Source organism: Azolla caroliniana, unplaced genomic scaffold (assembly GCF_043228905.1).
Source record: "Azolla caroliniana isolate FFs.n. ecotype wild unplaced genomic scaffold, voAzoCaro1.0.p SCAF_22, whole genome shotgun sequence".
In the NCBI taxonomy this organism is placed as follows: domain Eukaryota; kingdom Viridiplantae; phylum Streptophyta; class Polypodiopsida; order Salviniales; family Salviniaceae; genus Azolla; species Azolla caroliniana.
Window position 1 is genome coordinate 9,468,051 of NW_028230457.1, and position 72,089 is coordinate 9,540,139.

A 72,089-nucleotide genomic window follows, 5' to 3' on the forward strand; every position below is an offset into this window, starting at 1 on the left:
TTAGTGACTAATTATGTGAGTAGTTAAGCAGTGGAAGATTATGTGATATGTGTGCGTATGTGTGTGAGAGGAAGAGAGAGAGGAAGATACAGTTATGAATAATAATATAAATGGGGGATGATTAACGAGTGTATATTAAAAGGCATCATCAAATACAAAAATACCCACAATGAGGTATATATACATCTCATGTGCAAAGGTACCCATGTGTGAGTAGAATATAGGTACAAAGGTGTAAGTCCTATACAAGGTTGTTAGGTACGTTAGGTACGGTACGGATACCATACATATATAACATATTAATACGCGTATAGTACCTCCCAATTTACGTAATAATAGTACATTAAATACTTCTAGAATTTGAAAATTATTTACCTTTCGAAAAAATATCTATAATATTGTAAAAAACATCTATGTTTACACAATTTTGTGATGTACAATATAGTTCTACATCCTAAAATGCATATAAGACATTTGAACATTTCATATCTTAAAATACGTGTAGTAATATGGATGTCGACATTCCCTTATTCTATAAATCTGTGTAAGTGTGTATCATGATGTTCTACTTCAAATTGTAATCATTTACAATTATGCCTTCATAGATTGAGGAATCGTCTACGATTATCACACTCATGATAGGTTTCTCGTTTCTTCCTCTTCTTCTTCTTCTTCTATCTTCTACGATTATCACACTCAAAGTCAGGACAAGTTTATGTCTTCTTTTCTCTCTTCTTCTTCTTCTTCTTCTGCTTCTTATTCTTCATCTTCGTCTCTTCTATTCTTCTTTCTTCCTTCCTTTGGCTTCTTTTTCACTAAAATCCTTTTTTTTCTTTTGCTTTTTGTTGGGGTTTTACTTACATTTTCTTTATAAATACGTATTATACATGTTTTTTTTATAAATACGTTAAATACCATATTGGACAAATGTACATGATATTTGACTGAACAACATTGAGGTATAGTATGTACTATACAAATTATGAGGTACTATACGTATTTAAACGTTAAATACGGGTACATAAACAACCATGGTCCTATATTAAATGAACATGGGAGTGGAGGATCTACAATGTATCCTATTTAAGGCTTTAAGGTCAACACACTAACTAGATTCTATATAGGTAACCACTAAGTTACCTATGTTGACTAACTAACTATATCTAGTTGTGTTTCTCATGCATCATGGCGTGTGCTACCTCGAGTATTTGCCGATTCTTCCTTTCGGCTACTCCATTTTGTTGGAGTGTGTGTTGGCATGAGAATTCTCTCTAAATGCCTTCACCTTAGAGGTAGGTGATGAATTCGTCAGAGAAGTACTCCTTGCCTCCATTCGATGTAGGCATCGAATGTGCCAACCAGATTCTTTTTCGACTTGGCCCTTGAGCTTTTGGAAGTGGTACACTTGGTACACTTATTTCCAAAGGTCAGAAGTCCGATGGCAACTTGGTACACTTATTTCGACTCAAAGGTCAGAAGTCTGATGGCAACTCCCTTTGATTGCATAGCTCGAAGCCGTTGGAGATTGATGTGGTTGATCTATTGTGCCACAACTCGATGTTCGTCTCGGTTTTGAGACCTTTGGCATACATAGCCGTTTTCACCTCGTTCGAATCGAGAATGAACATTCGACCATCTCTCCGTCCTTATGAAGAATCCTTCGTAGTTGAAGAACTTGCATGCCTTGCTCCATGATTTGGCCGAACGAGACCAAATTCATTGTTATTGTAGGCACATGCAATACATTCTTGATGCAATTGTTTTGGCCGTCGTTGCTGAATGGAACGTTGCTGATGTGCCAAATGGAATGTGTGGTGCCATCTCTGCTCTCTAGGTATCCGTGTCGATCCGGTGTTCTTAGGTCACGAAACCACTCTTGGTGTGATGTCATATGATGTGAGGCGTAGGAGTCGATGAACCACATGTATTTCAAGTTGGAGGTGCCATGGTTGTTTACGTACCCATATTTAACGTTTAAATACGTATAGTACCTCATCATTTGTATAGTACGTACTATACCTCAATGTTGTTCAGTCAAATATCATGTACATTTGTCCAATACGGTATTTAACATATTTATAAAAAAACAGGTATAATACGTATTTATAAAGAAAATGTAAGTAAAACCCTAACAAAAAGCAAAAGAAAAAAAAGATTTTAGTGAAAAAGAAGCCAAAGGAAGGAAGAAAAAAGAATAGAAGAGATGATGATGAAGAAGATGAAGAGAGAAAAGAAGACATAAACCTGTCTTGAGTGTGATAATCGCAGAAGATAGAAGAAGAAGAAGAAGAAGAAAACGAAGAAAAGAGAAACCTATCATGAGTGTGATAATCGTAGACGATTCCTCAATCTATGAAGGCATAATTGTAAATAATTACAATTTGAAGTAGAACATCGTGATACACACTTACACTGATTTATAGAATACGGGAATGTCGACATCCATATTACGACAAGTATTTTAGGATGTGAAATGTTCAAATGTCTTATATGCATTTTTGGATGCAGAACTATATTGTACATCACAAAATTGTGTAAACATAGATGTTTTTTACAATATTATAGATATTTTTTAGAAAGGTAAATAATTTTCAAATTCTAGAAGTATTTAACGTACTATACGTAAAATACGTATTTTACGTACTTTATGTAGTTTATAAGTATTTAACATATTAAAAAAACTTATTTAACGTATTTTTAAATTGGGAGGTACTATACGGGTATTAATACGTTAAATACGTATGGTATCTGTACCGTACCTAACGTACCTAACAACCTTGAGAGGTGCTTGTGGAGTCGGAGGCCCACCATAGTCATCGTATTCAGAGTTCGCTCTATGCCTCATTATGAGTAGCCCACCATAGTGGTCGTTTTCAGAGTTGGTGGCATAATTTCTTAGTTGTTGGCTTGTCGAAGCCGACTCACTTCTCCTCTTCGCGGTGGCTGATTTTTCTGCAATAATTGCAAGTAGCGGGCCTCGTTTGCCGACCTTGTTCAGCATGGAAGCTCCCCCTTCTTTCGAAGGTTCCTCGATGGCTTCCATCTTGTTGTCGAAGTTTTGAGTTCCCTTCGTGAGATGGGTTGAATCAACCTTGTCCTCGGCCACCATCCGAATTCGAGAAGAACATTTGTCCTCCTGACATCTTGGTCTTGGTTCGGATGTGGTTCTCTTCAACCAACAACATTGAGTTGAAGGTCGAAGAACGAAGGAGGGTTCTCCCTCACCAAGATTGTTATCCTTAACAAGTTGAATCGTTGTGCGAGGCTGCCCAAGCATACTTCAACCATCTCGTCTTCTTCGACAGTTCTTCTAGAAGTACCCCGGCTTCCCACAGTAGAAGCAAGTAGACCTCTCCCTTGACTTCGACCTCATTCCCAATTTGTCCCGGTTTTGGGGACTCTGATACCGGCCTCTACCCCGGTTGTGGTCATCTTCAGGGACCAAGGCCTTCAGATCGGTTCCGGACTCCCGATCCTTCCGGAAAGCTTCTTCATCTAGCAAGCTTGATTTTACCCTTGTTGTCAAGAATAGTACTAAAACAGAGAGAGAATTAGTACTGGAGAAGGGAAGTACTATTAGTACTAAGAGGATGGGACTGCGTAAGACGAGAGAGAGAGAGAGAGAGAGAGAGAGAGAGAGAGAGAGATGATGATAACATATGATATATTATATGAAGAGTAAGTACAAAATGGCTATAAGGCTTAAGACTAGCGTTGAACCAATTTGGTTCAACATAATGCCTTGTGCCTCCTTTTATAGTGTTCTCAGGAGGAGTGCTAAAGCTTCTAGAATGTTCTAGAGAAATCTGGAATATACATTAATTTCTTATAATAAAATTTAAAGGAAAATACTATCCTATGTATTACAATAGATGGTATGATGGTCAAGAGCTTGACCCATATAACATAAGTTCATGGGTTCGAGTCTTGCCATATCATGACACTATCCCCCCTTAAGACGACGAGTGTAACGAGTCGGCGATGATTGAGGACCGGGTTTGTCCGGATACTGTCGATGGAAATCAACAAGAAGATCCTGAGCATTGGTGATATGCTCGACAAGTTCCCAAGTACGTTCACTCGGACTATAGCCAAGACAAACGACCAAATAATAAAGTTTGTTGGGAACAAATTTGGAGTCCAGGATGGCAGCAACTTCATACTCTGGGCCGGTGTCTAACTCAAGCGAGGGCAGCAATGGTGTAACACGATCGGGAATAGTGTTTGCTTTATAAGGTTCAAGAAGAGAACTATGGAAGACCGGATGTGGAGGAAGATCAACACGGAATGTGACATCATTAACCTTACCAGTAATACGGAAAGGACCGAGTTCTCAATAATCCAACTTGTCGCACGGTCAAGTAGTCTTGATGTGATGACGTAAGAGCCATACTCGATCTCGGGATGGCAGAAGAGGAGGGAAGCCGATGACGATCCGCATAAGTCTTCTGTGTGTGTTGAGCATGATGAAGATGAGTAGAGAGATCCATCTGGATCTTGTGTAGCCTCTCCAAATGATCCTCGGCAGGAGGATTGGTATATAGCTCCATGGTGTCGATCACAGACCAGCGAGGATAAGAACTGGTATAAGCGTAAAATGGGGAGACCCGAGTTGAGGAGTGAATAACGTTATTATAAGGAAACTCCGCAAAGTGAAGAATATCAGCCCAATCGTCTTGCTGATAACTCAGAAAACACCGGTGGTATTGTTCCAGCCTTTGATTTGTTTGTTCCGCCTGCCCATTGGTCTGGGGATGATAACCGGAGGAGAGGTTACAAGAGACCTTGAGCATCTTGAAGAGATTCTTCCAAAATTTGGAGACGAATTGAGGTCCTCGGTCACTAATGATATTGTCTGGGAGGCCATGATGCCCAAATACCTCACGCATGACAAGGGCGGCGGTTTCCTCACTAGTGATGGCCTTAGTACACGGCACAAAATGTGCCATCTTAGTATATTGATCAACGACGGTTAAGATAACATCGAAACCCTTCGAGACCGGCAGATCTGTGATAAAATAAAGACAAATAGACTACCACGACTTACTTGGAATCATTAAGGGTTCCAACAAGCCATATGGATGATGTCGTGGCATCTTTGCTCGGTAGCAAGCATCACAGGTCTGAACGTAGTTGTTGACAAAACGTCGCATATGGGGCCACCAAAAAGATCGTTGAACTAGATCCAACATCTTTGTACTACCGAAATGTCCCATTGTATGGGTGTTGTGACAATTTTGGACGATTTGAAGGCGACATGAGCAATCGGGAACATATACGAGCTTTTTAAAGAACAATAAACCATCATGATATTTGAATTGTCAGTAGTCCATACCTGGTTGTTGAGACTGGGAACAGGATGCCCGAGAGGTATCAATGTGTGCTAGAATGGCTTGAGCAAAACTGTCCATGGGGCCACCAAAAAGATCGTTGAACTAGATCCAACATCTTTGTACTACCGAAATGTCCCACTGTATGGGTGTTGTGACAATTTTGGACGATTTGAAGGCGACATGAGCAATCGGGAACATATACGAGCTTTTTAAAGAACAATAAACCATCATGATATTTGAATTGTCAGTAGTCCATACTTGGTTGTTGAGACTGGGAACAGGATGCCCGAGAGGTATCAATGTGTGCTAGAATGGCTTGAGCAAAACTGTCCATCTTCAAGTTAGCACGTATAGCATCGATAATCTGGGAATCTAGTGGAGTGTGAAAAATCCACGTTGTGTGCAAACGTGTTGTCCCAATATTACCTGCTTTTGATTATCAAACGTTGGATCACCAGGACTAGGTGCAAGATATGAACACTGCGATAGTGCATTTGCTTTTCCTTATTGCTTCCACGGTTGATATGTGATTTTGAAGTCAAAACACGTGAGGAATTTGGCCCACCGTGCTTGCCGTCGATTTAGTACATGTGCGTTCTGGAAATAAGCAAGATTTTTGTGATCACTGAAGACGATGACCTGATGTGGAGAACTCTCTAAGAAGTGCCGCCATTGCACAAAAGAATCCACGATGGCTAATAACTCCTTGTCATGTATCTCGTAGTTGATTTCTGCGGCATCAAATTTGTGCAAATGGAAAGCCACAGGATGTAAGTCTTCTTTATCTCCTTGTTGAGAAAGGATGCTACCGAGGGCGTAATCCGATGTGTCGGACCCCATGATGAATGGTTTGTTTGTATCCACCTGTGCCAGAATAGGAGCTGATGTAAAGGCTTTCTTAAGATGCCTAAAAGGCATGTTCGCTTCATTGGACCAAAGAAATGGCTATCCCTTCTTCGCAAGCAGTATGAGAGGTAAAATAATCTTCGAGTAATCTTGTATAAACTTGCGGTAGAAGTTAGCAAAACCTAGAAAACATTGTACATTTCGTAACGAACGTGGAGTTTGCCACTCTAGCACAGTTTTGACTTTAGCCGGATCCATGGAGATGCCCTTTGAGGAGATGACGTTGCCTAGAAATTCCACTTGCTTGTAGTCAAAGCTACATTTTCTAGTTTGGCATAAAGACCATTCTCTCGAAGTCATTTTAGTACTAATAGTACATGAGAATCATGCTCTTCCTGGGTCTTCGAATAAATCAATAGATCATCCAGATAGATGATCAAACAGATATCCAAGAGGTCTTTGAATATATCATTTGCCATGTGCTGCAAGACTGTGGGCGCATTGGTTAGACCAAACGGCATAACAGTATACTTGAAATGCCCAAACCGCGTGCAAAAGGCGGTCTTCCATTCGTCTCCCAGTCGGATCCGCATGAGTTATATGCTCCTCGTAGATCGATTCTTGTAAAAAACTTGGCACCATTTACTCGCTCTAAAAGACCTGATATAAGAGGAAGTGCATACCTATTCCTGATGGTGACCTTATTCAAGCCGCGGTAATCAACAACGAGATGAAGTGATCCATATTTCTTCTTGACAAAGAAGATGGGTGCACCGGCCGGAGATTTCAAATGATGAATAAACCCGCCTTCCAAGTTCTCCTCTATGTAGGCTCGACAGACTTCTAACTCGGTTGGTGACAAGTTGTAAATTGGTCACCATGGTGGCTCTGTTCCTGGTTGTAAATGGGACAATCGTAGGGACGATGATGAGGAAGAGTACCGGATTTTACCTTGTCAAATACATCGGCATAAGGATGATATTTCGTCGGAAGTTGCACTAAGGATTCCTTCTTAATATTGTTGGAAGGATGTACTGATATTGCAAATAGAAACATTGCCTCCTTGTGTCCTTCGTCACGTAATTAATGAAGTGAAATGGTCGAAACTCGATGAGTAGATTCTTGGGGTTGTCGATACCGGACTTCTCTTGTTCTCCAATCTATGTCTGGATTAAGTCATTCAAACCAAGGTAATCCTAGGACAATGGGATGCTCTGGACTACTAATTATATTAAATGATACCACACACACAAAACTACCTAGGACAACCTGAATGGGTTCTGACTCTTCTACAATATTCCCAGAAGCAATGGGACGACTATCAATGACTACTAAAGATGCGGGGCAAGGAAGTTTTCGTAAGGATATTTGAGAAGCTTGGGCAAAATTTCGATCCATGAAACAGGAATTGGCTCCGGAATCTAAAAGTGCTAGGATGTGTACTGGAGGAGTACTTTTAGTACTAACCATGACTTGGGCTAAGAACACATTGCTAACTTGATTGGAGGGAATGGAACCACTAATGGGTTGTACAGATCAAGGGTTGTCCAACCAAACGACTCCTATTTTGGCTGGACTCAGTCGTTTAACTCTTCTTCTAATTGACTAAGGATTTCAAATTTGTTTGAGATCCTTGGGCTATTAGTACTATTAATACTATCAGACACTCCTAAGGGAAGAATTGATTCGGGTTTAGTACAGGCTACGATTTGATTTACCTGTCTTCTTGGCCTATGGGGACAATTGATTGCGATATGCCTTGGTCCACCGCAATAAAGACATAATCGATTTGCACGTCGTCGTTACTTTTCTTCTTCCAATAACGGGCCACGTCGACGCATGGTGTCAATCTCCATCGGTGTCGGAGTATTTGCTTGAGATATGTCTCCTGCAAATGGTTTAACCGTGACTGAGGCATATGTGGGCTCCGGCCTAGGGCGTGGTATTTGTAATTGACGTTCAGAACGCCTTTCAAAAAGGCGGTTGTTGCATCAGACCGCTCGACTGATTACCTCTGTAAGAGACTTTGGTTCTTCGGGGAAGGTTAAGAGTAAATCTTTGACATCGTTTCGTAAGCTGTAGCGAAATTGCTCCATTAGTGCCTAATCATCCTAGGGGATATCTGAGGCGAGTAGAAGGAAATCCTCCACGTAGGCAGAGGCTGGACGATCACCTTGACGCAATCGCCGGATTTTGTTGATAGCCATCCTGATGTTGTCGGAATCTCCAAAGAAGGCTTTAAACTCTCTAATAAAGTCTTCAAAGTTATTAAGCAAGGGCGATTGTTTTTCTAGAAGCGGAGCGAACCATGCCAAGGCTGAGCCGCTAAGCAACATGGCCGATTCGGGATGCATCAGTGGGATATCGGGAAGGATGCATTTGAATGACTAAGCGTACCTGATTAAGAAATCCCTTGAATTGTGATTGCGTTCCATCGAATTTCACAGGAAGTCCAATCTTGGGCTCTTTATGAAATCCTTGGGGACTTGATCCTTGTTGTTGCAACGCTACGATGGTTGCTTCGAGTTGTTGTACACGTAACACTAACTCCCCATGTTGCTGTGTTTGTTGTTTTTCTAGAGCGATTTGTTGAAGATCCCCTAACAATCGTTGGTTTTCTTGTTCCAAGGCAACAAATTTTTCTTTTAGACCCTGTAGCTCGGAGAAAACGGATTGATATTCTTGGGCGCTAACAGTAGCCATAGTATTGGAAAAAAGGGGTAAGAGGATGAGAGAAACCAAAAAGAAGACTACAGGGCAAATTGGTTCAAACTATCATGAATAGTACTAAAACAGAGAGAGAATTAGTACTGGAGAAGGGAAGTACTATTAGTACTAAGAGGATGGGACTGCGTAAGACGAGAGAGAGAGAGAGAGAGAGAGAGAGAGAGAGAGAGAGAGAGATGATAATAACAGATGATATATTATACGAAGAGTAAGTACAAAATGGCTATGAGGCTTAAGACAGGCGTTGAACCAATTTGGTTCAACATAATGCCTTGTGCCTCCTTTTATAGTGTTCTCAGGAGGAGTCTTGAAGCTTCTAGAATGTTCCAGAGAAATCTGGAATATACATTAATTTCTTATAATAAAACTTAAATGAAAATAATATCCTACGTATTACAATAGATGGTATAATGGTCAAGAGCTCGACCCATGTAACATAAGGTCATGGGTTCGAGTAGGGACAACTGTTTTCCTTCCGGCCCGGCGTTTCCCAACGTGACAACTAGCGTCTCCCAACTATCCGGGAGGGAACCGAGCTGGAGCATTGCGAGTACCTCATCGGCAAGGGAACCGAGCAGGAGCTGTCTTGGTACCGGAGCCTTACTAGCTTCCAATTAATAGCATTCTTGTTCTTGAACATGTTGCCGATCTTCTCCTAGAGTTCATGAGCCTTGCTCTTTTCATTGAAGTTGTTGTACAAACTCATGTCGATGAAGCACCGGATGTACGTCGTCGTCTTCATGTGCATCACCTCCCATGTCGCGGCATCGATCTTATCCGGTCTCTTTTCCCCGAACTAAACCGGAAACCAAAGATCTTTAACCACTAGCATATCCCTGATCTTTGACTTCCACATTGAGTAGTTGGATCCGGTGAGCTTGAACATGCCACCGAACGATTCTTCCATTTCCTGTGTTGTTCGCTCTAATACCAGATTGTGAAGAATAGCGCGGAATATTGCTCGGCCACAACCGAGTCTTGAAATACAGAAATGGGAAGTAGAGAGTACATAGAATATTTACGTGGAAAACCCTAATAGGGTAAAAAACCACGGGATCTCATAGACTCCAAACTATCACTATATGAGAAAGGTACAATCATAGACTCAGAGGCAATGACCTTGACCTCTGTTTCTTCTCCAAGCGGCGGTTACAAGAGAGTATTGCCATGTATCTCTCTCTCCCTCTATACAGCAGTTATACACATACAAAAATATGACAACTACCAACACACAAAAGTGATTGCCCTAAGCCATATATATACTTATATGAACTTAGGGCTATTTACAAATATAGCCTCAATAGGCTTACTCAAAACATATTTACAAGTATGTCTTCTCTTCCTGTTCTCACCGGGTCCATCCGATCCATAACCGGATCTCTTCTGGTTCTCATCGGGTCCATCAAATCCATAACCGGATCCCATCCGGAGGGACCGATTTCCCAACAGAAAAGATTAACATGTGGGAGCTAAACAGGACTTAACTGGCTCAACTGGACAACAACAAAAAACTCAAATTAAAAATAGTACATTCTCTGTACAAAGAGCACTTTTATACGAGTCCTTAAAGGACGGTTAGAAGTACTAACAAGTACTTCAAAGCTCATAACTAACCTACTGACACTAACTCCCAAAAATATAAATACCCACTAAACTAGGATCATAGGCCTCTCTGAAGAAGGTGAGACGTAGGTGGTGCTATGCAACAGAAGCAAACTTGTGTGTGTGTGAGTACACGTAAGGCAAGACAAAGAGAGAGAGAGAGAGAGAGAGAGAGAGAGATCTTTAGCAATTCAACATGTTCCAGTACTCGTGTAGTGTAGTTAATGGGTGACCATACTCCATTGTCACACCTACTATAAGTAGTGTTTTTAAAACACATTTATTAATATAATTGTGTGTTTTCACCCAAAAAAAGAGAAAGCTTTAGCAAGAAGTTGTATTAATAAAAATAGAATTACATCCAACAACAACTAAGTTACAAAAGTTTCATTTAAATACCAACTGATCTAGGTCAAGTGCCCTTTATACTAATTACAAATCTAACGTAGTATGATGTCCACTGGTTAGTGTGAACATTGTCTCTATGGCAAGTTGAGTTCGATTCTCAACACACCCCTTTGAACACAACTTCCGGATGTCGAATCAGTTCGATCTTTGAAAAACTTCGATTCAGCTAAATCGGCTTCAGCTTTCAAGTGCTTGATTAGTTCGTGCTCCTTGTTCGGCTCTCGGCTCGATTGTTATCGTACTTCGACTGATCGGTTGTTGTTCAACATCAACGATTACTGTTGTTTCTCGGTACTCACCCTCAAGCGCGGCTAGTCAGTGATCGAGAGACCAAGGTTCGTCGCGAACTTCCGCAGTTTGTCGAGACCTAATGCTTTTGTGAAGATGTTGTGCATCATGGCCCTTGCTACCTCTACTATGTGCCGATTCTTTCGTTTGGCTACTCCATTTTGTTGAGGTGTGTCGGCAAGAGATTTCTCGTTGAATTCCTTCCTTTCTGTCACAGACATGACAACAGTCATATCAAGATTTGAACTCTTGACCTCTTTGTGTTCTAACCAACACGTCCAAATATATGGTCATGTTATGTATATCTTAGTAGATTATTAGTAGATTATCTATTTCAAGTTCTAGGAGTTTTTATAAAGTTCTAGAGGGTTCTAGAATATTCTCCCGAATATTCTAATGCATGTACTTCGACTCATGGTATAAATACTTGTAACCTCCTTGGTTCCTTTCAAGGGATTCAACAACAGTCATTGACACATCAATCTAGTATTCTTGTTTAGCCCAATCGTCTCTCCTTGATATCTTTGTCTTTATGCTCTTGTATTTGTTCCTAGCGTCTTAAGTTCCTTATCTCATCGCTCCCAACCTCCCGAGTTTCTAGCCTCATCACGTCGAGTTCCACGTGCGTAACCTTATCGGTCGTAGCCTTGTCATTTGTGCTTTGTCGTAGTCTAACGTTGGTGTGTCCGTGACAGTTTGAATCCCTTCCAACTTGAAGCATTACCCATCTTCGTCATCGCCCTTTCTTCTAGAGTTACCATCGTCACCGTCATTGGTTCTAGAGTTATCATGAGAAGTATCCTCATCAATTTCTCAATGTTTTACTTCTTTACAAAACGATTGTTACCGAAGTTACTCGCCAAAAATTTGTGATAGATATGATCGATTATTACACAAGTTACTTACGGAACATCCCTTTGTTTTCTATCTTCCTTGCCATCTCTATCTCTTAGTTTCTTCTCATAATCATCTTTGTCTTTTAGATTCTTCTCATTCTTCACATCTCTATCTCCTAGTTTCTTCTCATCATCATCTTTATCTCTGCACTTCTTATCATCTTCCACATCCCTATCTTTGCATTTTTGGTCATTGTCATCCTTCTCCTTGTGTTTCCTACCATTTTCATCTTTATCTATGTGTTTCTTGTTATCCTCATCACTTTCTCTACGTTTCTTATCACCTTCATCCCTGTCTTTGTGTTTTTTATCATCCTTTGTATATGTGTCTTTGTGTTTCTTTAGAACCTGAACATCTCGATCTCCATGTTTCTTATCCTCTTCATCTCTTTCTCCGCTTCCATCATTGTCATAATCAAAGTTGTTGCTTCCAAAGTCGCTTCGTCAACATCATTGCCTTCATTGCTTCGTCTTCGACATCATCATCTTCAACCCTCTTGTTGTCATCATCAACACTACTTTTCCTAGCCGTCATTGTCGTCGAGTGTTCCAATTCCCGATGAGGACCGTGCAAGGTTGCTCACATCCATTGGTGTTCGTGTCTCCGGTGAGGACCGCACATGGTCGCTCACGCCCTTTCGTGTTCGCGTCTCTGGTGAGGACCGTACATGGTCTCTCACGCTCATTGGTGTTCGTGTCTCCGGTGAGGACCGCACATGGTTGCTCACGCCCGTTGGTGTTCCAGTTCCTAGTGAGGACCGCACATGGTCACTCATTTCCATTGGTGTTCCTGTCTCCGATGAAGACCGTACATGGTCTCTCACGCCCTTAGTGTTCATTTCACGCACTTGGTCGCTCACACCCATTGGTGTTCTAGTTCCTGGTGAGGACCGCACATGGTCGCTCGTGTCCATTGGTGTTCTGATTCCCGATGAGGACCGCACATAGTCGCTCACATCCGTTGGTGTTCCTGTCTCCGGTGAGGACCGCACATGGTCACTCACGTTGGTGTTCAAGTCTCTGATGAGAACCGTACATGGTCGCTCACGTCCGTTGGTGTTCGTGTCTCCGGTGAAGACCACACATGGTCACTCACGCCCGTTGGTTTTCACGTCTCCGGTGAGGACCGTACATGGTCTCTCACACCCGTTGGTGTTCCCATTCCAAGTGAGGACCACACATGGTCGCTCACACTCGTTGTTCCAGTTCCCGTTAAGAACCACAAATGGTCGATCATTTCCGTTGGTGTTCGTGTCTCCGGTGAGGACCATACATGGTCTCTTACACCCGTTGGTGTTCATGTCTTTGGTGAGGACCATACATGGTCGCTCACGCCCGTTGGTGTTCTAGTTCCCGGTGAGGACCGCACATGGTCGCTCACGTCTATTGGTGCTCATGTCTCTGGTGAGGACCGCACATGGTCTCTCATGTCCGTTGGTGTTCTAGTTCCCAATGAGGACCACACATGGTTGTTCACGTCTGTTGGTGTTCCTGTCTTCAATGAGGACCACACATGGTCGCTCACTCATGTTGGTGTTCCAGTCTCCAATGAGGACCACACATGGTCGCTCGTGCTCATTGGTGTTCCAGTTCCCAGTGAGGACCATACATGGTCGCTCACACTCACGTTGGTGTTCCAGTCTCCAATGAGAACCGAATGTGGTCGCTCATGCTCACGTTGTTGTTCCAGTATCCAGTGAGGACCATACATGGTCGCTCACCCCCTTAGTGTTCTAGTCTCCGGTGAGGACCACACATGGTTGTTCGTGTTCACCCGTGCTCCTATTTCTAGTGAGGACTGCTCATGGTCACTCACTCCTCAACGTACTTTGGTTTTCTCTTTCAACTCACCCCTACACCATGCTTTCGAAAAGGCGGTCGTAAAGGGGAGGATAATGTCACAAAAATTACAATAGTCATGTCAATATTTGAACTCTTGACCTCTTATATATAGTCAAGTGTTGTGTTCTAACCAACACGTCCAAATATATAGTCATGTTATATGTATTTTAATAGATTATTTGTAGATTATCTATTTCAAGTTCTAGGAGTTTTTAGAAAGTTCTATAACTAGAAGGTTCTAGAGGGTTCTAGAATATTCTAATGCATGTACTTCGACTCACAATATAAATACTTGTAACTTCCTTGGTCCCTTTCAAGGGATTCAACACCAGTCATTGACACATCAATCTAGTATTCTTGTTTAGCCCCATCTTCTCTCCTTGATTTACATCTTTGCCTTTATGCTCTTGTATTTGTTCCTAGCATCTTAAGTTCCTCATCTCATCGCTCCCAACTTCCCGTGTTTCTAGCCTCATCACATTGAGCTCCAAGTTCGTAACCTTATCAGTCATAGCCTTGTCATCTGTGCTTTGTCGTAGTCTAGCGTTGGTGTGTCCAAGACACTTTCAAAGGATGTCGTAAACCCATCCGAGAAATACTCTTTGTTATCTCTTCTTCGAAGATACACCTTCGATTACTTCCTAGGTAATCAGGTCAAGGAATCGTGGTTACGTAGGAAGGAAAGACAGGGTCAAACATGACGATTGACTATGAAAATGGCCGGCCACAGCCGGACTTACGGTTTAAAATTAAGATAGAAATGTGCACAAAGATTACTTGATAGAAACGTCCAAAATCAAAAAAACTTGAAATGCTATGTAGCCTCATTCTTCTTCCAAAATTGGGAGAATGTTCTCTAATTGTGGTTGCATTGGTGCTTGAGTTGGCTCTTCATCTATGAGGTCGTTGGCGAGTAACTCGGTTGATAAATCAAGCTGTTGGTCTTGAATCTCCTTCGTGGATTCTGGAACCGTTGCCTCCGGATGTGGTTCAGTGATCTATGCATCCACTTGCTCTGTTTCTACTCTTAGTCGTGGTTTCTCTTCTTCGATTACATTGGTCGTTGATGCCTGTGTGGCTTCCTCGATTACATTGGTCGTTGATGCCTGAGCGACGGCTGCTACTTCCGTTTCAGCGAGGATGCGCTCACGTATAGGCTTCCCATTCGGTCTCAGCAGCATCTGATCGTCGTTGAACTCCTCAAGGAGGTGTCTGATCGATGTCGTTTGTGTTTTTGCTAGGGCGTGAAATTCCTCAGTGAGGTCTTTGCGAAGGACTTTGATGTTGTTTTCATCCATCTTGTAGAAACCGCGGCCCTCTTTTCTTCGATTTTCGACGTCTACTCGGAAGACTTGTAACTCGGTTGCTTGAACCGACCATTCGTTCCATCCTCGAGCGAGTGTCTCCTCGACTTTCTGATTTAGTTGCACGTGGTGTTTGAACACTAGGGATTTGATTCGTGCTTCGCCCATTTCATATTTGGCTTGGAGGGTGTTTAGTTCTTCCTTGGCCTTCGTGGCATCCTGTTGGAATTGGACTTTGAGGGTCTCGCACGACGTGGTAACGTTGGTGAGCTTTGCCACCATCTCCTTCGTATGTTGGTCGTAGCGCCGGAGGAGACGGTCCAAAATGTCGGTTAACTCCTACATATAATGGATCTGCTGTCGTTCGAGTTCCAGGGTCGCGGAGATTTGCAGCTAGTGAAGGGACTCAGCTAGTGAAGGGACTAGATGCTAACGCAGCTCGCTGCTTCTCGGTTTCGTCTCTGGAGCGGACCTAGAGTTCCAAGAGTTCACTCTGCAGTCAATTAGTTCTTCGGTTTGAGTGAACACATCCATCGGCATGGGAGGGTTGGTGTCATCCGTCTGTGTGGATACTTCGACGGAATTGGAAGCAAGGGGTGGTAAGCCAAGAAGGTTTGGTTCGCCAGTTTCTTGGAGCAGTTGTTGAAGCTTGGTCAGGCGGTTTTCAGAAGTCTGCCATAACTCCATGGCCATTTTGGCTTGTTTGCGCGTTTGTTTGTTGCTGACTGCCATGTCTTTCGCAACGCAGGTTGCTTTCTCCAATTCACTAAACCTCGACCACGACCATGTTGAGGTTTGGTAGCTCGATCCAACGCGGCAGGTTTTGGTTACACGTTTTCGGCCGATCTTTTGTAACTGCAGCTCCTCGTCCGATTCGAGCTCGTTGGCTAACGCCCGCTGGACCATCTATTGTTCAGCATGGTCTTGAGCCATGCGTGTCGCGGCAGCAACCTGGCGGCAGCAACCTGGAGGCAAGCGATAAAGTCAATTAGCTCGTACGTCTTGCCATGTTGTAAAATTGCGCCGAGCTTGTAGGACTCAGCAAGCAAATCCTTGAAGGCCATGACTTCCTCCTCCAAAAACCAGGAAGGTAGTCCTTGCTCTGTATTTCCTGTTAAGGATAAAGACTTGTCTGTGACGACCGTAACAGACGGTTTTGTCAGGAGCCACAACAAGTTGCAGGTTCTCGGGCCCCTGTGTTTTACCTTCGCTGTGGCATTGCAACCTGTGTTGTTTCTTGGCAGGGGTTCGAGATTTTTAAGATGATTAGGGTTAGAGGCTAGAAAGATTAAGATAATACTTCAAAGATTTAAAGATAAAGATTAAAAACTAATCAACTTGAAACGATTGAGATTACGGTTAAAAAAGGTTAAGATTACGATTAAGATTAAAATCCATCATGGAAGTCGCCATTCAGCTACTTTTTTGGCCAACAGTAGGATTCACGATACTTAACCTGATCATAAATCTATTGCCGTGGCACCAGTACAGAAAGTGTATGAATTCGATCAAGGAAATTGAAATGCGGATCGTAAATCGAATACAAACGTTAAGAAAAATAGACCAGAAGGTAAACAGAAGAGAGATGGAGAGAAAACAGAGAAATTTGCTATGTTCATAATGGAGGAAGCCATCTCTTCAATTTTCAGCATTACATTAGGTAAAAACCATAAATCATCATTCTCTATCCACGATAAGAGAGATTGAAAGAGAAACGAAAAGCACGGACAGACACACCTGCCATCAGATCAACAGGAGAAATGGCAATAACCAAAGGATCTACAAGCTGCAAATAAGAAACACCGAGGGACGGATAGGGAATTGTTTATGGAACATTACCACATCTTCCTTTTCCCTCACCATTGACTAAATAAATTCTTGGGAGTTTTTATGCACGCTCGCCTCTGATGCGTCGAGCGAGCTGGATGTCTTTAGGCATGATGGTGACCCTCTTGGCATGGATCGCGCAGAGGTTGGTGTCCTCGAAGAGGCCGACGAGGTAAGCCTCCGAAGCTTCTTGGAGGGCCAGGACCGCAGAGCTCTGGAAACGGAGGTCGGTCTTGAAGTCCTGAGCGATCTCTCTGACGAGGCGCTGGAAGGGGAGCTTACGGATGAGGAGCTCCGTGCTCTTCTGGTACTTCCTGATCTCTCTGAGAGCGACGGTGCCAGGGCGGAAGCGATGGGGTTTCTTGACGCCGCCTGTGGCGGGGGCGGATTTCCTAGCGGCCTTGGTGGCCAGCTGCTTGCGGGGGGCCTTACCTCCCGTGGATTTCCTTGCAGTTTGCTTGGTCCTGGCCATGGCTGAGAGTTCTTTACTGCTTCCGGAACCCTAAACCCCGCTGAAGCTTCCTTCCTTTTTCCTGGTGATCCTTCCTTCCCTCCTTCTTCCTGCTGATCCTTCCTTCTTCCCGTTGAAGCTTCTTACTGACGATCCTCCTTCGCGATGAAGCTTCTTTCTGCAGATCCTACCTTCGTCCTTCCTAATGAAGCTTCCTTCCTGTCTTCTGCTTCGCGCCTTCCTTCTTCGCCTGCTCTGAGAAAGACTCTCTCAGAGCTCTGGATTTTAAAGGCGTCTGGGTTTCCTGAGTTTCCCGCCAGGATCCGACGGCTCTCGCGAGAAGGAAAAGGCCTTCGGGGGGGATCGATCTCCTTCATCCAACGGCACATAATTTTTGTCGACCTTTCAACGTAAATCAAAATGCATGTAACAAAATTCCGCCTTCTCTCTCACTCAACTCACTGTGTATATTTATTTATTTTTGGTAAAATTTTCCCGCTCAAATCCGACGGCGTACGGCCTTCCATCATCATCATCCAACGGCGCACCGCCTTTCCCACCTTCCTTCCTTCCTCCTCTCTTTTTAATTCTCTACTTCAATGAAACTTGTTCTATTATATAAATATTTTAACTTCTCTCCTAAAATAAGTAAATACTATTTTGTTTAGTTTGTTTATATTTATCGAATCTACATATTTGTTTATTTTGTTTGTTATCTTTGTATTTACATATTTATTTCGTTACTGTATTTTTCTTTTTCTTTTTTTAATTATTTTTTTATCTTTTTTATTTTTTTAGTTTTACTTATTTATTTTCCCATTTATTTATTTTTCCTTTTATTTATTTTTTTATTTGTCTATTTATTTATTTTCCCATTTATTTATTTTTCCATTCATTTTTTTTTTTTTTTTCTAGATATCTTACTCAAACAAACAAAAAGCTCATCAAAGGAGGACCATGTTTTTGAGCACTCAATGTTTGTAAGTGGTTTTGGCCTATCCAAGATACGAAGCTCGATTCAAAGACGAATGAAGGCTTGCCATCATACACACGCCCAAAACCAGGCTACCCTTCATAAACCACACCATGAAGCCACCTTCCCTTGTTCATGTCCCTAGCAGTCCCATTCACATCTTTCACAACCTTCTTGTGGAATCTCGTGACAAATTTTGCGTTTTCTCTATTTCATTCTATGCATTAAGTAAGATAATGCCATCCCACACATCCGCTCCCGAAATTAACACTTGGATTATCATAACATTGAATAACATAAACCTCACTACCTATCCTCAAGTAACACTTTGGTTGCATTGGTTCTCAAATATATAATAACTATTTCAATTTGCTTGAAGTCTAGACTCATAGCATACATTTCACCTATTTGTCAATGGGACAATAATACCCAAGATATTTGAAGCTTTGTACCATTTGTAATGGTTCTCCATTGTATCATGTATGTAAAAGTGGGATAGTGCATTGGTTGTATTGCCTTTTATTGCCATCATTTTGGATTTGTCCACATAACCAAATACACCCCCCTAGATTTGACAAAATGTTTCCAATACATCAAGTAAGTGTTGCATATCATCGTAAGTATAGGAAAATAAAACATCACTGGATGAGAGATAGAAAAGAAATAGATAAATTGTATTATCATCTTTGGAGTTCAAATATGTCCTACGAGACGAAAAACACAACATTTTCACATAATACATGTGAAAGTGAGTAGTGTGACTCTTGATGTTTAAAAACGTTAGTAATGATATACTTCTGAGGGAAATTAGGGTTTGGTTGAAGATGTGTGGAAATGATTATTAAAGGTAGAGCATTGTATCAAAGTGTGGTAGTCAAACTCTCAAGCTTGTTTAGGGCAAAGTCACGACACAGTTGTCAATGATATGAAATACATAGTTGGTGAGGATTGAACCTGCAACCTCACATCAACAAGATGTCATGCTCAACCATTTTGATATGAGCATATATTTATATATAATAATTTAGTATTATATAGTCTACATTTCATAATCATAATATACTAGTCATTAGTATATTCTAGAAATACTATACGGTATATTCTAGAGATATTTCTCGAGTATATTCTATATATATTCAATCTCGGAACTTGTATAAATACTTGTAATCTCCTTGGTCCCTTTCAAGGGATTCATCGCCAATCATTGACACATCAATCTAGTATTCTTGTTTCAGGCCATATTGTCTCCTTCTTCATCTCTGTCTTCATGGTCTCATGTTCTTCATTTCATATCAATCGTAGCCTCGTCACCCATAGTCTCATCATCCGTGTTTCTTCTTAGTCCGCGGTTGGTGTGTTCGTGACAGTTTGAATCCCTTCCAACTGGAAGCATCACCTGTCTTCATCATCGCCCTTGCCTCTAGAGTTACCATCATCAATGTCGTTGCTTCTAGAGTTACCGTCATCAACATTCTTGGTTTTAGAGACTGCATCATCATCATAGTCATAGTCGTTCCTTCAAGAGATGCTTCCTCATCATCATTGTCTTCACTGCCTCGTCTTCAACATCATCATTTTTCAGCACATCTTGTTGTCTTCATCAACGCTACGTCGCCCAACCTTCATCGTCATCAACTTTACTTTGCACGGTTTTTCATTATCATCATTGTTCCGCCCTCTTCATCATCATTGTCGTCATCTATAGGTATCATTTTGCATCACGATTTTAACGAGGATCAATTTTCGATCACTCACCTTCACAGTTCCGGTGGGGGTTACAACTACGCACTTTCATGGTGGGGATCAAATCATTGCTCGCTTGCACTCCATTTTCATTTTGGTTGAAGTTTCAATCCACTTTCCTTTGGCAAGGATTGTATTCGATCGCTCACCTTCATAGTTCCAATGGGGGTCACAGTCGCTCACTTTCCTGGTGGGGATCAAATATTGCTCGCTTGCACTCCATTTTCATTTTGGTCCACATTTCGCGCTACTTTCGTTTGATGAGGATAGATTTTGATCGCTCACATTCTAGTTCCAGTGGGGGTCACAACCGCTCACTTTCCTGGTGCGGACCACGTCGATTTCTTGCTAATCCTACCATCTATGTTGTGTTTTGGGTCAACCTCGACTTTTTATCCTCTCATGATAGAAGAAGTCGAGTTGACAGTTTCACCTGCACTCCTTCGCCCGTTGTTGTTCCAGTTCCCAATGAGCACTGCACATGGTCGCTCACGCCCATCAGTGTTCCAGTTCCTTGTGAGGACCACACATGGTCGTTCATGCCTGTTGGTGTTCCAATTCTTGGTGAGGATTGCACATGGTCGCTCACGTTTGTTGGTATTCGAGTCTTCGGTGAGAACCGCACATGATCACTCACACCCGTTAGTGTTCGTGTCTCTGGTGAGGACCACACATGGTCGCTCACGTTCGTTGGTGTTCTAGTCTCCGGTGAGGACAACACATCATTGCTCACACCCATCGGTGCTCCAATTCCCATTCACCCTTACACCACACTTTCGAAAAGGCGGTCGTAAAGGGGAGGATAATGTCACACATAGTTGGTGAGGATTGAACGTGCAACCTCACATCAACAACATGTCATGCTCAACCATTTAGATATGAGCATGTATTTGTATATAATAGTTTAGTATTATATAGTCTAGCATATAGTACATTTCAGAATCAAAATATTCTAGTTGTTAGTATATTCGAGAAATATTGTACGATATATTCTAGATGGGTATATTCTAGAGATATCCAATCTCAAAACTTATATAAATACTTGTAACCTCCTTGGTCCCTTTCAAGGGATTCAACAACAGTCATTAACACATCAATCTAATATTCTTGTTCTATTACATCTTGTCTCGTTCTTCATCTTTGTCTTCATGCTTGTGTGTCGTTCCCAACTTCTTAAGTTCCACACTCTTAGCCCCATCATTTGTGCTCCGTTCGAGTCCATGATTGGTGTGTCCGTGACACCCCCTACCTCATATAATGTGTGAGCTAAGTTGTATTGAAGCAATGTTTTGTATGGTAGAGAAGGGGATGGGCTCTAGCATGTATTGACATTTACGATTTCCCCATTTAGTGAAAACATGGTTGTGTAGTTAGGTGCAACATATGCATGAAGCATGAGCCCCCACATTTTTCCCATGTTTGCAAAGAGGGCTTATTCACTGAGAAATCTATTGATTCATCATGAAGTAAGGGTCATGGTATTGCATTCCATCTTCCAAACCATTTTCCTTATCTTGCATCAAACCAAAACACAAAATCTTGCTTTTATGTGTCTTTTGGATCTTTTTGCTTGCTTCCGCATGTGAGGCTTGGAAGTCGATGTGATAGATTTTATTGTCCCTTAAGCATGTATTCAACAACCCTTTCCATGGCCATGATCTCAAATGAAAGTGATCCCATCTCAAGAAGTAGGAGGGCATATGTCGTTTGTTTCTTGACTTGGAAAAACTTCGTAAGAAAATGCAAGTTCTTTCCAAGCAAACTCAATGTTGGGAAATCGGTCCTTCCGAATGGGAATTGGACGAGCCGGAGGAAGAAACCAGACTAGATGGATCCGGAAGGTTTCTAGCTAGATCCCATGTGAAGTAGTAGTAGGGACATATTAGTAAATATGTTTTGATGCGCTTGTTGTGGCTATACTTGTAAATAGCCCGAAAGTTATATTAGTATAAATAACTAGAGAAAAACTTATTGTGTATGCATGTAAGTTCTAGTTAACATTAGTTAGTTGTTGTACAGAGAGAGAGAGAGAGATACAAGAAGTTGTATCTATTGTTACCGTTGGTTGACGAAGACATAGAACTCGAGATCGTTGCCTTTGAGTCTCCTGTTGTATCCTACCTCTGTACCATAGTGATCTTGTTCGGAGTTTCTGAACTTCCGTGGTTTGGCCTCTTGAGGTTTTCCACGTTAACATACGGTGTTGTCTCATTCCTGTGTAAGTCTACCAATCTCTATTTTCTGTTTTGTAACTTCCATTGTACGTTTGGATCTTGGATGTGGCCAAGAACGATTCCTCTCAATCTGGTATCAGAGCAAAGTTCTAAACTTCAAACAAAAACAAATTGAAATGGAAGATTCATTCGGAGGCATGTTCAAGCTCACCGGCTCCAACTACTCAATGTGGAAGTCGAAGATGATGGACATGCTAGTGGTCAAAGATCTCTTGTTGCTGGTACAGTTCGGAGACAAAAGACCAGACAAGATTGATGCATCCACATGGGAGGTAATGCACATGAAGGTGTCGGCATACCATGGTTGTTTACGTACCCATATTTAACGTTTAAATATGTATAGTACCTCATCATTTGTAAATTACGTACTCTACCTTAATGTTGTTCAGTCAAATATCATGTACATTTGTCCAATACAATATTTAATGTATTTATAAAAAAACATGTATAATACGTATTTATAAAGAAAATGTAAGTAAAAACCCTAACAAAAAGCAAAAGAAAAAAAAGATTTTAGTGAAAAAGAAGCCAAAGGAAGGAAGAAAGAAGAATAGATGAGACGACGATGAAAAAGATGAAGAAGAAGAAGAAGAGAGAAAAGAAGGCATAAACCTGTCTTGAGTGTGATAATCGTACTAGAAGATAGAAGAAGAAGAAGAAGAAAACGAAGAAAAGAGAAACCTATTGTTGAGAATCAAGCTCAACTTGGTCTAGTGTGTGAACTCACCTTGAGAGTGAAGAGACACTCCAACGGTCAAGAGTCACCATTATGTCACCACTTTGTATTCTAGCATTTAATATGAGTCATAGAATCATATTTTATGACACATAACTTATGAGCTTTCACATTCCCCATGCTCCAAGAGTCTTGTAGTTAATGAAGAGAGAGGGCGACTACATAAAGCACCCTCCTCCCACCTTGTAGAATGTTGAGTCTTTCTCCTTTGTTAATATACTTTTACCTTGCGTATTCTCTGTGTATTATTCCTTGTCTCTCACTCTCTCACACACTCTCTCTCTCATACACACACATAACTCACATCTCTTACGCTTCACAAGAATCACATCCGATTCTTTACATGGTATCAGAGCGATTTGGTAGCTCGATCTAGCCCATTCACCTCATCGTGATCGTGTGTTGTGCTCCACGCCGACGACCAAGAACCAGCTCATCGCTATCGTAGCTTCGCTACATAGCACGCATTCGAAGAGAGAAGAAGAAGAAGAAGAAGAATCGACATAATGAATACTCAAATGGGGAGTGCTCTCCCTACCGAGAAGTTGGATAGAAACAACTTCGCATCGTGGGAGTACAAGATGCACCAATACCTTGTTGGACAAGGCTATTGGAGCTACATCAAAGGAGCGCATGAAGACCGACCCCCCTAAGCGGCTCCCGGATACGCGACATGGGAGCAAGCCGCAAGCCGCGTGATGTATTGTTTGGCGACATGTGTTCACGACCACATGCTTGGTTACATTCGAGAAGCCAAGATGCCGAAGGAAGCGTAGGAAAATCTACGAAAGATTTTCGCCGCCAACATGACCGCGAGGAAGCTTCAACTCCGCCAAGAGTTGAACAACATTCAACAAAGGGACATGTCCATCACGACATACACCTTGAAGATCAAGGAACTTTGCGACTCGCTCGGCTCAATAAGAGTAAGTATCGATGATGATGAGATGGTGCAAATATGCCTCGGCGGCCTCGCACCACGGTTCGGCGCGATGCGAATCGCCGTTCTAGCAAGGGAGAAATCTCCCTCCTTCTTCAAGCTCAAATCAATGCTATTGGTCAAAGAAAATCACGTGTGTACAATGAGAAATGAGTCGGAAGGCCACATGCTCTACACGCACTCGAACAGAGGAAGAGGACGCGGACGAGCGAGAGGCCGATTCGGCCAAGGACAAGGCAGACGAGATCCGACCTACGATAACAACTCCCAATTTCGGCCGCAAAACGGAAGCCAACGAGGAACCTTCACAAGAAGGGGGAGCTTCCACTCCGGCCCGAGCCGTCAAAACGCAACCGAATGTGGATATTGTGGAAAGCTCGGCCACCATGAAGAAGAGTGCCGAAAGAAGATGCGTGAATCGGCTTCCACAAGCCGACAACTCACGAATTACGCGCACAATTCCGACTACGAAGAGTATAGAGGAATGTACGGGAACAACTCCGACTACGAAGATCGTGGCGGAATGTATGCACGCAACTCCGACCGTGGCGGAATGTTCATGATGAAGCATAGAGCAAACTCTATGTCGGCCTCTACCGCAACTAGTGCCCTCAATCCAGAGGACATATGGTTTGTTGACTCCGGAGCCTCAAACCATATGACATCCCATAAAGAATGGTTTCTCGAACTTCGAGAGCCGGAGTGACCTGGTTATGTCGAAACCAGAGATGACACTACGCACCCGATTCGGCACATCGACAATGTTCCCTTCAGCGAAAGTGGTAAGCAAACATACATTAAAAATGTCTTGCATGTTCCCACCATCACGAAGAATTTGGTCTCGGTCGGCCAAATGGTTGAGCAAGGGATGCAAGTACGATTCGACCAAGAAGGATGCTTCATCGAAAAAGAAGGCCGAATCATCGCACGCGGAAGAAGAGAGGGCCGGATGTTCATTCTCGATTCACACGAGATGAATCTCCCATGTTCGCAAAAAGCACGAAAGTCGACTCTGACATAGAGCTATGGCACAAGCGAATCGGCCACATCAATCTCAACAAACTCAAAGCAATGAAATCGAAAGGAGTCGTCATCGGACTCCTGACATTCAAAGAGAAGGAGATTGAAGGTGTATGCGATGCGTGCCAATTCGGCAAGCAACACCGGGACCCATTCCCGAAAGAGCGGAACGTGAGCAAAGGTCTACTCGACGTAGTCCATTCCGACGTATAGGGACCGACCCAAACGACTACATTTGGCGGATGGCGGCAAGGAGTACTTCTCGGACGATTTCACAGCGTATCTTTGAAAGGAAGGAATTCGGCGAGAATTCACTTGCCGACACACTCCACAACAAAACGGAGTAGCCGAGCGCAAAAATCGGCACATCCTCGAAGTAGCGCGAGCCATGATGAACGAGAAGCATATGCCCAAGTCATATTGGGCTGAAGCTGCAAATACGGCCGTCTACCTAATGAACCGGTGCACAACATCCGGCGTGCACGAGGTCACTCCGCACGAAAAATACTTCAGAAGGAGGTCGGATTTATCGCACATCCGGATATTCGGTGCGATAGCATACGTGCACATCCCCGACGAGAAGCATCAAAAGCTTGACCCGAGGTCGGAGAAGTGTATCCTCGTAGGATACTCATTGGAGCAAAAGGGGTACAAGTGCTACAACCCCTAAACTCGAAAATCTTGAGTAAGTCGAGATGTCGTGTTTGATAAGTCTGCATCCTGGTACGCACTAGAGACAACTCCGACTCCGACTCCGCTTGACCCGGACTCCGCTGAACAAGAGATAGAGGATGAAGATTGCCTTACGCGCATGTTCGAAGAAAGTCTGATCACGACTCGACTGAGCGAACCACAAGATCCTTTGAGCGATCAAAGCACATCATGGCTTCGAAGTCGAAGATGATTGCTTCGAAGACAATGAGTCGACTCACTCATTCGACAGTGAGTTTGACGGCTTCGATGTACCAATCGGAGCTAAGAAAGCCCTCATCTCTGCAAACGAGAAGCTCCTCCAATCCACCCATGAAAAGAACCCCGTAAGCCGATTCGGTTGCAACGATTATATGGCGTACCATTACGCCTTTATGATGAAAGTAGCAACAGTACGGGAGCCGGAAACATTCTCCGAAGCAACCAAGGATCCGCGATGGATCGAAGCCATGAACGAGGAGATGCAGGCACTACGCAAGAACGAGACATGGGATCTCGTTCCCACCTCACCACACAAAAAGGAGATTGGATGCAGATGGATTTACAAAGTGAAGTACAACGCCGACGGTTTCGTCAATCGCTACAAAGCGCGACTCGTAGCGAAAGGCTACGCCCAAACGCATAGAATTGATTACAAGGAGACCTTTGCCCTGGTGGCAAAGATGACGATGATACGAACCGTAATTGCGCTTGCCATGGCGAAAGGGTGGCCACCTCCATCAAATGGACGTCAAGAACGCCTTTCTACAAGGCGAATTGGAAGAGGAGGTGTACATGATACAACCACCCGGCTTCAACTCAAGTACCCATCCGAAAGTTGTATGCCGACTCAAGAAACCATTCTACGGCCTCAAGCAAGCACCGCGTGCTTGGCATTCGAAGATAACGCAATATCTTCATCAAATCGGCTTCCGTATGTCAAAATCGGACAACTCCCTCTACACACGAAGCGATTCCGCAAGTATGATCATCATCATCTTATATGTGGATGACCTAGTCATTGGAGGTGAGCATCTCGTCGAAATCAAGAAGGTCAAATCCCTCCTTTCCGACAAGTTCGAGATGACGGACATGAAGGAACTCCACTACTTCCTCGGCATCGAGGTAATTTGGACTCCAACCAGAATCATGATTTCTCAACGGCACTACATCCTCAACTTGTTATACAAGTTCTGTATGGCTAAGTGCAAATCCGTGGCAACCCCGCTCGATCGTAATCTCAAACTAGATGCGAACTCCGGCACCAAAGCGTATGAGTTGACTCAGTATCGGCAACTCATCGGGAGTCTCATCTACCTCACGATCACTCGACCCGATCTCAGTTATCTGGTCGGTCTCCTTAGTCAATTCATGCAAACACCGCGTGATACTCACTTGGATTACGCTAAGCGAGTTCTACGGTACGTGAGCGGCACAATGGATTGCTGTATCCTCTACAAGACCGTGATGCCAATAAGCCTCGAGGGGTACACAGATGCTGATTGGGCCGGCTATAAAGCCGATAGAAGATCAACCTCCGGATTTTTTTTCTCCCTCGGCAGCGGAGCAATATCCTGGAGTAGTAAGAAGCAGCCTACCGTCGCTCTTTCGAGTACGGAGGCGGAATACAGGGGCGCAGCCGTAGCTGCGTGTGAAGTCGTATGGCTCAAGAGGATTTTGAAGGATCTGGGCGTACCCATCAAGGATCTGACTTCCCTTTACTGCGACAACATGAGCAGTATCTATCTGGCTCGGAACCTGGTGTTCCACGTGCGGACAAAGCACATCGAAGTGCACTATCACTTCATCCGAGAGCGCGTTCTGGCTGGCGATGTCGACCTACAACACATTAGCACCAATCTTCAAACGGCCGACATCTTCACTAAAGCCTTAGGAGCCGACAAGCTATGGCAATTCATTGGCAATTCATGACCGATCTCGGATTGACAATCCCTGACCTGCCAATCTTGAGGGGGAGTACTGAAGACACTACGCAATAACGTGTGGATCCCGCAACCATGCAACGAAGTAGCGAAGAGTTGATCTACCGCGCAAAGCCGCGAAGAAAGACGCAAGCCGAAGCACAGACTTCGCAACTACGCACGCAAGCCGAAGCACAGACTTCGTAACTACGCACAACGCAAGTTGGAGCACGGATTCCGCAACTCCTCATAAAGCGAGTCGACGCAGACTCCGGAACGCGAGTTGAAGTGGATTTCGGATACCGTCTGAAACCAACCCGACTTGAGCTTGAGGGGGCGTGTTGAGAATCAAGCTCAACTTGGTCTAGTGTGTGAACTCACCTTGAGAGTGAAGAGACACTCCAACGGTCAAGAGTCACCATTATGTCACCACTTTGTATTCTAGCATTTAGTATGAGTCATAGAATCATATTCTATGACACATAACTTATGAGCTTTCACATTCCCCATGCTCCATGAGTCTTGTAGTTAATGAAGAGAGAGGGTGACTACATAAAGCACCCTCCTCCCACCTTGTAGAATGTTGAGTCTTTCTCCTTTGTTAATATACTTTTACCTTGCGTATTCTCTGTGTATTATTCCTTGTCTCTCACTCACTCACTCACTCTCTCTCTCTCTCATACACACACATAACTCACATCTATTACGCTTCACAAGAATCACATCCGATTCTTTACACCTATCATGAGTGTGATAATCGTAGACGATTCCTCAATCTATGAAGGCATAATTGTAAATAATTACAATTTGAAGTAGAACATCGTGATACACACTTACACTGATTTATAGAATAAGGGAATGTTGACATCCATATTACGATAAGTATTTTAGGATGTGAAATGTTCAAATGTCTTATATGCATAGGATGTCGAACTATATTGTACATCACAAAATTGTGTAAACATAGATGTTTTTTACAATATTTTAGATATTTTTTAGAAAAGTAAATAATTTTCAAAATTTAGAAGTATTTAACATACTATACGTAAAATACGTATTTTATAAGTATTTAACATATTAAGGAAATGTATTTAACGTATTTTTAAATTGGGAGGTACTATACGGGTATTAATACGTTAAATACGTATGGTATCCATACCGTACCTAACGTACCTAACAACCTTGCATCATACATTTGATGCTTCATCGACATGAGTCTATACAACAACTTCAATGAAGAAAACAAGGTTCGTGAGCTCTAGGAGAAGATTGACATTATAGTTGACGAGGTACTGGCATTGATTTGTTGCTTGGATCCCTTCCGGATAGCTGGGAGACGTTGGTTGTCACATTGGGCAATGCCGGACCGGAAGGGAAGCACTTATCCTTGGCAAGAGTAAAATCAAGTTTGTTGGATGAGGAAGCTTGTCGGAAGGACAAGGAGGCAATTCCCGACCCGAAAGCCCTAGTCACGGAAAGTGATACACATAGAGGGAGAGGCCGAAATGGGAATCCCCCGAACTGAGAGAAGTCGGGGACAAGGTCGAAGTTAAGGGGGAGGCCCACGTGCTTCTAATATGGGAAGCCGGGGCACTTCCAGAAGAATTGCCAACACTTCCGAAAGGAGAAGGGGGGAGCCAACAACTTAAAGAAGAGTTTGGACCAAAAGGGAACGTCGGCAATTGCGACAAGTGAGGAGGAACTGCTGCTCATAAGTGAGTAGAACGAAGTGAAACGTGTCCGCGATGAATCAACATGGGTGGTCGATTTGGGAGCATCATTCCACCTGATCCCCAACTGGAAATGCTTCTCATCATACAAGGTACGAGACCATGGCCTCGTAAGGGTGGGAAATGAAGGTGCATGCCGAATTGTCGGCATCGGAGATGTGTGCCTAGTAACGTCGATTGGGTGTCAACTGGTGCTGAAGGATGTCCGACATGTTCCGGAGGTTCGACTGAACTTGATATTCGCCGATCAGCTGGATGACGAAGGCTACACGAGTAACATTTGGAACGACGTCATGCAATTCAGCAAAGGAAGCCCAATTGTGGCTTGAGCTAAAAAGACCAACACTCTATATTGGATGCATGCTTGGATATGTCAGGAGGAAGTGAATGTGGCAATCAACACTGTCGGAGAATTGTGGCATAGGAGGTTATATCATATGAGCGAGAAGGGGATGTAGAGACTTGCCGAAGATATCCTCATTCTAGAGGTGAAGAACGTGCAATTTGAGAAGTGCATTGATTGCTTGGCCGGCAAGCAAAACAGAACCTCCTTCCAGTGAAACCACCGATGAGACGGAAGGCGCCGCTTGAACTCGTGCATACCAATGTATGCTTCGTGGACACGAAGTCACATGCCGTATCGCAGTACTTCATGACTTTCATAGATGACCACAACCGGAAGTTGTGGGTCTCCACGCTAAAGATGAAGGATCAAGTATTGTCCGTTTTCATGGAGCTTCATGCTAGAATCGAAAGAGAAATCGGCCAACAACTGACAATGGTGGAGAATACCGAGGACAGTTCGAATAGTACTATTGGTCGAAGGGTATCTGACTCGAGTATACCGTGCTGAAGATGCCAGAACTCAATGGGCTAGCTGAGAGGATGAACCAGACCATTATGGAGAGGGTGTGAAGTATGCTAGCACATGCTAAGTTGTCCAAAATGTTTTGGGATGAGGCGTTAAAGACAACAATGTACACAATTAATAGATCACCCTCAACACCCTTGGACGGAGACGTACCACAGAGGGTGTGGACTAGCAAAGACGTGTCATACCCACACCTGAAGGTGTTCGGTTGTATTGTCTATGCGCATGTGGCTAAGGATCAAAGGAGAAAATTAGATCCAAAATCTCGGCCATGCATATTTCTCGGCTATGGAGATGACGAATTCGGCTACCAAATATGGGACTTAGTCGACAAGAAGGTCATTTGGAGCGGAGACATAGTCTTCATCATAGTTCTAGCCATATGTCCCATTCGTGCCATACTCAAACGCCAATATTCGTATCATACTCATACATGAAAAGGCTTCGAGTATGATTGAAATACATACGCGGTACATAGATATATACATATGGTGTACATAGAGAGAGAGAGAGAGAGAGAGAGAGAGAGAGAGAGAGAGAAAGAAGAAAGAAGAAAGAAAGAAAGATATATTAACGTCTTCTAAGGACAAATTTGGCCCATGAGACAATTGGTTTACAACAAAAATGAGTGTTTATCCAATCATCAAAACTAAAATAAAAGAAAATAGCTTAAGCTAAGAGAGTTCTACTAAGCCTAATCTCATTTCCACCCAAGTCTCTCAAAAACAAGTGGGAGGTCAAAAGTTTTTGGTGTGGGTGTGACCCATGGTCCCGGTGTATAGAGTGCCCTAGCCATGGCTTCTAGGCGGTGTAGTTCACGTTCCCTTATTTTCTTTATTGCTTCTACATCTCGTCGAGTTGCTTTGAAACCCGGCATCCAAGGACGTTTGGTTCTTCTTTGATTTTCTGCTTCAACAAGGAAAAGCCCGAGTGGTGCAGGTGTGTCGACATTCATTGTCTCCCCCTGTTCCTGAAAAACTTCATTTGTTACATGTTGGTAAACATTAGCAACATTATTATCAACGTTTTGTAACTTATTCTCTCTGTGTTGTTTCAATTCTAAGATGTATCTACCTAATTTCTTTATATCTAGTGTATCTAATAGTTTAGGGAGGGTGGGAGAGGAACCAAGTATGTCTTGGTATTTTGCCCTTATCTCGGCATAGGTGGGGCATTTGCATGTAAAATGGTACTCATCCTCTATCTCTATGTGGCATAACCTACATATCCTTTCCTCCCTAGGGACTCCATTAGTACGTCCATTCTCAATCTCAAGTTGGTGATATGATATTCTAAGTTGACTAATGGCAACCCTTAGTGCATGTGGTAAGAATACATCTAGATATCTTGGCCGTGTAATAAAACCTAACTTAGAGAAGTGCATAAAGTGTTCCTTATAGTACAACATTTTAGATGGGAGTGGCTCTAGTGGGGTGATCCATTTATATCGAGTATAAATTTGCCATATTTCTTGGCGTATTACTTTATTACGGTCCTCATGAGAGATTAAAGTGTTATCAGTCATGTGGTCGTACTTAAGGGGGGGGAGGTTATTAATGTCTAGACTGTTGGCAAGAAGCCAACTCACCATCATGCCATACCATGAGTTAGAGTATAACCGGACTCATATAGTGCTCGAGAAACCTTAAAGGCTTGATGGGATATTCTATCAAGAGAGAGAGAGAGAGAGATTTACCAAAAAAGAGAGAGAAAGAGAGAGTGTGTGTGGTCTAGAGAGAGAAGCCCTGTTTTGCATCTGTGAGGAGACAGTGGTTTGAGTGTACGTCTAGACTCTAGAGAGAGAGAGAGGAGCTATGGGGTTTTTCAGTGTGAGGGAGTGTGAATATTAGATATCTAGATTTTGTAGAAAGAGGAGATCTATCAGTTCTCCTGAGAGAGAGAGAGAGGGTGTGTGTGTGTGTCAAACGTCACTTCTATTTGCAAAGAACGATGAATATCAAAAATAAAAAACCCCTAACCCCCCCCCCCCCCCCCCCAAAAAAAAGCCAAATGAATATTGTGTACATTTGCAAACGTTCGCGTACGTCCAGTAAATTGGACGTACGCGAATATTAGGAACTATGGTCTTCATAGAGGAGAAGACTATTGTCGACTGGAAGTAAGAGAAGAACACGCCCTCCCAAACAGTCGGAAGTCGACAGCCAACTGAAGAACATGGAGAGTCGACTGAATTCGGGTCGACAGTCAAAGTCGGATTGAGAGTCGGGTTGACTGTCGAACAGGCAATAAGGCAGACAACCAAACATAGAGTCGACTCTAACTTGGATGAAGAACCGACTGAAGAAGTCGAAGAGGAGCCGATTGTATCGATTGGAGAGAGAATATATCCTCTTAGAGAGAGAAAGGCCCCCTGGAGATTTCCGAATGAAGAGCATGTATTGTTGACCAACGAGGGGGAACCGGAATGCTTTGAGGAAGCCAAGAGTGACATCCATAGTCGCAAGTGGTTCAGTGCCATGCAAGACGAGATGGATTTTCTCCATGACAACCACACATATGAATTGACGGAGCTACCGAAAGGAAAGAGGGCACTCCGAAACAAGTGGGTATACAAGTTGAAACCAGGAGACACCGGAAATCCACCGAGGTACAAAGCCCGCATTGTGGTGAAGGGCTTCCAAAAGAAGAAAGGAGTGGATTTCGACGAGATATTTGCTATGGTAGTAAAGATGACATCCATCCGGACAGTGCTAAGCATAGCGGCAAGCATGGACCTCGAGGTCGAACAACTAGACGTTAAGACAACGTTCCTGCACAGTGACCTCAAAGAAGAGATCTACATGCAGCAACTGGAAGGATTTATCAAGAAAGGGACGGAGAACCTAGTGCGCCGGTTGAAGAAGAGCTTATATGGACTGAAGTAGGCTCCCCGACAATGGTACCGGAAATTCGTCTCCTTCATGACTGACCAAGGGTACCACAAGACGCAGACCGACCACTGCGTGTTCGTGAAGAAGTTCGATGGAGGAGACTTCTTAATACTCTTGTTGTATGTTGATGACATGTTGATCATTGGACGAGACCGTATCAAAATCAGGATGCTGAAGAAGGCCTTCAACAAGTCCTTCTCAATGAAAGATATGGGTCTGGTGAGGTAGATCTTAGGGATGCACATAGTGTTGGGAGACAGGTCCCTCCGGATGGGAAAGGAGAAGAACTGTACTGATGAACAAACTTGGCCGAGGCCGAAATCGTATGACGAGTACCTGGCTACGGAGAGCCGGATGGTGCAAACCCGGTGAAGACCAGATGAGGAGTACCCGGCTACGGAGAGCCGAATGGTGTAGACCCGATGAAGACCGGATGAGGAGTACCCGGCTACGGAGAGCCGGATGGTGCAGACCCGGTGAAGACCGGATGAGGAGTACCCGGCTACGGAGAGTCGGATGGTGCAGACCCAGTGAGAAGTGCTCACCGGATGAAGAGACATATTCGTAAATATGTTTCTGAGAGTCCATCATGGCTGTATTTGTAAGTAGCCGAAAAGTCATATTAGTATAAGTATGACTTAGGGCAAACTTTTAGTTTTTTAGAGTCGTTGTCATTCTTGTTGGTGTAAGTAGAGAGAGCGCGTAACTGTGTACAGAGAGAGAGAGAGAGAGAGAAAGAGGTCGTTGCCTCTGTTGTAACTGCCGCCTGTGGTGAGGATCGTGAGCACGAGGTCGTTGCCTCCGTGAACTCACTGTTGTACATTCTAACATAGTGATAGTTTGCAACTTGTGGGCTACCGTGGTTTTTCCCTTAGTTTGGGTTTTCCACGTAAACATCCTGTGTCCTCTTCTCTCCATTGTGTCGTGCTTTTATTTCCCGTTTTCTGTGTATGATTCTAAGCTCGGTTGTGGCCGAGCGTTGCGTATAGGGAGCGTGCGGTTCCCGTCACATAGTCCGGTATCGGACAAAGAAGCTATTGTGGTTGTCACAAGAGAAGTACGTGACAAAGGTGCTTCAAAGGTTGAGCATCACGGATGCGAAGCCAGTTGGGTCAACACTTTCGGCAAACTACAAGTTGTCCGAGAAACAAAGCTCGAAGAGAAAGGTGGAGAAAGCTGAGATGACGAATGTATCATATGTCTCAGCAATCAGAAGCCTAATGTACGCAATGATGTGTACCCGGCTAGACATCGGACATACGGTTGGAGTGGTCAGCTGGTTCATGAGCAATCCAGGAAGAGAGAATTGGGCCGCCATCAAGTGGATCCTCCGATACCTAAAAGGCACCTCGAGCATGTGCCTTCGATTTGGCTGCATTAGGTAAACCTCTATTGGATGGCTTTACTAATTCAGACATGTCGGCTGATGTAGATACCAGCCGGTCCACGTCCAGATATGTCATGACCTATGCAGGGGGAGTCGTATCGTGGCAGTTGAGGCTACAGAAATCGGCCATGCTGTCGACAATGGAAGCGGAGTACATGGAGGCCATAGAAGCCGGCAAAGAAGTAATCTGGATGAAGGACTTCATCGGAGAGCTGGGAATTCAACATGAGGAATTCCGACTCTACTGCGACAGTCAAAGCACCATCCATCTTGCAAAGAACGCAACCTACCACTCCAGGACCAAGCACATCTAGAGGAGATATCACTAGCTCTAGGAGAAGGTAGAAGACAAAGACTTTTCCCTGACGAAGATCCACATGGAGGAGAACGGGTCGGACATGCTGACCAAGGTGTTGTCGGCTAAGAAGTTGGACGTGTGTCGGGGATAGATAAGATTGACAAGACATCCCATGCCGGAGAGAAGGGGGAGTTTGTTGGGAAATTAGTCCCTCCGGATGGGAACCGAAAGAGCCGGTGGAAGAAACCAGACCGGATGGATTCAGAAGGTTTTCAGCCAGATCTCGTGTGAACTAGTAGTAGGGAAATACTAGTAAATATGTTCCAATGCGCCTGTTGTGGTGTAACAGAATGGGAGGCAAGAGTGATTGCAATGCAGCAGAAGATGATTGAGAGTGTGTGTGTGTGAGAGGCAACAGACGGAGAGAGAGAGAGAGCTCTTAGGGCAGAGATAGAAAAACTGTATATTAACCAAAAATACATCAAACATAAAACATCCAACCATAACTAAGTTACAATGCGTTGGTTTATATACCAACTAAGCTAGGGCAAGTGCCCTTTCTACTATTTACAAAACTAGCCCAACATGTCCATGAGCTAGTGTGAAACCTATCGATGGGGAGTTGAGTTCGACTCTCAACACGCCCCTTCGAACACAACTTCTATTTGTCGAAAAGGTTGTTCGGTTCGTACTTCGACTTGTCTAGTCGGTTGTGTTGTGTACTGGCGTATGTGTTGCATATCGTTGCGTATTGCTTCCATGTTGCTTGTACATGTACTCCCCCTCAAGTTCGGCAATGTAGATGTCGTGAGACCAAGGTCCGATGCAAATTGCCCGAGCTTGTCGACTCCTAAGGCCTTCATAAATATATCAACAACTTGGAGGTGCATACTGGTATGTTGTAGATCGATCTCGCCGGCTTGTACGCGCTCGCGGATGAAGTGGTAATGCACTTCGATATGTTTAGTCCACGCATGAAATACAGGGTTCCACGCTAGGTAGATATTGCTCATGTTGTCGTAGTAGAGACGAATTGGATCCTTGATGTGAACGTCCAGATCCTTTAGTATGCGTTTAAGACATACAGCTTCGCATACGGCGATTGTTGGCTTCCGTGCTTGACAATGTGACTATCGACTGTTTCTTGCTGCTCCAAGAGATTGCTCCGATGCAGAGGGAGAAGACAAATCCGGAGGTGGATCGTCTATCCGCTTTATAGCCTGCCCAGTCCGTGTCGGTGTACCCTTCGAGTCGAATAGTCGTGTTCAACTTATCCATGATGTCGTAAGCCATTGTCGTACTGACATACTGTAGTATCCTCTTAGCACAATCAAGATGAAGGTTTCACGGATTCTGCATGAATTGGCTAAGTAGGCCAACCGAAAAACTGAGGTCGGGTCGTGTAATGGTTAGATAGATCAAACTACCGATCAGTTGTCGATACTAAGTCGGCTTGCTCTCAGCGGTTCCGGAATTGGCATCAATCTTTAGGTTACAATCAAGAGGGGTAGGCACAGGCTTGATCTTGGTCATAATTGAGGACGTAGTGCCGTTGTGAGATCATTATCCCGACTGGTGTCCGAATTACTTCAATGCCTAGGAAGTAATGGAGTTCTTGCAGGTCTTTCATTTCGAATCTGCTGGAGAGAAGTGTTTTGACTTTGTTGATCTTGGCGAGATCCTTTCCTCTGATGACCAAGTCATCCACGTATAGGATGATGATGATCGGGCTATCCGGCTCATTTCAGATGTACAGAGAAGTATCGGATTTTGACATCCGAAATCCGACTTGATGAAGATATTGCGTGATCTTCGAATGCCAAGCACGCGGTGCTTGTTTGAGGCCATAGAGTGGCTTCTTGAGTCGGCATATGGCGTGCAGATGTTTACGTGATTCGAATCCGGGTGGTTGTATCATGTACACCTCTTCTTCTAACTCTCCTTGGAGGAAAGCATTTTTCACGTCCATCTGGTGGAGGTGCCATCCCTTCACTGTGGCGAGTGCAATTATTGTTCGTATAGTTGTCATCTTTACCACTGGGGCAAAGGTTTCTTTGTAGTCTATGCCGTGCATTTGCGCGCAGCCTTTCGCAACGAGCCGTGCTTTGAAGCGATTTACGGATCCGTCGGCATTGTATTTTACTTTGTATATCCATTTGCAGCCAATCACTTTCTTGTTCGGGGGGAGAGGAACGAGATCCCATGTCTCATTTTTGCATAAAGCTTCCATCTCCTCATTCATCCCATCGACCCATCATGGATCCTTTGCGGCTTCGGAAAGCGTTTCCGGTTCCCGTATTGATGCTACTTTCATCATAAAAGCGTAGTGATACGCCATGTACTCGTCGTAGTCGTAGCGGTTTACGGGGTTCTTTTCATGCGTGGATTGGCGTAGCTCTCGATCCGTGGGGAGTATAGCTTTCTTCGCTCCATCTATGTGGATGTCGAGATCTTCAAATTCACTGTCAAGAGAGTGAAGCATCGCGGTCTCTTCCTGATCTTCATATTCCCGCATTTTCGCCTTCCCTTTGTCCAGCTTCGGACTCGGCCGAGATGTGCTTTCATCGCTCAACGACTCTGATGGCCCACTCAGTCGTGTCATAATTGGGTTGTCTTCTAACATCTGTGTGAGCTGATCCTCAACTTCTATTTCTATTTCAGTGTCATCCACATTGAGCGGGGTTGGAATCGAAGTATTCTTTGGTGTGTACCAGGATGCGTATTCGTCGAAGACTACATCTCAACTTGTTCGAACCTTACGGGTAGATGGGTTGTAGCATTTGTACCCCTTCTATTCGAGTGAGTATCCTACGAGGATACATTTCTCCGACTTATGGGTCAAGCTTTTGCCGCGTATCGTCGGGAATATGTACGTAGGCGATAGAACCGAAAATGCGACTTCAATATGATTTCAACAGGTTCTTCTCGTTCATCATGGCTTGTGCGACTTCTACTACATGGCAATTTTTACGCTCTGCTATGCCATTTTGCTGAGGCATGTGTCGACACGAGAACTCTCATCGGATTCCTTCTTTTCGAACATACGCCGTAAATTCATCCGAAAAATATTCTTTGCCTCCATCTGATCGAAGACAACGTACATGCCGACCCGTAGTTTTTTTGACTTCGGCTTTGAATGTCTGGAAGTGCCTGAACACTTCACTCTTTTGCTTCATCGGATAGATCCAGGTGTTCCTGGAGAAGTCGTCGATGAACGTGACATAGTATCGGCATCCGCCGAATGTTGCTGTCTGGATTGGTCCCCACACATCTGAATGTACAACATCCAGGATTCCTTTGCTCACATTCTGCTGTCGCGAAAATACGACGAGGATACGTGAACTTTGAGGCAGGACCCCGGGGCCTCCGACCGGAAGATATTAGATTCGTATGATTATATTAAACAATTAATACAAAATGATAAAGATTCACAAATTTCATTAATAATGGAAAAGAAAGATTACAATCAATCTCAAGATTGAGATTACAAAAGTTTTATCTTAAGGAGATTGCTAGAATAATAGATTAGAAGAAACTAAGATATGGATTCCATAGAGATTTAGGGTTCTTGGCTTTCATAAGAGATTTTGGTTATATGAGTATTATGGCTTCCGTAGGGAAGATTAACGTTTTTGAGTGTTATGGCTTCCGTAGGGAAGATTAGGGTTTATGAGAGATATGGCTTTCCTAAGATAAGGGAGTTGAGAAGGAAAAGAAAAAGAAATATATCATATGGAGAGAGCCTTCGTAGTCCTCTTCTATGAAAGTAGTCAACACCTGAGCGTAGGAACTTGCAAAGAAATCCAAGCCAACATCATCTTCATCAGAATGTCGATCTTCTTCTCCGTCGTATCTCGCTCGTGATAGCATGTCTGCAACGACATTACGCTTCCCAACTACATGACGGATCTCCGAGTTGAGTGATTTGATATATGCAATCCAACGCAACATGGCAATATCCGGTGTATTACAACCAGATATCATACCCAAAATTGGTAGGCAATCTGTCTCAATTATGACTTCTGCTCCAATAAGGTAATCACGATCAGATTTGATTGCCGAGACGATCCCCCATAGCTCCCTCTTCACTTGGGCATACCTTCTTTGCCTGTCACTTAACACTTTCGCGCCAAACCGAATTGCATATCGGTTGCAATCTTCATCTTCTTGGTTGATAACCCATCCAATTCTGATTGGACTAGTATCCACAGTCACGAAAATGGGCTTGCCGTATGAATAGTCCACTTTCCGTAATGCAGGTGCCTCCATCAATAATTTCTTCAGCCTTCGGATGGCGATTGTATGCTCGCTCATCCATTTGAACATCCGCTTCTTCTTTAGTAGACCATATAATGGCTCAGGAATGTGGGCGTAGTGTGGAATCCAAATATGATAAAACGCGCATGCTCCAAGGAATCTTCGAACCTCCGTTTGGGTTACACATTCTTCTTTCATGTCTTGGATTGCATTCACCTTGGATGGCGAAGGCTTCCGACCGTATGCTCCACACAAGTGACCTACCACTAGGATCTCCGGTTGCCCGAATGCGGATTTTTCTCCCGAAAATGTCAAATTCGCATCTTCGAGCCTTTGGAGCACCTTCTCGCAATCTTTCATATGATCCATGACGAACTTTCTACATCCATCCTTATCTTTTGATTCATCCTTCTCTTCATCCGAACATCCTTTTATCCGAATATCATCTAAGAATGGCATCGTGATATCCGGGATGCAATCCTTCTAGACCTTGTTCATGGCATTCACCATATGAGCCACCGAGTTCGTTGCGCCTTGAGGTAAGGTACACATCCACACCAACCCAATTGGAGTTCTCATGGTTGTAATGTCACGACTGTCGACCGCCAACTGGAATTGATCGTAGCCAGAGTAGAGATCGCCGATGGAGTAGATGGACCGGCCCGCAAACGCCTCGGCAAATTCATCCACACTCGGACTGATTCTAGCATTCCGAATTGTCACCTTGTTGACGGGTTGAAGATCTTGAATGAATCGCAACGATCCATTCTTCTTTGGCACTGTGAACCACCTATTAGAATAAGGAGCATTCGACGGTTCTAGAATTCCCATCCTCACCTTCTCCTTTAAGAGCTCGATCACCTTCGGCAGGTGTGCTCTCGGAACCGGTATCGGTTTCAAATTCCAAGGCACATGCAGCACCATGAAGATCACCATCGGTTCTACCATCCTTGGATTAGCACACCTGATTTCTTGTGGGAAAAACGCGAAAGCCTTCCCATGTCTTTCAAGCATTCCACGAAACATCCGCTCCTCTTCAGGGAGGAGGAAATCCTCCCTTCCAACTCGTAGCTTTCCCTTCGTCTCTTCAGTGAAGACGTGACCGATTGTATTTGGGTTCCTTAAGCTTGGATCTTTTGCAACTTCCTTCATCTTTTGCTAACTATCTTCCGGTAGCGGAACTGCAACTGACTTGATCTTCCTATCCACGGTTTTATATTTTGTGTTGACTTCAGCTTCCTCTATCAAGATGCCTCGATGATATTCATCGATGATAGTACACATGTTGATGGTGAGGATAGCTCAAATCCACGACTTCCTCGATTTCGCCGATGGTGTCGTTAAATGAGGCTTCCTCCAGAATATATGACACGAATTCTTCTTCTTCGATTATGCTTTCTTCTTTCAGCACCTCCTCGAAGTCTTGTATCTGACACTTTTCCTTCTTGTTGAGTAGTCTAAGTTTGCATGCGCCGCCAGGTGTGACACATGTTGCTTCTCCTTGCAATCCACGCACTTTGCTTCCTTGTGGGGACTTATGATTGCTCGGACTATTTGTGCCCCATGCTTCAATAGTCTGCTTTAAAAATCCGAGGATTCGCCTCTAAGGCTATCTCGGTTCCTTTCATGATTAGCTCGCACCATCAGGAATTGAACAGATCTTTTACTATCAAGACTCTTGACGCGCGCGAAGGCTGCTCCATTATCGAACACCTTGGTCTCCATCCGGGACGATGTTATATATGGTTGTCCTAGGATGACGGGATGTGAAGACGAGTCTTGCATGAAGAAGTGTTGATCAATCTCTACATCCCCGATTGTGACTTTAATGTTGGGGCAAGCTCCGTACAAGTCCTCCGTAGCCTTCGTCGCCGCTCGAATCTTCCATCCGTGGTTTGTATTAATCAGCCATCTTCCTTTCTTGTAGAACTCGGTCGACATGAGGTTGATCTCTGAGCCATGGTCAATCAAAGCGACCACGGTCTCTTTCTTCTCCCCGATCTTCACCGGCGTCTCCGTTGTCGCTCTTGCCCAATGAGGCCGCGAGTAATGGCTATCCGCCACCACTTCTTCTTCTTCCTCCTCTTCCGATCTTGCCATGGTTATGGCACTTGTTTTCACCTCCTCTTCATCAGATTGTTGCCGCTTCCTTTTAATAAGGTCCACGATAGTATCATGGAACTCCTTCGCGATCCCAAGTAGCTCTCTCAAGGTAAGGTCGACATGACTATCTAAAACCTTCTCCTCAAGGACCTTCCGCAAGTTAGTTGTTTGTTCTATGTCCGACCTTAGCTTGTAAGTCGGTGCTGCTCGTTCTTTTCCTTTCTTCGTTGATTCTTCGACTTCCATCCTAGCAGGTTGGCTCGATCCACCGGGCTTCATGTTTGTTTCAGCAATCTCTTTTCTTGGGATAGGCTGGGGTGGCCCTTCTTTCCCTCCGTTCCTCGTATTAGGTCGCTTTGATGTGCCATCTTCTTCACCGGTTCTCTTTCTCTTCTCTTCAACAAGGGCTTCATAGGTGTCCCACACAACCTCCGCAAAGCTTGTGTTTTCGTCGATTGGATCTGACCATCCGGTAGCTCGTCGCACGTTTCGGTCAGCAAGTTTTAGATCCTCCAAATTGATTTTGCCTTTTTCTTCGCACTCGAAGCCTGTTGGCCAAAACCCAGCTCCTGGCTTGATCATTTTAAGATTCTCTTTTCCAACTCGTATCCCAGCCGAAGCGGCATAGTGCATAGCCTCCACATGCCTTGCATCTTCTTCTTCTACAATCTTTTTCAGCCCACGTCTTCCAAAGTTCACTCGTAGTGGCTTCCGGGTCTCGCTCGAGTGAATCATGTTGCCATCCAAATAGACGACATTCTTGCGGATCGCATCTTGCAAGTCAGCACATTCCCTTCGTGAGTGTTCAAAGCTATCACACCACACACATCTATACGCTTCTTTTCCCTTGGGCCCGCCTCGACCTAAGTTGGCTAGCAATACCGCTTCAAACTTCTTGGAGAGCTCTTCGATTATAGACTCCTCCATTGCTTTCTTATCGAAATTGTTGAACGGCTTGTTAGACTCCATCGTAAGAGGTGCCTTCCTCCTCCACGATTGTGGATTCTCCATATCAGTTTCCTCTTGCCGTTGTAGACGCTTATCAAGACGGCTACAAGCTTTCTTCACTACCGCCCAGTCCGCTACCAAGCCACTTGGTTGTGTTTCATCCTCCAAAAAGTTACCCAATTCATGCCGATCTTTCACATCCACTGCCTTTAGGAATAGTAGGACTTTATCTCCATCAAGAACTCGTTGATCAACACTCGGAAGTCGGTTATACTTCTGGTCGAATTCGGCATATACTCCAGATGCACACATATTCTTTCCTTTCTTCTCAATCCCAGACATTAGCGTATGTTGAGTCATCCGTGATGTGTCTTCAAGCATGTATTCAGCGAGAAGCGCCTTTTCAAACTCCGCCCAAGTTGCATGCTCGTTTTGAATCTCCATGACGCGCTCGCGGATCCCTGGTTCCACCACACGTTTGAAGCCAGAAATTTGTTTGAGATCATTGACATCCCTTTGTTGCATCTCGTTCCGATAGGTAGCAAGAAAATCTGTGATGTTCTTGCCACCAAATCGTCCGGCTATCTCAACCGTACGATCAACAGCTTTGTCGATTAGAGCTTCTCGATCTCTCACCTTCAACATGTATTCCACTACGGACACCATACCTTTCGTTAATTCCTCTCCTTGAGTTCCACTTGTGGAAGCCATCGTTGCACTTGATATCCTCTCTACCGCCTCGTTTCACGTCGGGTTCACCAAAGATGTCGCGAAAATACGACGAGGATACGTGAACGTTGAGGCAAGACCCCGGGGCCTTTGACTAGAGGATATCAAATTCGTGTATTTATGTACTAAGAATTAACCGAAATGAGAAAGATTAACAAATTTCATTAACAAGTAGAAAGAAAAATTACAATCAATCCCAAGATTGGGATTACAAAAGTTTTATCTTAAGGAGATTACTAGAATAATAGATTAGAGGAAATAAGAGATTATGATTCTTGAGTGATATGGCTTTGATAAGGAATTTTGGATTTTGAGAGATTGTTTCCGTATGGAAATTATGGTTTACTTGAGAGATAGCTTCTGTAGGGAAGATTAGGGTTCTTGGCTTCGATAAGATAAGAGAGCTCCCAAAGAAAAGGAAAAAAAATTAAGATAATATGGAGAGTAAGTCCCATTGTAGGAAAAAAAATGGAATATATATGGAGTTCTCCCTTGATCATAGCCTTTCCACTTTTTGTTGCATGGCCTCTACTTTTAGTTGCTTAGCTTTTTCTTTTAGTTGCATGGCTTTTTCGTTTTGTTGCATGTGACCGTCCACATGACCTTTACTTTTTGCATGCACTCCAACTTTAGTTGCTTGCGTCCACATGGCCTTTACTTTAGTTCTCTTCACTTTACTTTAGTTTGTTGCATGATCCCATCTTCCGTCCGTCCGCGTCCAACCTCGTCCGGTAGCCGGTTCCGCCCGATCGCCGAATCCCTCGCCGGTTCCATTTTGCTTGCTGGTTGCGGTTGCGGTTTTGCTTGCCGGACGGTTCCGGTTCTGGTTTTGCTTGCCGGTCGTGTTCCGGTTTTGCTTGCCGGTCGGTTCCGGTTTTGCTTACCGACCGGTTTCCGGATTTGCATACCGGACCGGTTTCCGGATTTGCTTACCAGCTGGTTTCCGGATTTGTTTACCGGCCGGTTTCCGGTTTTAGGGAATTTGGCCACCATCATCCATTAAGACAAAGTGGCCAAAGTGCTCTTAGCACAAATGAAAAATGAGGGAGCTCAAGGTGTTTATATAGCCAGGGCCTTAACTTTCCTATCTATGCGGGAGAGTTCTAATTTCCCTATCTTCTCAAACTTTATTTTCACATAACTTGATATGTATTTCTCCATTTTGTATATAGTAAAAACGTTTTGAAGCTCTCGAGTATATTCATCTTTCTATAGTAAGCTACTAATCTAATCTATAATAATTATTTCATTATTTTTTTACATAGTGTGTGAAGATTCACACGACACCGCTCTTTAGGGAATGGGCAACTGCGTTGCTTTCTGAACTGACATGCTTCGCATATGCCTGTACTCTCCTTCGCTGTAAAGTTCGAGAGTTCGATTATGACTCATTTCGATTGCATGTTCTGGAGATTTTGGAGATTGATGTGGCCGATTCTCTTGTGCCACAGTTTCAAGTTGGTTTCGAATTTCTGGCCCTTTGCAAACATGGCCGACTTTACCTCGCTCGATTCGAGGATGAACATACGACCTTCACGACGGTCGTGAGCTATGACTTGATCGCCTTTTTCGATGAAGCACCCATCGTTATTGAAGCGTACTTGCATTCCTTGTTTGACAATCTGGCCAACCAAGACTAGGTTTTTTGTAATAGTAGGGACATGCAGCACGTTCTTGAGGTAGGTCTGTTTGCCGTCGTTTTTGAATGGGGCGTTCCCGATATGTTGTATTGGGTGAGTCGTGTCATCTCCTATTTTGACATATCCGAGACGTTCGGGCTTCTGTAGTTCCCGAAACCAATTTTCATGGGACGTCATGTGATTGGATGCTCTCGAATCGACAAACCATACGTTGTTCGGAGTGGATGCGACAGTTGGCGCAAGTGCAAACATTGAGTGCGCTTCGTGCTTCACTATAACCCTTCGTGCCATAGTCGTGTTACCGGCCGACAAAGAAGGCTAAAGGAGGTCCAAACCAGAGTGTGAAAGGAATAGTTATTCGGGAACTGTTGGAATTAGTAGTCTTAATATATACATATTATTATATAAGAAGATGTGGACGGACGGACCGGAATCGGTATGCCGATCCGAATCTGGAACGATACCGTAAAGGTGCCGGTTGGCACCGTTTTGTATTTCGCACCGGAGACCTATATAAAGGCCCGGTTACAATGTAATCAGGAGCGGATAATTAATAAAGCTTATGGTCTTAATCTTCAAGTGTTGATTACCGTTCTGTAATTATTGTCATATCTTACGCGTGTTAATTATGGATGGCTAAGTAATCGATTAAGGTCTAATTAAGCGTTGTGTCGTAAGTCATTCTGCCGTACCACCCTTTGGTGATGTGTCTTGAGTGGACACCCTGTGTTAGGCTGTTGTCCGACCCTAGTAATAACACAGTTTTTGGCGACCACGATTCCTGCATTATCATAGTGAACAACAGCAGGAATGGATGACTAGGCCAACAGACGACCCGGTTACGGAGAGAGCACGAAGACTTGCGGAACGGAGATGGCGGCGAGAGGCTTTTCAGCAAGCAGCGGAAGAAATCCAAACGGATCGATCATTTTCCAAAGTGATCCGGAAAGTGGCGGAGGAGTCGCTCCGTCTGCAACAAAACGCTTACCCGGACGAAGGAAGTAGCTTAAGCAGCCTCCGGGAAGCGGAAACCCTTCTCCAGGCCTTGGCCGGAAGAGAAGGCGAATCTAAAGCATTCTCAACACTGGAATCGGATTCGGAAGGGGGTTACAGTGCGCATACGAACTATCACAGCAGTAACGACACCCCAGGAGGACCGGAGGACGAGGAGTCGGATACTTTACTGACACCGGAACCAGAGTTGGCAGACCAAGAACCTCCGGCACTCGTCGTGGAGCAACCTCCGAAGACGGAAGTACACCGGCAAAAACCTCCAACACCGGAAGTCGAGCCGGCAACACCAAAGGAAAACCAGCAGAGACCTCAGACGCTGGTGGAACAGCAGGAAAGACAACCGACACCGCCAGCCCGCGTACCGACATCGGACGACGATATGCCGTTCCAATACTCCAAGTATCGGGATGACCTGGACGCGAAGGCTCATGTTCACGCATTTGAACAAACATGGGAAGCAAACCATGTGTCACAACGGTTAACCGCGGTAGAAGAGGAACGATCTAAGATAGCCGAATTCGGCGTGACATTAGAAGGACCGGCCGCCAGATGGCACCAAACGCAGGATCGCAGGACCATCACCACCTTTGCGGACCTGAAAGACAAATTCTTGCACTTCTTCTAGAAGGAGGTGGATCAGCGAGAAATGGTGGGCTTATTTTACACAATTAGGGAGGACCCCGGCGAGAGCATCCCACAGTTTGTCATCCGGTTTCAACGGATGCACAGTCAGCTTACCCGCGCACCTCCGGAGGAAGAAACGCGGGCTATATTTTTAGCCGCGCTCCGGGAACCTCTACGAACGGTATGCATGGTCATTGACTTTCGCACAAGCACCGTCGACCAAGTCATCGACCGGGTTCGAGAAATGGAGAAAACGAGCTCTTGGCTAACAATGGGAGCCCTCCAACGAGCATTACCAACCGATGAGGATCTCCGTTTCCGGCAAGCAATCCAATGCACGACTTGCTTGAATTTCGGACACTCGTCATTGGAGTGCACCATGCGGACGCACTGCTTACTCTGCCAATCTACGAGCCACACGATGGACCGGTGCGAATATAACTTATTGAATCGACAAGCTCCACCAGTCCGGCAAATCGAGCCATGTAGCAGCCGAGACGAAGAAGATGAACGCTGGCGACGAGAGGAGCGATATTGAACGACACAAGATGTCTGGTACGACAATCGGCGAGACAACTACGACCGGTACAAGAAATACGACAAGTACCGAGAATACAATGGACGGTACGAGCATCACAACCAGGATCACTCCCCCGGGTATCACCAACGACGGGAAGATTACGGGAGGTATGACGACCAACCCCGGCAAGGGTACCGCAACAAAAAGAACTTTAATAAAAAATGGCATTTCAAAAACGGGAGCCACCCATGTGAATCGGAAAAAGGCGCCTCAAGCAGCCAACCAGACCAGAGCCCCGCGGTTACCACAAGTCCTCCACCGGGTACAGGAAACAATGCCGAATCCAGCAACACCCAGAAAGCATATTGCTATTACTGCCGGCAAGAAGGACATTATAGTAATCAATGTCCGGCAAAAAGCTATGATAAGTGACCGGCAGTAAACATGGTAGTCGCCGAAGTCGCAGACCTCCAGCAGGTCACCACAAGGTCGAAGGGGAAGACTACAGAATGGGAGACACAAGAGGCCATCTGGAAACAAGCAACGGAATGGGTAAAAAAGGCCAATGAGCGAAACATAGCAGAACTCGCACAACAGAAGGAGAACACCGAAGAGGTCGCCGGAAGCAGTCAGTCCGAAAACGCGACATGGCAGGTATTGCAGGAATGCCAGATCACGCTGCCGTTAGGAAGACTCTTGCAGCTAGTACCAAGATTCACAGAAGGACTCAAGGAAGGCATGACGACAGGCGGAACACCACCGGCTCCGGCATTCTTCTCAAATCCGGAGGAGGGACCGGCTGTGGTGGACACCAACAGTCCGGTGTTGCGAAGTTTCGCGCGTGCGTGTGCTACTCGAGCGACCACCGGGGCCTTGGACTAGGGAGGACGTTCGCGGAATTATCGAAGAGATGACGATCAATGTAAGATTGGATGAAATTTGTTCGCTTGAGAAGAAGAAAGACTGTACACTTGAGAAGTAGAAAAATATGAAGAAGATAAAGACGAATATAATTATATTGATGATAGTGGTGTTGGTGATATCACATATTGAGCCCCCCTTACACAAGCTCAAGTAGAGGCTTTTATAGGTCTTTCCATGCTTGTGACATGCACAAAACCATGGGCTAAAACCATGGTTTTGTGCACACGGTTTTGCTTATGTCATGCACAAACCATGGGTTTAGAACCATGGTTTTGTGCACATGGTTTTCTATGGTTGTTTCGTTTATAATTTGTATATGAAAAGGAAATACATAAAATCTACACTATATGATAGTTGTCCTAGTTGTAAGGCAAATATCTTGTATCTTAGAGGTGTAAGGTTCAAACCTTGCCTGCACCCCTCTGTATGAACTCAAGTGCCACTAGGCCTTAGGAGGCTTATTTGCTAAGTGTATGTGCAATGTTGCACATCCTTGGTTTATTCGTCTCACTCGGTTTCACACTGTAGCCGAAAATCATCACGACATCCACCCCCACCAAACCCGCACATCCTCCGGTATGTGTCGAGAAAGGTGAAGAGGTGAGATCTTTGGCAACTGTGATCAACCGAGTTCCTCCGCACGCTCGTCTAACTTCGTCTTCCACTTCGAGTATGCCCAATCTTTCCAACCGAACCACCGTAGCCACCCGATCCACCATATCCGGTGCTCACACCTTCTTCCCCGGTCGGTTGTAGTAGATCTACCGAACGATGTCATCGATCCGACCGCTCTTCCTTCGTCTACTACGCGTGTCCTTCGATTGGACTCCTGGCCAATCCTTGCGCTCACCGTCTTCAACTGGGTATTGTGGATCGTTCGTGTCGATCCCTGATTAGGCTGGGTTTGCCCTTGTCCGGATCGGTCTCCACCGATCGCTTCTTGGCTTGGTTGGCCTTCGTCTGCATTCGCATTTCGCCGAGTCGGGCTCAACCGATTGATTCCTGCCGGGTCGGCCCCCTTTTGGATTGGGATTGTCCGATCGATTTCGGCCGAATCAGGTTTCGGCCAGGTCGGCCCCGGTCGATCGGCTCCCATGTGGATCTTCCTTCGTTCGGGCTGGAATCCTGGCCGGATTGTCTTCCGGTTTGACCGCTTCTCGACTCTTCCTTCCTTCTCGCATGCCGCCTCTCCATTGAACTCAACCGCGGCTTCATCCTTGGCCTCCTCGTCGGCCACATCCTTCCCTCTGTGTATGCTCGCCTCGAGCCATATTGTCTCCTCTCTGCCACCTCCTTTATCTTCAGTCTTATGTCGACACACGGTCTCGATTGCCAAAGTCTTCGGAACCAATGTGAAGGAATCCCTTCGTTCATGCACATTTACCTTGTCTTCCTCATCTCCCTTCCGGTCGTCCGCTTTTCTGTCCACACATTCCGTCTCTCCGGTCTCACGTTGGCGCACGTGCACAACCGCCGAAATCTCTAGAATAGGTGTGGGGATATCCTTTCTTCCTCGATCTTCTTCCTCCTTGTGTTGGGCCTTCGTTCTAATTGTTGAATCCTCGTGGCTAGCAAGTCTTCCCGACTCATTTCCTCTTGCCATGGCAAAGACGTCCACGAAGCAACACTTTGCTCAATAGGCATTATTGGTTTTTGTCCTAATATGAGTTCGGTGGGCATATATCCCATAGTCGTGCTATGTGTAGTTCTATCTGCCCACAATGCATAAGGTAGTAATCGTGGCCAATTTCCCATCTTGCCGTCGCAAGCCTTTGCTAGAGCTTTTACAATTGGACTATGTCCTCGTTCCACCTTCCCATTTGCGTCCGGGTTGTATGCCATGGTGAGCGATAATTTGACGCCTATTCTTGAAAAGAACTCTTTAGCTTCATTCACATCTATGTCTCCTCTATCGGCCACTATTTTTCCGACACATCCGTATCGACAAATAACATCTTCAAGGAGAAATCTACAAACCGCCGAAGTTGTTTTATTCCTTAGCGCCCGTCCTTCTACTTGGTTGGTGAGATCCTCTCTTGCTAGCACGAGATATTTCAATTGCCCCAATCCCATTGGCATAACCACTATGTCTACCAACCACTTATAGTGCATTGATAATGGATATGTCGGATGAAGTTCATCCCTATGTTGAATATTCGAGTATAATTGGCATTGCTCACATGTTTCAACATAGCTTGCTACATCTTTGTAAACACCCGGCCACCAATACTTCTCCTTGAGCTTTGCAAATGTTGCCCATATACCACGATGACCTGCCCACACACTATCATGAAATTCAACAATTAGTGTTTGTTGATCCTGTTTCTTGCACACCACTCGAAGTGGAGTTCCATTCTTTTTCTTCACAGATTCATCGACTTCCATTCGAGAAGGTTGGCTCGATCCACCGGGCTTCATGCTTGTTTCTCCTATCTCTTTTCGTGGCGTAGGTTGGGCTTGTCCTTCTTTCCCTGCATTCCTTGTATTGTGACACTTTGAGGTGCCATCTTCTTCACCGGTTCTTTTCCTCTTCTCTTTGACAAGAGCCTCATAGTTGTCACACACAACCTCCGCAAAGCTTGTGTTATCGTCGACTGGATCCGACCATCCGGTTACTCGTCGCACATTCCGATCAGCATGTTTGAGATCCTCCAAATCTATTTTTCCTTTCTTTTCACACTCGAATACCGTTGGCCAAAACCCAATTCCTGGCTTGATCTTCTTTAGATTCTCTCTTCTGACTCGTATTCCCGCCGATGCGGCGTAGTGCATGGCTTCCACATGCCTTACATCTTCCTCTTCCACGATCTTTTTCAGCCCGCTGTCGTGAAGTACGAAAGCTTCACATTAAAAGTCTACAATAAGATAAATACGTAAGGGTCGAAGCACGCTACGGTGTACCAGAAAAGTACTGTTTTTGGCCACAAAAATTGTCAGTACTTTCAATACTGTTAGTACTGAATAATTCAGAAAAAAAATTAGAGAAAAAGAAAATCGATTTTGGAGAGTGGGGTGACTGTAGTACAAGTGTCATTTACTGTAGAAGGAGTGGGGGGAACACGTGAGGAGATGTTCTTCCATTTTGGGGGCTATTTTCCCCTCACGTCGATTTTGGCGCTTCCCCTCACGTCGTTTTGGCGATTCCCCTCATACTGCTCTTCCTCTATCCCTCTGAGCTTTTCATCACAGACATCCATGTCATGTTTCTGATTTTCCTTCAATCTAAATCTCAGACATCCATGTTTGGTTGGAGAGTTTGAGTTGAGGATTTCTAATTTTTTTAGGGTTTCTGTTTTTGTTAGGTTTCGGTTGAGGTACAAAGACTGTTCTGAGGGTTTAGGTAGCAGCCAATAGTCACTTCTTCGACAACGACTTTCTTACTTCCACCGATTGCAGTTGATGTCGTGGTGATTTGGGGCTTTTTCCACCAAATCGAGGCGGCATTGGAGGTTCCTTCCACCAAATCGAGGCTCCTTCCACCAAATCAAGGCGACATATCCAACGCTCCCTCCACCATTGGAGGTTCCTTCCACCAAATCGAGGCTGCATATCCACGCTCCCTCCACCATTGGAGGTTCCTTCCACCAAATCGAGGCGGCATATCCAACGCTCCCTCCACCATTGGAGGTTCCTTCCATCCATTTTTTTATTTTCAGTACTAAAATGTTTCATTTCTTCATATTTCAGTACTAAATTTTTAGAATTGACATTTGCCATATTTGATATGTAATTCTAATGTTTGAAACAAAATATTTCTCACTTTGTAGGCCACATTTAAAAACATTTGATTGTGTTTTCTTGGTTGAGTCTATATATCCACGCTCCCTCCACCATTGGAGGTTCCTTCCATCCATTTTTTTATTTTCAGTACTAAAATGTTTCATTTCTTCATATTTCAATACTAAATTTTTAGAATTGACATTTGTCATATTTGATATGTAATTCTAATGTTTGAAACAAAATATTTCTCACTTTGCAGGCCACATTTAAAAACATTTGATTGTGTTTTCTTGGTTGAGTCTATATAACATTAACTACTTTCGCAAGACACTTAATTTTTGTAGATAAATCTAGTGACCGAATGGGGGTTCCTAACGACAGTGAGTTGTCAAGTAACTCATGCATATCTGAAAGGACTAAGAGACGAGTGGTTCTTCACATAGTCCGTTATTTGGTAGAAATAACGAAGAGATTTAGTGAAGAGGATCGTAGGGATATTATCTGTAGAGTGTTACACCATCAAAGTTTGAATGAAGACATGGAGAGAATAAAATTTAGGGACCAATGTGTTTCAGAAGAGATTGTGGAGTCTATGAAGTCATCCCTAGACTTAGTGAAAGGTGTAGAGAGCTTAGACAAACTTGCTGCAAAGAGGGCAGCCCTACGCATGGTTGTGAACGGTGCGAGAGAAAAAAAATATAGTGATACTAAAGTTGCCTTAGCCCTGGGTATTCAAAGAAGGAACTTGAGGAAACATCGCCGAAATATACACTCAAGCAAATTCAAGTGGCTGGGGTCGGGACGTAGACGACGATGTGATGCCTTATCTCAAGAGATTATTGAGAAAGTGGATTCATTTTGGGCCAAAAATATGCGTGTCTCACCAAATAAGAAGGACGTGTGTAGACAACGAATAAGTCAGGGTAAGTACCAGATTCACCCTAGACACTTCTTGGAGATGACAGAGGTATTCCATTTTTTTATATCAATTCACATTCCATAACTTTGTGTTTTGACCAAGTGTATATTAATGTTTGCTATATATATTGGTTGATGTAGGCTGAATTGTACATGAACTTTAAAGACCAACATCCAAGCTTGACTGTCGGATTCCGCAAGTTCCAAGGTTTGAAACCATTTTATGTTAGAAAATTAAATGAGAGGAATACATGTTGTTGTGTGTACCATGTGAAGATGGACATGTTAAGGCTAGCAGTGAATGCAATGCGTACTGATTCTAAGGGTATACATGGGGAATTATGTGTCTGCACTTGTGAGATTTGTAGACCAAATGGGGAGGATAATAGGTGTAATGCACGAAACATGACTTATGCATCCGTTTCTGAGCTATGGAGGTCTTGTGTTTGTGAAAAAGAACCATCATGTGAGTGGCATCGTCGTACATGTATATTAAGAACATGTAAGGTTTGTCCGCTACCATTATTTTGTAGGCAGGAGCTTGATATGGGAAATAGTCATATCGTGAAATGGAAATATTTGGAGTATGTGACTGAAAATATTGGCAAGGGAGTTGTAACTAAGCGTATCAAGGAAGTATATAAGGAGACATGTGCTGCTACCCTTGTCTCAGAATTTAAGAAACAACTTGGGGAGTTTATTCCACATAACTTCCGGAGTTATTGGCAAAATTCACAGTTCAAGGAATGTATTAATAACTTACCAACGGGTGTCATTGTATCCGTTATTGATTTTGTAGAAAACTATACATTTAAAGTTCAAAATGAGGTTCAATCAATGCATTGGTACAATGATCAATGTACAATACTTGTACATATTTGCTATTGGAGGCAAGACGGTGAGTTACATAAGAAATCAATATTTTACATTTCAGATGATAAAAAGCATGATACACTATTTGTTCAACATTGTTTTAAGCTTCACCATGCAGATTTATTTTCTCTAGGGTTAACCTTTAACCGTCATTGGGTTTGGTCTGATGGTGCTGCCTCGCAGTTTAAGGCGGCACGATCGTTCTACTTTATCGCCATGTAATTTTTAATCCATATGTTTAGTACTTATCATGCAATGTGTAAGGAAGTAATTCTTGTGTTAGTGGATGCATACTAATTATGTTTGTAACTATTAACAAACAGTACTAGTCACATGGATGCATACTAATTATGTTTGTAACTATTCGAATCTTGCACTTGTGAATGGATGCATGCATACTAATTTTGTTTGTATTATGTTGTACTAAGTAACTTTTAATCCATGTGAAGTGTTCTCCATAGACACATTGTACTATGTTGTGTTTACAGAAGGATGTAAAGTACTCATCTTGTACTTAGAGTATTGTCCGTCCTTAAGAGAATTGTACTAATGATCTTTTTATCCATGTGAAGTGTTCTCCATAGACACATTGTACTATGTTGTGTGTTGTATCTGTACTATGTTGTGTGTATAGAAGGATGTAAAGTACTCATCTTGTACTTAGAGTATTGTCCGTCCTTAAGAGAATTGTACTAATTATGTTTTAATCCATGTGAAGGGTTCTCCATATACACATTGTACTATGTTGTGTGTTGTATCTGTACTATGTTGTGTTTACAAAAGGATGTAAAGTACTCATCTTGTACTCATAGTATTGTCCGTCCTTAAGAGAATTGTACTAAGTATCGATTAATCCATGTGAAGGGTTCTCCATAGACACATTGTACTATGTTGTGTGTTGGTTTTGTACTATGTTGTGTTTACAAAAGGATGTAAAGTACTCATCTTGTACTTATAGTATTGTCCGTCCTTAAGAGAATTGTACTAATTATGTTTTAATCCATGTGAAGGGTTCTCCATAGACACATTCTACTGTGTTGTGTGTTGTATCTGTACTATGTTGTGTTACAGGAGGATGTAAAGTACTCATCTTGTACTCATAGTATTGTCCGTCCTTAAGAGAATTGTACTAAGTATCGATTAATCCATGTGAAGGGTTCTCCATAGACACATTGTACTATGTTGTGTGTTGGTTCTGTACTATGTTGTGTTTACAAAAGGATGTAAAGTACTCATCTTGTACTTATAGTATTGTCCGTCCTTAAGAGAATTGTACTAATTATGTTTTAATCCATGTGAAGGGTTCTCCATAGACACATTATACTATGTTGTGTGTTGTATCTGTACTATGTTGTGTTTACAGGAGGATGTAAAGTACTCATCTTATACTCATAGTATTGTCCGTCCTTAAGAGAATTGTACTAAGTATCGATTAATCCATGTGAAGGGTTCTCCATAGACACATTGTACTATGTTGTGTGTTGGTTCTGTACTATGTTGTGTTTACAAAAGGATGTAAAGTACTCATCTTGTACTTATAGTATTGTCCGTCCTTAAGAGAATTGTACTAATTATGTTTTAATCCATGTGAAGGGTTCTCCATAGACACATTATACTATGTTGTGTGTTGTATCTGTACTATGTTGTGTTTACAGGAGGATGTAAAGTACTCATCTTGTACTCATAGTATTGTCCGTCCTTAAGAGAATTGTACTAAATCAGTATTTACTCATGTTGTACTCATAATATTGTACTCATCTTGTACTCATCTTTTAAACACACTGTGTGGTACTGATTATCTATTAATCAATGTTCAACGTTCTCCATGAACACACTGTATTGTACTATGTGTTGTATCTATACTAAATCAGTGTTTATTGGGGGATGTAAAGTACATGTCTTGTAGTACTAATGATCTTCTAAGGAGGGTTGTGTTCTCCGTGGACACATTGTATTGTACTATCCGATATTGAACATTTTGTACTATTTATCTGTTAATACATGTAGAGTGCTTTCCATGAACTCATTGTACTATACTTTGTGTGCTATATCCATACTAAGTTAGTATTAAATGGATGCCAGGTACTATTGGTCGACAACATAGTACTATTTATCTTTTAATAAGTGTAGAGTGTTCTCAATGGATACGTTGTGTTATGCTTTGTTTTGTATTTGTACTAAATCAGTATTAATGGAAGTGTAGTACTCTCAATTGACAACATAGTACTAATTTTGTTGGAAACTTGAGATACCAAAGCAGGTATTTCTCCTTATTCAATATTCGTATGCAATGGAATTACTTCGGGTCTGGACATGGAAAAGGAGAGCATGATGGCGCGGGGGCTGTGATCAAACGTGCCCTTACAAGTGAGCAGTTGGATAATAATGGCGCTAAGTTACAAAATGCACATGATGTTGTGTAGTGGCTAACATGGAAGATGTCAAATGATGGTAAGAACAGATTGTTTGTTGAAGTTCGCGCTGATGAGGTCGATAGAACTAAATCATATGGTTGTAAAACCGTGAAAGGCACACGCAACACCCATTGTGTGTTAGGGTTTAGCCGCAAGGACACAACCCAATTGTTACTCCGTAGTTTATCATGCTTTTGTTCCATGTGTCTAGATGAAGCTTGGGATAAATGCATCAACCTATCAATCGTGGAGCCCTGGAAGCTGCAAAAGCTTGAGCCTGAACGACAAGATGATATTGAAGAGGATGTGCATTCAAAAGATATTGTATACTACAACCAAAATCAAGACTTGGCAGTTTTATTGGAAGTTGGAGATCATTTTGCAGTGCTCAAATATTCTCAGAATGAAGATTTAGAAGACTACTACATTGCATGTACAAACCATGTCAAACACACAATAACCCTAAATAGTCGGAAAAAAACTCATCCATGTCAAACACACAGACAATAAAAACAGACGGATAGGAAAGTCAAAGAAAACGAAAACATTGTAAATCATCATAGCCAACTCCATCACATCGCATGTACAAGCCATGTCAAACACACAAAAACCCAAAATAGTCGGAAAAACACTCATCCATGTCAAACTCACACAAAATAAAACAGATGGACAGGAAACAAGAACAAAACGAAAACATAGCAACTCATCATAGCCAACTCCATTTACGTTGCATGTACAAACATGTCTAACACACAACCACCTCGATCAAAATATTGTCATACATTTTTAAAAGAAACACAGAGAAACACAGAGAAAACAAAAACATACCAGTTGGGCATGCAACACATAGACTATGAATAATCAAACCCTAAAAATGGCCATACACATGCAAATAAAAAACAGACACACAGGAAACATTCAGAAAAAGAAAACATACCAGTTGGGCATGCAACACAGAGAATACCTGGAGGTCGTACAACTTGCAGAGGTACCACACCGTGTTGATTTCGACTAACGAGGCTGCTGCAGAGGAGACAAACGAGCATAGACAGAGGAAACAAACGAGCATACACAAGGAAGGAAAATCAACAACACATACAACGAGCAGGGGAAACAAAAATATCTGCGTATAAAGAGTTCAGAGATCGAACCTGGCACAGAGGGGAACACAAGAACAACTATGCGGGGAAACAGAGAATCGAAGGTGGAGTGAGAGAGAGAAACAGAAAGAAAGAAAGAAACAGAGCTTTGAAGGTGGAGTGAGAAAGAAAGAAAGAAAGAAAGATATATTAACGTCTTCTAAGGCCAAAATTGGCCCATGAGACAAATGGTTTACAACAAAAATGGGATATTTACCCATTCATCGAAGTAAAAATAAAAATAAGATGAAAAATAGAGTTTAAGCTAAATAGTTCTAACAGAGAAAGAGAGAGATAGACCTGTAACAGATATGTCGTCTTTCTTTAACTTTCTGCCACTGTCTGTCTGACAACTTCGAGACAGAAGAGAGAGAGAGAGAGAGAGAGAGAGAGAGAGAGAGTGAGTGAGAGAGAGAGAGACATACCAATTGACACGTTCGACTACCCATACCAGAGAGAGAGAGAGAGAGATATACTGAGACTGACCAACTGTCACAATGGATACCTTCTCCAGGTGTGCTTTCGTACAACTCTACCTAGGAGACTGGGGCAACAATTAATGTATTAAATATGGCCTAGGGACATTTTGAGTGTGACATACAATATCTTTGTGCATTCGAGTGTGACGTAATGAATTTGTTTTTTGTTTTTTAAAACTTATTTACAATTTTTAATGTTTATTTTCTTCTTCGATTTAGTACTAAATTTTTGGCCAAAAGTTGGTACACCGTAGCATGCTTCGACCTGTAACTAAAATAACATTTGATCATGTTTTATATATAAAGATAATATTAACAACACATGATAATATTATATATATGTAAAGAAAAATAATATATATATATAGATAAATATATTATATTACACGAACAAGAGAGGACTTGAACCAATAACCCCACCCTATGACTCTCAAATCTTACCATTTATTCTATACTAGTAATATATATAAAATAAAGCATACTTTATATATACTTTATATTACATAAAGGATTTGCTTCATGATATAAAAATAAAGTTGTATATTGTATTCAATAGTATTTTGAGACTCAAACCCACAACCTCATACACCAAAGTCAACACACCTACCATTAGGCTAGGCCCTTTCTCTTTAAGATTATATTTTGATGTTTATTGTTATTCCAGATATTGGTTCATACATAAAAGCTCAAATGAACGAGATGTTTATCATGCATCACATGTAATGCATGAACGCCAAATGGCGATCATGCATCACATGCATGACTTGTACCCTCCAATGCATCATATGCATGGGGGCACCTATTTAAATGGTGAAAGAGAAGATCAAAGGGGGATATGTATAAGATATCAATCAAATTATGTATTACATAAGAGATACCATAAAAATAGAGAAAGAAGGGACGAAGTTTAATATAAACGTGGAGCTCTAGCTTGGCGGTCGTGGTGGTCGACTCTCAACAAGAGGGAGGCGGTTCGAGCCTTATCTTCATCAAAATATTGAAGTGAAGATTGTAGTGGTCTACGATCAAGAAAGAGAAGAGCGATTACCTTGCAAGACAAAGTTCGGAGGTTCAACGATGACAATCATTTTGTAACTCTTTCATGAAAATGATTATAAATTTCATACACTTTCTCATCTTATATCTTATCTTGTCTTATCTTATATTCCTTAAAAATCCTATTTTGTCATATCTTATTGATCTCTATTCACTCTATCTCTACTCTTTCGTCTCTTCTGTCCATAATCCCTGTGATTCCTTCCTCACTTTCACGTTATCCTTTGTGTGCGCAACGCTCCGCTTCTAGGCAAGCCACGTCACGACACCGCCTCTTCCGAAGTTCACTCGTAGCGGCTTTCGGGTCTCGCTTGAGTGAATCATGTTGCCGTCCAAATAGACGACATTCTTGCGAATCTCGTCTTGCAAGTCAGTGCACTCCCTTCGTGAGTGCTCGAAGCTGTCGCACCACACACATCTATATGCTTCTTTTCCCTTTGACCCGTGTCGACCTAAGTTGGCCAATGATAGCGCTTCAAACTTCTTGGAGAGCTCTTCGATTATAGATTCCTCCATCGCTTTCTTGTCGAAATTGTTGATCGGCTTGTTAAACTCAATCGTCACAGGTGCATTCCTCCTCCACGATTGTGGATTCTCCATATCAGTTTCCTCTTGCCATTGTCGACGCTTATCAAGACGACTACAAGCCTTCTTCACCGCCGCCCAGTCCGCCACCAAGTCATTTGGTTGTGTTTCATCCTCCAAAAAGTTATCCAATTCACGCCGATCTTTGGCATCCACTGCCTTCAGGAATAGTAGGACTTTATCTCCATCGAGAACTCGTTGATCAACACTCGGAAGTCGGTTATACTTCTGGTCGAATTCGGCATATACTCCAGACGCACACATATTCTTCCCTTTCTTCTCGATCCAAGACATTAGCGTATGTCGAGTCATCCGCGATGCGTCTTCAAGCATGTATTCGGCGAGAAGCGCCTTTTCAAACTCCGCCCAAGTTGCATGTTCGCTTTGGATCTCCATGATGCGCTCGCGGATCTGTGGTTCCACCACACGTTTGAAGCTAGAAATTTGTTTGAGATCGTTGACATCCCTTTGTTGCATCTCGTTCCGATAGGTAGCAAGAAGATCCATGATGTTCTTGCCACCAAATCGTCCAGCTATCTCGACCGTACGATCAACAACTTTGTCGATTAAAGCTTCTCGATCTCTCACCTTCAGCATGTATTCCACTATGGACACCATACCTTTTGTTAATTCCTCTCCTTGAGTTCCGCTTGTTGAAGCCATTGTTGCACTTGATATCCTTCCTATCGCCTCTTTCACGTTGGGTTCACCACTTGATGTCGCGAAGTTTCGCGCGTGCGTGTGCTACTCGAGCGACCACCGGGGCCTTGGACTGGGGAGGACTTTCGCGGAATTATCGAAGAGATGACGATCAATGTAAGATTGGATGAAATTTGTTCGCTTGAGAAGAAGAAAGATTGTACACTTGAGAAGTAGAAAAATATGAAGAAGATAAAGACGAATATAATTATATTGATGATAGTGGTGTTGGTGATATCACATATTGAGCCCCCCTTACACAAGCTCAAGTAGAGGCTTTTGTAGGTCTTTCCATGCTTGTGACATGCACAAAACCATGGGCTAAAACCATGGTTTTGTGCACACGGTTTTGCTTATGTCATGCACAAACCATGGGTTTAGAATCATGGTTTTGTGCACATGGTTTTCTATGGTTGTTTCGTCTATAATTTGTATATGAAAAGGAAATACATAAAATCTACACTATATGATAGTTGTCCTAGTGGTAAGGCAAATATCTTGTATCTTAGAGGTGTAAGGTTCAAACCTTGCTTGCACCCCTCTGTATGGACTCAAGTGCCACTAGGCTTTAGGAGGCTTATTTGCTAAGTGTATGTGCAATGTTGCACATCCTTCGTTTATTCGTCTCACTCGGTTTCACACCATAGCCGAAAATCGTCAATTACGGCCATTGTGAAAGGGAAAGAACTCCCCGACACAATAATAGACAGAGGCTCCAGCGTTAATGTGATCAGCCTCCGGACATGCGATGCTCTTGGAATCCGAGAGTGGGAGCCATGTCCGTTCTGGCTCCGAATGGTTGACACAAGTTCGGTGCGACCGACAGGATTAATACGGAATATGGAAGTAGCCATCGAGGGCCACACATTCCGAATCTCAGTTGTAGTTCTCCAGTTGCAGGCTCAAGGAGCGTACCCATTATTGTTGGGACGTCCTTGGTTAAAAACGGCACATATCAAGCAGAACTAGAGGAGGAATATGATTACGTTCCAGCGGGGAAAAGCGAAGGTACGGGTACCAACACAACAAAGGAAGGGCACCGGCAAGGACCTGACACCGTTATATGCGGAGTGTGTCAATATGCTGGAGGGATTAGCAGACGAGGAAGAAGAGCAGTACTTGCTAGAGAACCCGAAGATTGTACCCCTCTTCGAAATTGATGTCGCGGAAGCGGTATCACCCTACTTACTGCAACTGGACGAAACCAAAGCGGAACCGGATAAAGAAGTAATTCGGGAGTTACGGCATGCGCAGTAGGCATTGGAAAGGGAAATGGCTGTATCCCAATGCATAAAAGCATCCCAGTTAGAAGAGGTAAATCTAGGAACGGCGGAGGAGGCAAAACTGGTGCACATCGCCAAAGAAATGAATGCAGAGAACAAAAAGGCGATAATTACACTCCTCAACGAGTTTCGCGACGTCTTTGCCTGGTCGTACGAGGATATGAGAGGCCTGGATCCTCAGTTGTATCAGCACCAGATACATCTGAGCAAAGACGCCAAGCCGGTGGCACAACGGCGGTACCGGATGAACCCAAACTACGCCGCCAAAGTCAAGGAGGAGATCGACAAATTACTGAGGGTCGGCTTCATTCGGCCCGTAAAGAAATCTACATGGTTGAGCCCGATTGCAGTCGTACCGAAAAAGAACAGAAAAATTAGAGTTTGTGTCGACTACCGGAAGCTCAATGCGTCAACGGTAACGGATGCATTTCCCCTTCCGTTTCCGGATGGAGTTTTGGATGCCGTCGCCGGCCATGAAGTCTACAGTTTCTTAGACGGATTCAGCGGGTATAATCAGATCCAGATGCACCCTGAGGATCAAGAGAAAACGGCTTTCGTCACCGAATGGGGAGTGTTTGTTGCGGTGGTGATGATGTTCGGGCTGAAAACGGCACCAACAACATTCCAACATATCATCATGGAGATCTTTGGCGAATACATACCGGCTTTTATGTAGGTGTTCCTTGACGACTTCGCCGTCTATAGTAGAGAAGAAGATCATTTGCAGCATCTCAGACTATGTCTAGAGAAGTGTAGGGCGTACCGGCTAAGCAAGGAAGGCATTGCCGTAGATCCGGACAAAATGAAAGCAATCTGGGAAGCACCGGCCCCGACAACGGCAAAGGCATTGAGCCGTTTCCTAGGACAAATCCGCTGGCATAGCCGTATGCTTCGATATTTGGCAGACCTGGCTACACCTCTACATACGGCAGTACATCGAACACCGTTCCAATGGACCGACATCGAAGACAAGGCATACCGGGCACTAAAGTTGTTATTGTCACAAGCACCGGTAGTGCAGCCTCCCGATTGGAATAAAGAGTTTCATGTGTTCATGGACGCTTCCGATATCGCAATCGGCAGCGCGCTCATGCAGCTTACCGAGCGAAGGTGGTACCGGCCAGTGTACTATGCCAGCCGGAAGCTAACCCAAGCGGAACAAAATTATTCTGCCACGGAAAGGGAAGCTTTAGGAATGATCTACAATGTAACAAAATTCAGGCATTATTTATTGGGAAGAAAGTTCTCCTTTCATGTAGATCATTCGGCACTCCTCTACCTAGTATCCAAAGCATCACTTACCGGTAAGTTGGCCCGGTGGACTTTGTTGTTGCAAGAGTTCAAATTCGAGATATTCCACCAACCCGGCATACAACATGCGGTAGCAGATTAACTAAGCCGGTTAGATTCTGAGGAGACAGGTGACGGAGTACCGGACGAGTTTCCGGATGCAGAGCTTTTTTGAGTCACCACGAAAATGGCAACAGATGGAACGGTGGCACAAGAAGATAAGTGGCTAACTAATATGCACTAGTTTCTGAGTACCGGATTGCCTTCGGAGGAGATGAACCGGGACGAGAGAAAACGCCTGGCGGTACAGAGCTGACACTTCTGTTTACTACAGGACACGCTATACCACAAAGGTGCGGACGGTATCTGGCGAGGAGCGGTGCGCAATGCCGAGAAGGAGGTAATACTATGGGAGGCACACTGCGGAGTCGCCGGAGGCCATTATGCCGGAGATGCGACGGCAAGGAAAGTATGGCAAAGTGGCCTATGGTGGCCAACCACATTGAAAGATGCAGTCCGGTATGCGAAGGAGTGTGATCTATGCCAACGAATGGGTTCTATGCGGTAGTACATAAAAGAAGCTGTTGAAAACCAGTGCTCGGCCACAACCGAGGAACTGGATCGATCAACTCACAGAAAACGGGAAATACAATATGCACGAAGACAACTGAGAGAAAGGTACACAGGATGTTTTACGTGGAAAACCCTAAATGGGAAAAACCACGGGAGTCCTCAAACTCCAACTATCAGTATAAACAGAGGTGTACAATGGTGAAGCTACAAGGCAACAACCTTGAGCTCACTGTCTTCGCCACAGGCGGCGGTAATACACAGAGGCAACGACCTCTTCGTCTCTCTCTCTTTCTCTCTCTCGGCTGCTCTCTTCGCTCTCTCTAAGTGAGAAACAGAAAAATGAGCAACAACACATAAACTGTTTGCCCTAAGTCATATTTATACACATATGACTTTCGGGCTATTTACAAAATATAGCCTCAATGGCTCTTAGCAAACATATTCACAAATATGTCCCTGCATCCGGATCTCTCTCCGGGTACATTCATCATCCGGCTCCGTAGCCGGGGTCTTCAGCATCCAGCTCCGTAGCCGGGGTCTTCATCATCCGGATCCGTATCCGGGTACTCTTCATCCGGCTTCATGCCGGGTGGTCTTCATCATCCGGTTCCGTAACCGCAACCGGGCTTGCCGTCATTTATCTCCGGGGACATCCCATCCGGAGGGACCGAAATCCCAACAAACTCCCCCTTCACTTGTCAGGAACTCTATTAAGGCAGAGAAGGAATTAGTACTAAAAGAAGGATTAGTACTATTGTTGGGGAATAGTACTAAGACAGAGAAGGATTAGTACTATGAGAGGTGTCGAACTTTGAGAGAAGGAATGAGTGAGTGAGAGAGAGAGAGAGAGAGAGAGAGAGAATGATGATGCGAAAGATATATGTATTATATGACGGAAGATATACAACAGTAGTTAGAAGGCTTAAGACTGGCGTTGAACCGATTTGGTTCGAACTAATGCCTTGCGCCTCCTTTTATAGTGTCTTCAGGAATACTCCTGAAGTTTCTAGAATGTTCCAGAGAAATCTGGAATATACATCAATTTCCTAATAAAACCTAAATGAAAATAATATCCTTCAAATTACAACTCATAACCTAATGGTAAAGTCTCGACCCGTGTAACAAAAGGTTATGGGTTCGAGTCTCGAGTCTAGTTATGACACTATCCCCCCTTTAAAACGACGAGTTTCACGAGTCGTTTTGGATTGAGGACCCGGTTTCTCGGGATATCGTCGATGGAAGTCTTCTAGAAGAGCACGAGCATTGGTCACATTCTCGATCGGTTCCCAAGTACGCTCGCTGGGACTATATCCTAGCCAATCGACTAGATAGTAGAGCTTGTTGCGAACAATCTTGGAATCGAGGATGGCAGCGACCTCATACTCAGGTCCATCTTCGAGCTCGATAGGAGGTGGAGGTTGTATAGTACGTCCTGGGATGGTGCTCTCGTGATAGGGTTCGAGGAGAGAACTATGAAACACCGGGTGTATCCGAAGTTGCGGAGGTAGCTCGAGACGAAAAGCGACATCATTAATCTTCCCGATAATACGGAAAGGACCTAATCGTCGATAATCCAACTTCTCACATGGGCGAGTAGTCTTGATGTGTCGTCGTAGCAGCCACACCCGATCTCCAATGTTAAAACTGGATGGAAGTCGATGACGATCTGCGTAGTCCTTGTGTGATTGTTGAGCTTGCTGGAGTTGAGTAGATAAATCCGCTTGTATCTTGCGTAACCGCTCCAAACGATCCTCCGCGCAAGGATTTGTGGACACTTCTGGGGTTTCAAGGACACACCACCGGGGATGATATCCCGTATAAGCGTAGAATGGCGTGACTTTAGTCGATGCGTGGATAGCGTTATTATAGGCAAATTCGGCGAACTGAAGAATATCTGCCCAGTCATTCTGATGATAGTTGAGAAAGCACCGCAGATACTGCTCCAGTGTTTGATTTGTTCGTTCGGCTTGACCGTCGGTTTGTGGGTGGTAGCCGGAGGAGAGGTTACAAGTGACCTTCAGCATTTTAAAAAGGTGCTTCCAGAATTTTGACACAAACTGGGGTCCACGATCGCTGATGATATTATCAGGGAGTCCATGATGCCGACATACTTCCCGCATGACAATTTCGGCGGTGTCTTCACTAGATATTTCTTTAGTACATGGTAAGAAATGAGCCATCTTCGTATATCGATCCACCACTGTGAGAATCGCACTGAATCCCTTAGAGACTGGAAGATCTGTAATGAAGTCAAGAGCAATGGATTGCCATGGCTTGCTTGGAATTGGTAATGGTTCTAATAAACCATATGGATGATGTCTTGGCATTTTCGCTCTGCAGCATGTATCGCAAGTCCGAACAAAATCTTCGACAAATTGTCGCATACGGGGCCACCAGAATGATCGTTGTACTAAATCTAATGTTTTAGTACTACCAAAATGTCCTGCTGTATATGTGTCATGGCAGTTTTGTACTACTCGAAGGCGGCAAGAACCATTAGGAACATACAAAAGTTCTTTAAAGAAGAGTAATCCATCACAGTATTTGAATTGCCGATAATCCGTACCTGGTGATTGTGATTGTGAACATGACGCTCGAGAGGGGTCAATTTGTGCTAGTATAGCTTGGGCGAAAGCGTCAGTCTTCAAGTCCTCACGTATAGTATTGGTAATGTCGGAATCCACGGGCATGTCAAAGATCTGTGCTGCTTGCAGTCGTGCTGGACCCAAGATTACTTGCTTCTGGTTATCGAAAGCTGGCTCACCGGGACGTGGTGTTAGATACGAACGCCGTGATAATGCATCTGCCTTCCCTTGGTGCTTCCCCGGACGATATGTAATTTTGAAGTCGAAGCGTGTGAGGAAGTGGGCCCACCGAGCTTGACGTCGATTCAGTACACGAGCATCTTGAAAGTAGGCAAGGTTCTTGTGGTCACTGAATACAGTGACCTGATGAGGAGATCCCTCCAGGAAATGCCTCCATTGCATAAAAGAATCAACTATTGCTAATAGCTCTTTATCATGAATTTCGTAGTTGATTTCGGCGGCGTCAAACTTACGGGAGTGGAAAGCCACAGGATGTAGCTTCTCGTCGTTACCCTGTTGTGACAGAATGCTCCCCAATGCGAAATCCGATGCATCAGCTTCGATAATGAATGGTTTTTCCGGATCCACATGACCTAAAATTGGAGCTGATGTAAACGCCTTCTTAAGACTCTCGAAAGCCATGTCCGTCTCTTTAGACCAAATGAATGATTGTCCCTTCCTGGTGAGCTGTGTGAGAGGCAGCACAATTTTTGAGTAATTTTGTATGAACTTCCGGTAGAAATTTGCAAAGCCTAGGAAGCATTGCACATCCCGCACCGAACGCGGAGTGTGCCATTCTATCACCGTTTTGACCTTGGCTGGGTCCATAGATATGCCTTCTGAGGAGATGACATAGCCGAGAAACTCCACTTGGTTGCACCCGAAACTACATTTCTCTAATTTTGCATACAGACCATGTTCTCGAAGTCGTTTTAGTACTAATAGTACATGAGAATCATGTTCTTCTTGGGTCTTTGAATAAACCAGTAGATCATCCAAATAGATGATCAAAAAATCATCCAAGAGATCTCGAAATATATCATTCGCCATGTGCTGGAAGACTGCCGGCGCATTAGTGAGTCCGAACGGCATGACCGTATACTCGAAGTGCCCATATCTGGTGCGAAACGCGGTCTTCCATTCATCTCCTGGTCGGATCCGTACGAGGTTATAGGCTCCTCGTAAGTCGATCTTCGTGAAGAACCTGGCACCGTTGATCCGTTCTAAAAGACTTGAGATAAGGGGAAGAGCATACCTATTTCTTACTGTGACCTTATTCAAGCCACGGTAATCTACAACGAGTCGAAGCGAGCCATCTTTTTTCTTGACGAAGAAAATGGGTGCGCCGGCTGGAGATTTCGAATGCCGAATGAAACCGTTCTCCAAATTCTCCTCTATATAGGCTCGAAGGACTTCTAGCTCGGTTGGTGACAAATTGTAGATCGGCCCCCATGGCGGCTCTTTTCCCGGTTGTAAGTCGATGGCGCAGTCGTACGGCCGATGATGAGGAAGTGTGTTGGCTTGTACTTTATCGAACACATCAGCATACTGACGATACTTCTCGGGAAGTTGAACGGTGGACTCCTCTTTGGTGGTGCTGGAGGGTTGTACTGATATTGCAAAGAGAAACATTTCCTCCTTGCGCCCTTCCTCACGCAACTGACGTAGCGAAATGGTTGCAACCTTCTGGGTAGATCCTTGGGTTTGTCGCAACCGGATTTCCCTTGTCCTCCAATCTATGTCTGGGTCATGTAACTCGAACCATGGTAATCCTAAAACTATGGGATGTTCTGGAATACTAATAATATTAAATGATACTACACATGTTAAGTTATCTAGGACAATATTAACGGGTTCCGACTCTTCTATGATATTACCAGAAGCAATGGGACGACCATCAATGACTACTACTGAGGCTGGACATGGGAGCTTTCTGAGAGATATCTGATGAGCTCGGGCAAAATTCCTATCCATGAAGCAAGAATTAGCTCCGGAATCTAGAAGGGCTAAGGTATGTACTGGAGGGGTACTTTTAGTACTAACTGCTACTTGGACTACGAACACATCACTAACTTGCTTAGAGGGAATGGAACCACTAATGGGCTGCACAGATCTAGGGCTGTCCAACCAAACGGCTCCTATTTTGGCTGGACTTAGTCGTTTAACTCTTCTTCTAATTGGCTAAGGACATCAAATTTGTTTGCGAGATTCGGACTATTAGTACTATTAAGACTATTATGACTATGAGGATTATCAGAGATTCCTACTGACATAGACTCGGGTTTAGTATAGTCAGAACTAACAATGACTTGGTTTACCTGCCTTCTTGGTCTATGGGGACAGTTTATCGCGATATGCCCTGGTCCACCGCAATAAAGGCATAATCGGTTTGTTCGGCGTCGTTGCTTTTCCTCCTCCGATAGCGGCCCACGACGACGTGTAGTGTCAATTTCCATTGGAGTTGGAGTACTTACTGGAGGCGCATTATGTGACTCCCTTTGAAAAGGTTTCGCTACCACTGAGGCATAGGTAGGCTCGGATCTTGCCCTCGGCATCTGAAATTGTCGTTCCGAACGTCGCTCGAAGAGGCGGTTGTCACATCTGACCGCTCGACTGATTGCTTCTGTTAATGATTTTGGCTCTTCAGGGAAAGTCAAGAGTAAATCCTTGACATCGTTGCGTAGACCATAGCGGAACTGCTCCATCAATGCTTGATCATCCCAGGGGATATCGGCGGCGAGTAGGCGGAAATCTGCAGCATATGCGGAGGCTGGACGGTCACCTTGGCGTAATCGCCGGATTTTGTTGATTGCAGTCCTTATGCTGTCAGTATCTCCAAAACATGCTTTAAACTCACTTATGAATTCTTCAAAATTATTTAGTACTGGAGATTCCTTTTCTAGTAGCGGAGCGAACCATGCTAATGCTGAGCCATTTAACAACGTGCCTACTAAACCCACTCGTGATGCATCGGTGGGATATCGGGACGGATGCATTTGAATAACTAACCGTACCTGGTTAAGAAACCCTCTAAACTGCGATCGCGTTCCATCGAACTTCGTGGGAAGGCCAATCTTGGGTTCTTTATGAATCCCTTGTGCTCCGTGCCCTTGTTGTTGCATTGCTACGATGGTTGCTTCGAGTTGTTGCACGCGTAACGCAAGTTCCCCATGCTGTTGTTGCGTTTGCTGCTTTTCTAAGGAAATTTGCTGAAGATCCCCCAACAAGCGTTGATTTTCTTGTTCCAAAGCATGAAACTTCTCTTTCAAGCATTGAAATTCCGAGAAAACGGATTGATACTCTTCAGCGCTAACGGTGGCCATGGGATGAAGGAAAAGGGAAATAAGAGACTAGTAGGAAAGGAGAGAGACAGAAGGAAGAGGGAGACTAGTAGGGCAAATCGGTTCAAACTGTCAGGAACTCTATTAAGGCAGAGAAGGAATTAGTACTAAAAGAAGGATTAGTACTATTGTTGGGGAATAGTACTAAGACAGAGAAGGATTAGTACTATGAGAGGTGTCGAACTTTGAGAGAAGGAATGAGTGAGTGAGAGAGAGAGAGAGAGAGAGAGAGAGAGAATGATGATGCGAAAGATATATGTATTATATGACGGAAGATATACAACAGTAGTTAGAAGGCTTAAGACTGGCGTTGAACCGATTTGGTTCGAACTAATGCCTTGCGCCTCCTTTTATAGTGTCTTCAGGAATACTCCTGAAGTTTCTAGAATGTTCCAGAGAAATCTGGAATATACATCAATTTCCTAATAAAACCTAAATGAAAATAATATCCTTCAAATTACAACTCATAACCTAATGGTAAAGTCTCGACCCGTGTAACAAAAGGTTATGGGTTCGAGTCTCGAGTCTAGTTATGACATCACTTCGGCATGGGATGTCTCTCCAACCCGATCCTCTTCCGGCATGCTTCCAGTTTGTCGGGTGTGAGCACCTTGGTCAGCATATCCGACCCGTTCTCGTCCGTGTGGATCTTCGTCAACACGAACTCCTTGTCTTCTATCCTTTCCCGGATCCAGTGGTATCTACGCTGGATGTGTTTCGTCCGGGAATGGTAGGCCGCGTTCTTTGCAAGGTGGATGGCACTCTGACTATCGCAGTAGAGTCGGTACTCCTCCTGCCGGATCCCGAGCTCTCTAATGAAGTCCTTCATCCATATTATTTCCTTGCCGGCTTCAACAGCTGCCATGTACTCCGCCTCCGTGGTTGACAACGCAACCGTCTTCTGCAGCCTCGACTGCCACGAAACGGCTCCCCCTGCATAGGTCATTACATACCCTGATGTAGACCGGCTGGTATCCGCATCAGCCGACATGTCCGAATCGGTAAATCCATCGAGTTCGGGCTTACCGGAGCCGAATCGGAGGCACATGTTCGAAGTGCCCTTTAAGTATCGGAGTATCCATTTGACCGCGTTCCAGTGCTCCTTGCCGGGATTGCTCATGTACCGGCTCACCACTCCGACTGCATATCCGATGTCCGGTCTCGTACACACCATGGCGTACATCAAGCTCCCGACGGCTGAGGCATACGGCACTTTCATCATATCCTCCTTTTCAGCCTTTGTCTTGGGACTTTGCTTGCTGGACAGCTTGCAGTTTGTCGGGAGGGACGATCCGACCGGTCTCGCTTCCGACATGTTGAACCGGTGAAGCACCTTCGTCACGTACTTCTCCTGTGACAGCCACAACTGCTTCTTCTTCCGGTCCCGGATGATGTGCATCCCTAGTATTTGCCTCGCCGGACCCAGGTCCTTCATTGAGAAGGTTCGGTGAAGAGCCTTCTTCAGCATCCGTATCTTGACCTGGTCCCGTCCGACGATCAACATGTCGTCCACGTACAGGAGGAGTATTAGAAAGTCTCCTCCTTCAAACTTCTTCACAAACACGCAGTGGTCGGACTGCGTTTTGAGATACCCTTCGTCGGTCATGAAGGAGTCGAACTTCCGGTACCATTGCCGGGGAGCCTGCTTCAGTCCGTAAAGGCTCTTCTTCAACCGGCATACCAGGTGCTCCTTCCCTTTCTTCTCGAATCCTTCCGGTTGCTGCATGTAGATCTCTTCTTCGAGGTCACCGTGAAGGAATGCCGTCTTCACGTCCATCTGTTCTACCTCGAGGTCCATGCTTGCCGCTATGCTCAGCACCGTCCGGATGGAGGTCATCTTCACTACCGGGGCAAATATCTCGTCGAAGTCGACGCCCTTCTTCTGCTGAAACCCCTTCACCACGATCCTGGCTTTGTATCTCGGGGGGTTTCCGGCATCTCCCGGTTTCAGCTTGAACACCCACTTGTTACGGAGTGCCCGTTTTCCTTTCGGCAACTCCACAAGTTCATATGTGTGGTTCTCATGCAGGGAATCCATCTCGTCCTGCATGGCACTCAACCACCTGCGGCTCTGGGTGTCGTGCTTTGCTTCTTCAAAGCTCTCCGGCTCCCCCTCGTCGGTTAGCAACACGTGCTCTGGTTCCGGAAATCTCCGGGGGGCCCTTCTCTCTCTTAGAGGATATCTCCGTTCGGGAGCTTCGGTAACCGGTTCTTCCGATTCTTCTTCTTCATCCGAATCCATTTCGGGATCGGGGCCGGTTCCGGTATCAGTTTCATCTTCCTCGGCCGGTTCTGTTTCTTCACCGTCTTCGGCCGGATCCTCAAGTGCTAACCGGTCCCTTGCCGGTCGGGACTGCTCCTCGTAGAGTTTATCCTCACCGGTCGACTTGGAGCTCTTCATCTTCTTCTCCGACTCCCAGTCGGCTAGTATCTTGTCCTCCATGAAGATGATATCTCGACTCCTGAATATCTTCTTGTCGACCGGGTCCCATACTCGGTAGCCGAACTCGTCGTCGCCGTAACCGAGGAATATGCATGGCCGGGTCTTTGGATCTAACTTTCCTCTCCGGTCCTTTGCCGCATGCACGTATGCGAGACACCCGAACACCTTCAGATGCCGGTAGGATACTTCCCTACCGGTCCACACTCTCTGCGGCGTGTCTCCGTCCAAAGGTACTGAGGGTGATCTGTTTATCACGTATGTCGCCGTCGACATCGCCTCAGCCCAAAACCCCTTGGGTAATTTCGCATGCGCCAGCATACTCCGGACCCTCTCCATTATGGTCCGGTTCATCCTCTCGGCCAGCCCGTTCAGTTCCGGCGTCTTCGGCACAGTAAACTCGAGCCGGATTCCCTTCGAGCGACAGTACTCCTGGAACTGCCCCCGGTATTCCCCTCCGTTATCCGCTCGTATCGCTTTCAGCTTCTTGTCGGATTCTCTTTCCACTCTCGCGTGGAGTTCTTTGAAGACGGACAACACTTGGTCCTTTGTCTTCAACGGTGCCGTCCACAGCTTCCGGCTGTGATCATCAATGAATGTCACGAAGTACTGGGCTCCGCCATGTGACTTCGTTTCTACCTGACACACATCAGTGTGCACCAGCTCCAATGGTGCGCTACGTCTCGTCGGTGGCCTTGAGTGGAAGGAGGTCCGGTTTTGCTTACCGGCCAGGCAGTCGGTGCACTTCTCCAGGTGCACATGCTTCACTGGAATAAGGTTGTCTTCTGCAAGCCTCTTCATCCCCTTCTCACTCATGTGGCACAGTCTTTTGTGCCACAGCTCACCGGCAGTGTCGGCTGCCACGTTCAGCTCTTCCGGACATAACCGGGCATTCATCAGGTATAGAGTGTTGACCTTCCGGGCCCGAGCCACTATCAGGCTCCCTTTGCTGAACTTCATGACACCGTTCCGGATG

The 72,089-nt window shown here is 44.2% G+C and overlaps 1 protein-coding gene across 1 annotated transcript; it reads right to left on the reverse strand.

Moving 5' to 3' along the window:
* Nucleotides 1–17,133: 17,133 nt before the first annotated feature.
* LOC147849945 (histone H3.2) lies at nucleotides 17,134–17,774 on the reverse strand. Its single transcript, XM_087337301.1, has one exon. The coding sequence runs from the start codon at nucleotides 17,543–17,545 to the stop codon at nucleotides 17,135–17,137; it is 411 nt and encodes a 136-aa protein (XP_087193427.1). The 5' UTR covers nucleotides 17,546–17,774; the 3' UTR covers nucleotide 17,134.
* Nucleotides 17,775–72,089: the final 54,315 nt, after the last annotated feature.

Coding starts and splice junctions, on each gene's coding strand:
- LOC147849945 (XM_087337301.1), bottom strand. CDS start 17,545: ATGGCCAGGACCAAGCAAACTGCAAGGAAATCCACGGGAGGTAAGGCC.